This window comes from Somniosus microcephalus, chromosome 28 (genome assembly GCF_052327205.1).
Source record: "Somniosus microcephalus isolate GS21.2 chromosome 28, FLI_Smic_1.0, whole genome shotgun sequence".
NCBI lineage: Eukaryota > Metazoa > Chordata > Chondrichthyes > Squaliformes > Somniosidae > Somniosus > Somniosus microcephalus.
In genome coordinates, this window is record NC_141014.1 from 42,206,767 (window position 1) to 42,263,805 (window position 57,039).

At 45.7% G+C, this 57,039-nt stretch overlaps 2 protein-coding genes across 3 annotated transcripts; both read right to left on the reverse strand.

Annotated features, from left to right (window-relative positions):
• Nucleotides 1-419: 419 nt before the first annotated feature.
• wbp11 (WW domain binding protein 11) lies at nucleotides 420-18,516 on the reverse strand. Of its 2 annotated transcripts, XM_085969034.1 has the most exons (11): nucleotides 18,325-18,516; nucleotides 15,140-15,171; nucleotides 13,866-13,959; nucleotides 13,017-13,213; nucleotides 10,166-10,299; nucleotides 9,056-9,255; nucleotides 8,687-8,896; nucleotides 7,334-7,432; nucleotides 5,484-5,765; nucleotides 4,069-4,251; nucleotides 420-2,835 (listed from the first exon to the last, which is right to left on the reverse strand). In XM_085969034.1, exons 1-11 carry the CDS (start codon nucleotides 18,386-18,388, stop codon nucleotides 2,420-2,422), a joined length of 1,911 nt encoding a protein of 636 aa, XP_085825160.1. In that variant the 5' UTR covers nucleotides 18,389-18,516; the 3' UTR covers nucleotides 420-2,419. The 2 variants fall into 2 exon arrangements, with proteins under 2 accessions (XP_085825160.1, XP_085825161.1); XM_085969035.1 differs by lacking the exon at nucleotides 15,140-15,171.
• An 8,531-nt stretch (nucleotides 18,517-27,047) lies between these two features.
• On the reverse strand, nucleotides 27,048-44,040 carry LOC147099672 (alpha-1B-glycoprotein-like). The gene is made up of 5 exons (XM_085969036.1): nucleotides 43,899-44,040; nucleotides 38,557-38,592; nucleotides 35,949-36,236; nucleotides 30,555-30,851; nucleotides 27,048-29,012 (listed from the first exon to the last, which is right to left on the reverse strand). Exons 1-5 carry the CDS (start codon nucleotides 43,924-43,926, stop codon nucleotides 28,807-28,809), a joined length of 855 nt encoding a protein of 284 aa, XP_085825162.1. The 5' UTR covers nucleotides 43,927-44,040; the 3' UTR covers nucleotides 27,048-28,806.
• Between the last annotated feature and the right edge of the window lie 12,999 nt (nucleotides 44,041-57,039).

The following is a 57,039-nucleotide window of genomic DNA, read 5'->3' on the forward strand; positions in this document are numbered from 1 at the left end:
CCAACACCATCCCATTGCTGTTCATGGGACCTTCCTGTGCATAAATTGGCTGCTGCGTTTCTTTCATTACAACAGTGACTACTTCAAAAGTAATTCATTGGTTGTAAAGTTCTTTAGGGGTCCTGTGGTCATGAAAGGCGCTATATAAAGGCAATTCTTTTTTATGGTATTCTAATTTACTGCACATTTTTTGTTGAAATGTTATTATAAATACAAGTATGTAAATATCATGACCTACATTGTTATCAACCAAGAATATTCTAGTTATTCAAAGCAGATTGTTGGGATGGAGTTAAAACATGAGAACAGTTGGATGTATTATGAATTTACTGAGACCACAGGAAAAGATGTAGGATATTTCACTTGAGCAAAGGAACTCGTGATTATCTCAGGTATAAATAAAAGCAAGAGATACCATCTTTGGACCAATTCTGTTTACTTCATCCTGTATAACATTTAAACAAACCCAAAGGGATCAAACACTACAATAATTCACTACAATTAATACTTTTAAAATTGCAGTGCCTCACTGTTCAGGTGCATGGAATATTGGAGTGAACTCATGTTGTCACCAGAGTTTCTGTAATATGTAAATGGAAAATGTATGAAATATTTGTACAATTTCCACTTCAACTAGGTTGTGTCTGGAGAGAGAATTTTGAGATCTACAACACTAGGCTGAAATACTGGTGGTACTAGCAACAGGAGCATTTTGAGGTGATAAATTAGCAGTGGCACACAAGAATGGTGTGGCTCATTAATGACCATTGGCTTCAGTGATTTTCCTACAATGTATTGGTATACTAAATGTGGCATCAGCATAAAGCCATCCCTATACTTTTCCCTTATGATATTTTTCTTTTAAGTTCTATGTTTTCACCTTATACATTGGCGGATGTGCAAACATGTATGAAAAGTAGGTTTGTCTATAGGATTCAATGCAGCTCCCAATTAATTGCAACAATCAAATACATCAGTTCGAATGAAAAGTAGTTTTGGGTCATTGTTTTAAAGTTATCTTCATTTCCAAATTTCCATTAAAATTTCTTGCTTTTCCATAGAAAAGCTCAATAAAATTCAGCCTAAGATTTTTAATTTCACATTGCGCACTGGCAAAAGATGAAGTATCAAATTACTCTCTTACCAATCAATCAATTGCCAAGACAATCTTAAGAGATCTCTAGAACTTTATTGTAATGCAAAGAATAATAGACTGGTAACTTTTACCAGTCCATCCAGTTTTTCTCTCAGTATCCAGCAGTACTGAGACAGTACCATCGAAAGGTTATTGTAAAACATGAAAAATAGGAAGAGAGAGCACAAGAATTTATTTCAAAGAGGACCTCGGCATCTCGCCCACATACTGCTGTAAAGACCTGGTAGAGAGACCACTGAAGGGCTGCTATACAACTCAAACTTTTAGATCATGGTTTCAGAAGTTGAATGAAGTAGGGATCAATAGAAGGAGATGCCCCCTCACCTAATCATGCTGCCAGTACAAGCCCAATGATTATACCGACTCGTAAAGCCAATGAACTGATCTAAACTACTGCACTGAAGAGACACAAGACTCCCAAGTGCATGACCATTGTTACCGGCTTTGTTCCGAACCTTCTTATGAATAATTGTTTAACCAATCTGAACTTTGTACTCATCAAGTTGAGAGATGTTAGTCCTGGGAAATAGAACACTTCCCATTTCAGCCACCCCGTGTTAACGACAAGCATTCCCAGGTCCCAGTGCGGCTAGACACAGAGTAAAGCTCTCTTTATTCGGCCCCACCCCCAGATTAGAACCCGCTATGCCCCAGCATAACATTTCTTCATTACCCATATCAACCATCCTGTTTGTCTGCCTGTTAGGCAATTTAGTGTCAATTTAAGGGCACAAAGACTTTGCTGACCTGTGAAGCTGGAGTTTAAATTATGCACGAGTGCGAGTGATGTTTGCCATTTGCTGTAAAAGTCGTGTAATGTTTACACCTTTTAAAAACATCCCGGGCATGCCTCTCCCTTGGAACAGCCATCTTTTTAACCTGGTTGTGGTAATACATAATCTAACCAACTACCAAAACATATGTTTGGCTCTATATACACGTTGACATGCAACGTTTTACTTGAACCCTATTTATTGCCCCATATATTAGAGGTTTGGAAGTGGGCAGCAGGTCTGATATTCAGCCACAGTGTTTTCAAACTCACGAGTGAGGGTCTGTTCTCAGCTGCACAACTTCAACCACAATAGGTTAGGGGGTTGAGATTTACCACATGTACAATGTTTGTTCAGTCAGTGCACCACACAAGCATTCAGATTTCACAAATGTTTTAAAAAAATACAAAGCAAACTTGGGAATGAATATACACACAAATCTCAAACAAACGCTGAGCAGTTGGTAGTCTAGGGCACAAGTCTGGGTTAGTTATAAAAGCCCTTCCATTTCTTTCATGAAAGACTCGTAGATATCGTCCTTTGTTTGGATAGAGACGGCAGGTGTGGCTTTTGGTATTGGCTTCACTGGGGCAACAATCTCTTCCTCTCCCTTCTTCACTGGTGCTTGATTCTTGTTTTCTCGCTTGACACGCAGGGCGGTGGGTACAAAGCGGGTGATCTCTGCCTTGGGGTTGGTGATTTGGGGCTTTGCACTGATGGTGGCAATGGCTTTCTTCTCGATGGTGGTCATGTTCTCGTCCATCTTTGGGCGCTGGATGAGACTTGGCGGAGCACTGAGGACACCAGGGTTGGGCACTGGGGCTGGAGGGAACAATCCTGGTGGTGCAGGCCCCAGTGGAGGGGCCATTGGTGGGCGGATCATACCTGGCCGAGGAGGTGGGATACCTAGGAGGAGGGGGAAACGGTTAGGTTTGGAGTATATAGTTTCTGAAAATCATCGCATAATCACTTTCCTTCAGAGAACTTCTGGCATACTGTACAAATCAAATGTATCGGACTCTTTCTCCTTTTAATTAATATAACTTAGATAAGCAAACTATGTGCAAGATACATTCATGGAATTTAAAGCCAGATACAATTATGAACTAAAAATAAATTACATTAAAAATGTACAAATTGTATCACCTTTTATGTGTAAAACCCTTCCTTTTATTTGAGTGACTGCCCACAGATCATTTAGCACTTCAAATGCCAAGTTCTGTTTATTATAACACTTGTTCATCAGAGTCAGGGCGTTGTTTCCAATGTACTCCTGATAAATTGCAGGACTTGGCGAATCAGAGATTTCAATCAGATTCCATGGCGGACCATGAGGCAGGCGGCTATTAATATCATTATGGTTTCAAAAAAATTTAATTAAATAAGGCTTTGGAAGACAGCAGTAGTTCCCAATGTATTATCTGAATAAATACTGTGTGTTTCCATGCATTTTGCAAATTCTTAACATTCAGTACAAATTTTGAAAAAAAAAATTGTTGCAGAGGTTCTACCAAAGAAAAATACAGATTCTGAACAAAAGTCTGATATCTTTAAAAAAAAAACAAAGAAGTTGTGTACTAACTGCTTTATTAGGGGGCAACGCTGAACACAAACTCTGTTGAGGGGGGGCGGGGGAAAGAGGTCCTTATGTTAAATGCAACTTCACTTCCAGTTAGTGCCGTTTTACAGTTTAGGGGAGAGCTTTTATAAACACCTAATTCACAATGTCAGGGATGTATTTACACTTCCAGCTCCTCGGAAATGTCTCGATTTGAATGCGTGCTAACAGCTGAACGGGCCGCACATCGGTCCTTTTTGGTCTACATGCAAAAATTGTCTTTGGAGACAGCAGTAATTTTCCTTTCTCATCAGTTTAACAATGCTTAAGCTAATTGGAGAATTTCCAAGGTCATTTGATAAATTGAGGGGGGGGGGGGCGGGGGAAACTGTCCCTACTGGGCTTCTGAAGGGGGTTGAAGAATACAGCGTTCTGTCACGTAACGTTAGGGGGCGTCCCACTATGTTAAATGGATCACGCGTGTTATGCTCACAGCCCCACCTGCAGGTGCAATACCATCGAGTGTCATGACCACGGTTTATAAACATGTAATAGATATCACTGTAACCATTCTATCTTACCTGGGGGTGCAGGTGGTGGCAATCTGGGAGGGGGTCCCCGAGGTGGTGGGCCAGGAGGAAGGCCTGGCGGGGGTCCTGGTGGTGGGCCTGGAGGTCGCCCAGGAGGTGGTCCAGGAGGAAGCAGTCGTGGAATCGGCCCTCTAATGCCAGGTAACCCTGGTGGTCGTATGAATGGGGGCGCACCTGTAATGAACAGCTCACAATTATAAATCAGACTGCACATCACCAATCAGAGTGCTGAATCCTCTCGGTGCTACCACATAGTTTAAAAAAGAGAAAACAGGATTAAACTATCAAACTATTCACAAATATTATAAAGTCCCAGAAAGACCCTGCACTGCTATTCTAAATATTCCAAAACAATTCTCAAATTTCTAGGACGTTTCATAGGAGACCAAATTAGAACACCAATTACAAATTGCATTTCCAAGTTTGTGGCACAGCCTGTGAATCAAGTGATTGATCAGTCCTAGAACAAGATCAAAGATTTATTAAGGACGGGAGATTGTTCTAAACCTATGTGAAGATTGAGCTGATCAAGGCGAGGGGTGTTGGTACTGAAGAAGAAGAAACCTTGTTTCAGGCACCCAATGGCAGGATTGAGCACTCCTACATCACGTACAGTAGTTAGATGCAGAGTACAGGTCCCTCTACACTGCCCCAATAATATGCCTCAGCCCCAGAGGAACATCCCACAAATGCAACTTAAAAACAATTCTAAATACTCTGCTAGCCTTATTTTGCCATCAACTCTCCCTTCAATTATTTGGGATTTATTTTTCCTTGGTCTCTATCGAATACTGTGTTCCATTGATTCAAACCCCCTTTTCTGAAAGACACAAGTCGAACCTTTCTCCCCTTCCTTTCTCAGTCCTGAGGTGGAAGCAGCTTCAAGAACAGTTTTCCTTTGGCCAATCAAGCCCTAGCACTCCGCAGACTGGCCTGGGCACACACAGTGTCTTGCATCAAAGGTCCAGTCCTCCTCGACAACTTATTGCACTTCCATCGGTGGCGAGACTGTGCGCTGACAAGATGCTATCCACGGCATAACCACGGGTTAAAAAACTATTAATTTACTGCACTGACTGCACCGCTAATTGCCACAAAAGACTCAATTCTACGATGCTTAAAGAAGGAACTTTGAACCGATATCGATGCCCCACCCCCTCCCCACTTCAACCATGCGTGTTTTAACTGTGCATAATTCAGTTCCACCAGAATCAGGCTCAGCAACCCCAAGCAAGATCTCCCAACAAGGCAGAGGGTACAAGCTGATCGCAATGACTGGTTAGTGTTATTTTAAATAGGCTGGTGACGACGGGACTCCCTTCTTCAAGTTTGTTCCATAAATGGTTTTATTCCCATAGTCACACCAATTAGAGTTGGAGGATTGCCACTTTAACTCAGTTTCTTACCTGGAGGCGGTCCTGGTGGCAGACCAGAAGGTGGTCCCGGGGGTCTCAGTGGAGGAACAGGAGGAGGTCCAAGTGGTGGAGGCCCGGGCATTGGTGGGGCTTGCATTGGTGGCCTGGGCGGCATCTGAGTTGGTGGTGGTACCTGCGGTCCCTCTGGCCGCGATTCCTCCCGGTGTCGCTTTTCTCGACTTTGCTCCTCTGTGTCCATCTTTTCCTCGTCTGCGCCTCCCTCGGTATTGGCTTCCTCCTCCTCCTCCTCTTCGTCCTCGGGGAAATCTTGACCTATTAGGAGGCAGATACGGTGTTAATTTCACCATTCTGCACACGTAGAGCTCGACATAAACACTGAAGAAAAGAAATCACTACGGATTGGCTGCCAGAGAGTCAAGAGGATCCACACTGGCCCTAAACTGGATCAAACCACGGATTCCCCTTAAAGTCAATAGAGCCACAATGTGGCTGTCCCCATGTCATCCATCACCAGAGGGGCAAACAAACTCAACATGCCAGTCTGCACAAGGGTAAATTATATTCTAAAAAGGTATGATGGGAAATTATCATCCCAGGTCCAATACTGCTAACGAGGTGTGTCCTGGTTACTAGCCTGGTATTCATTGCTAGCTGCTTTAGCACTAGTGTAAAATGCCATTGCCCTGAAATTCCAGTCTCCTATCATAACTACAGCAAGAGGCCGGCGGAACTCGAGGGAAACATTGTAAATGGCTTTTTATTAAGCAATTTATTGGAGGTTCTGCTGGTCTCCTGCCAACGTTGCAGGGAGAACCTCTGTGGAATTTCATGATGTCAGCACCTTATCTAGATCCCTAGCTATCCAAGGACTATTTGAAATCTTGGATTCTCTTCCTTCTCCCACCACCCCAATTTTCTCCTGAAGATAATAATTATCGCTGCGATACAGTTACACAGCTGCCGGGGCACCAGGTGGCTATTCTCCATGTGAACCCCGGCATTTTCACCGTGGCGAGGAGGGCATCACAGGCAAGCCTGAATGTTGCCTTAACTAACGTCCACACGTATGCAACTTCCAACCGGAGTTACTGGATACTGAGCAGCAGCTGATTTTTCCCTTCCGTAATCTGGGGAGCTGAGGCCATTTGTAGTGTAATTTATTAGCTCCCGTTTAAATCATTATAGACTTTTTTTCCCCCATAGAATCATAAAAACTTACAGCATAGAGGGCGACCATTCGGCCTGTCGGGCCTGTGCCGGCTCTTTGAAAGAGCAGTCATGCTTAGTCCACCTCCTCTGCTTTTTGTCCATAACCCTGAAAGCTCCTCGTCCTCGAGCACCTGTCCAGCTCCCCTTTAAAATTATTGATGGTATCAGCTTCCACCACCTTTTCAGGTGAGGCGTTCCAAATCCTGACAACTCAGTGAGAAGATTTCTCCTCATCGCCCCTCTAGATCTTTTGCCAATGATTTTGAAACTATGACCTCTAGTTATTGGCCCACTCACCAGATGAAACAGCCTTTCTCTAGGTACTCTAATGCCTACTTTTAATATAATATTTTACTTGCCATTTGCTAATGCTTCATTACGGCTTTCCAGATCAGTATTGTCTAACGGCCGTCTCTTATGAAATGCCTTACCATCATACACTGTGGATCAAACGTGGGTCCTTTCAGGGCTGTATGGCTTAGCAGGTAAGAGAACCAGCAGTACAGTTACTTGCTAAGCTATTGGAGGACTAGGCCCCCTGTCCATGGCTATCTGCACACTACCATCTACTGTCTCCCAATGTGAAATGCCATGAGCCCTGTATCAGTACCACTTACAGATCATTCACTCCCTCTCTCCAATGGAGGCGGTTAGAACCCACCGTTACTCACCCGCCATTCGAAGCATCATGGCCTGCAGAGGGGTCAGCTCCTTCAGGTTTTTCTTTTTCTTCTTTTTGTCCTGCACGTCTGCAAACCGCACACTGCGCCCTGTGGAAAGAGAATACACACACACACAGTCAAAATGTTTCAGTGTTCTGGTAAACAGCAAACCGCACACTGCGCCCTGTGGAAAGAGAATACACACACACACAGTCAAAATGTTTCAGTGTTCTGGTAAACAGCAAACCGCACACTGCGCCCTGTGGAAAGAGAATACACACACACACAGTCAAAATGTTTCAGTGTTCTGGTAAACAGCAAACTGCGCCCTGTGGAAAGAGAACACACACACACAGTCAAAATGTTTCAGTGTTCTGGTAAACAGCAACCTACAAGGAAAGGCACCGCAGTCTTGCCATAAGCCGTCAATCTCTGTCATCGTTCACATGGATTTTAAATGAATTTACATTTGGGCTTTAGCAACCTAGTTAGAACGACTGTCAACACATTTGTGCCATTTGCAAAGCAACACATCTGGGCTCTGCATCAACTAGAAATTGCTGTGACTCAGGTTCACAGAAGCACTAACTAGAAAGTACAATATTGGACACAGATCCATCTACAGATTGAAAACATGATTGCCAGTGAAGTGGGGAAAGAGTTAAAATAACATCGCTGACAGCTCACAGAATGGTGTGAGAGACAGTTGTTGACATGAAAGACCACATCCATAAGGTGTGGTCAAGATAACTGACCTTTGAGACTAAAAACTCAGTTGAGACATGATGTCCAGCACTTCAGCTGCCCTGAGGGTTTTATTATCTGGGTCACAATGCTTCCAAGTTATCTTTTAATCAGCGATCAGCAGTTTGGGCTAATAATTGAGTATGCAGCTTACACATGTTTACCTTAGGACATGTAACCCAATCCGTGAAGGTGCATGCGGGCCAAGATCCATTCAGGTTGCGGGAATGAATTGTGCATGAGGCCGCCATGCTTATTTGAATGTATAAAAATGTAGTGCTTGCTCTAACAATTTGGAGAAGTCTGGCTAAGACAGAACAGATTGTCTCCCCACCGGTGTAATAAAGACAACTTGACTATCGATCTAAAACCTTGTGTCGCGTGTTGGTTTAAAATACTCCACATCACCAGACAGTGTGGTGCTGCAGTACACTGGAGATCAATGAGTGTTACCATGGAAAGCTGGGTCATGGTCCAACTCGATCACTCCCACAAATTGACCCTGTAATGGGAGGGGAGGTGAACTGTCAGGCACCACCTTAACAAATAAGATTAAAAAAACAGATGGAAGGGTGACTGAATTACATCAGGCAACAACCCAATGAAACTACAACATACCTGGTTTATCATCATCTAGCCTTGAATTTTCATCATCTTCATCTCGATGCCGAAAATCATCATCGTCATCATCACTGTCTTTATCTTTTGAGTCATCGCTGTCTTCATCCTGGTCCTCTCGATCTCCATCTTGATCCTGCTCCATGTCCTCAGGGTAATCATCATCCCCACTGTCGTCCTCCTCCTCATCCTCTTGCATATCCTGAATTGCTAAAAGGCAAAGTAAATGTCAGGATAGTATAGACAGTACTCCACATACACTGTGGAATTATATTCACAGCATTACACTAACACACAGAGCACCAGAATAAAAACAGAAAATACTGGAAATACAAGCAGGTCCACCAGCACCTGTAAAGGATGTCTTACCGGTTTCAGGATCATAAACGTTATCTTCATCTTTTCCCTTCAGAGGTAAGCCTGGAGGGGGACCCATCCTTCGTGCATAAGCTGCTAACACCTGAGGTGGGGGTGGCCCTGGGGGTGGGCCAGGGGGCTTCTTACCAGGTGGCAATCGTGGAACCCCATGTGAAGGAGGGGCCATGAGTGTAACAGGTTTGGAGGGTGGCCTGGAGGGAAGAATAACCATGATGATGAATATTTTTCACAAAGGTCCATTAAAAATAAATCACCTCAAATTGCCCCAACACCAGGCGTCTGTAAACCCCAGTACTTCACCCTAACACGATACATATTATCGAGGCACAATCCTAATTTAGGGCGATAAAACCCATAATCTAACTATCCTGTCATGTTTTTCACTACTGAGTGATATTAATATTAAAAATCTTAAGTCTGGCACTTTCCATTACAAATTCCTATCTAGATTTATACTGGAAACTGCCATGTAATCTCGTCACGCTGTAATTACACCCTCCCACCAGTGGACACACTAGAGTGCCATTACGAGCAGGAACATAGAACTAAAGGATGATGTACTTACAGCGGCAGTTCCATCATAAATGCAAATAAAGGAATTTATATTGGAAACACAAAAATAAAGTCGGAATGTATGACTTTAATATAGGGATTGAATTACGTCTGTTTGCTCTGGTCCAAATTATTCTTCGCCCTCTAATGTTGCTTCACTTTGTCTTGATTCTTCTTGTGTAATGTCACTGGAGATTGGAATAGATGTAAATTTTTTATATTTTACTAGCGACTGTACACTTAATAAAATCTAGTGTGGAAAAAACACCTACGGTCTGAAAGTGTAAAAGTTCACATTCACCATTATATTTTCCTAAAATCCAACCGATAACCTTGATAATGTTACATGCCACTTATCTGTGACAATAAACCTCACTCACCCACAAGCCAATTCCTTTCAGCTCTGGTAGACTGCATTACCATTAGAGGGTAAGATCAGCATTATACCCTATGTGGTGCTTACCCCAGAAGCCAATGCCTCCTGTTTTAAATATTCACTGCTCACGTACATGTCCAACGGGCTTTTGGTGCAAATGAATTGCTGCTCACCCATAAGCTGATGTCTTTTTCAATATGGATGGTGGCTGAGCACCAGGGAGGGGGATATCCTGAATCATGATGTTTGATGGCGCGTGAGGCATGTCTGGCAGTGGAATACTCTCCACCTCCACGTGTTGGGCATTCTGTACAAACAAGAAAAACAGCCACATACTTACACTGCACTGATGAAGCAATAGTATTTTTAGAACATGCACTGACAACAACGATCCTTGATGCAACCTTTTGGCTTCCCACTGCAGTAAGCTCCTCACATAAAGGCACTTAATGTCTTTGGGAGTTATTTTACTATAAAGCAGCCGAAGGCAGGCATGTAGAACCCCTGCCAGCATCTGCACTTGGAATTATAAATGCCCAACGGCAGCAGAGATCAGTTTTGGCGAGTCTTGTGAATTGTTGCCAGTTGCACTGTGTTTTTTTCTGGCCAGAGAACAGTGTGAGTGAAACAGCAAAGAGTTCAGATGGGCTCCAGGAGCCTGATATTAGAAAGCTCTCCCGAAACCAGAGGAATGCAACTCTACCTTTAGAAACTGCCAAACACAAGGGAATTCATTTTAAATACATACTTGCAAGCCCACTCATCCACTTCTCACATAAAAACAGAATAACTGAACTGTTCTTTCTATGTTAGCTGAAATCCTTCACTGCACTTTAAAAAACACACATGTTACAGCGTCTTTGTCCCACCATCATTTAAAAAGCTCCCATTTTACGTCACTTCATATTAGGCTCGGAGAAGTGTTTGCTGCTGATACAAGTTTGCTCTCATTCCTCCCTCAGCCCTGAACTGATTTTGTCAGAGCCATTCTACAGAAAGCTGTGAGCTGCACTCATCCCACTGGTTTCAGTACAGCTCCTTCTGTAAAACACCACGTCTGTTAATATCTGCCCCGAACTGAAAGGCAACGCGAAAAATAAGGAAAGCACTTCAATCTCCAGCACGAAGGTGAAACTCATGCAGAATTTATTGTGTGTAACTCCTGCGCTTCATTGAATACCTCCTCCACAGCAACATCTGGTAGCAATTGCAACAGACAGTCTCACTACAGGGTAGTCTCCTTTTGCTAACAAAGTTCCGCATGACTCCTTTTTGGAATCCTCTATTTTGAGGACATTATCCTTTATTACAGAAGATGGCAGCAAAGGTGGTTAACCAGCACCTTCAAAGGGAGGTCAATACTGTCAGAGCAACATGAAAGTGCTGTCTTAGATATAGGTCCAAGAGATCCATTGAGCACTTCCCTTTCCGTCAGTGCAGCTGCTTTGTAAGTGGGATTTTATCCATTAATCTTTTGTTTGAAGCAAAGGAAAAGATAAAGGCAGCGAATTCAGGCCATAGCACCACATTCCCCGGAGAACGCGGGCTTGGAACCAGCGGTGGTGGGGCACCCTGGGAAATCGGAAAGTTAAACAGCCAGTAAGACAATCAGCTGGCCACCAACAATAGGCTATTTATCGGTGTGGCTCAAAAGCTTTTAACCACAAACAAATTCAGATACTTCCCCACTCGGATGATGTGATGACCACTGCTCCACGAGCCACACAAAGAGCATCACCCATTAAAGGTGCACTTACAACTGCAGTAACCGCAAGATCCTGCAAATCCATTGGCAGGATAGGCGCACCAACGTCAGTGTTCTCGCTCAGGCCAACATCCCCAGCGTCGAAGCTCTGACCACGCTCGATCAGCACCGATGGACGGGTCACATCGTCTGCATGCCCGATACGAGACTCCCAAAACAAGCGCTCTACTCGGAACTGCGACACGGCAAGAGAGCCCCAGGTGGGCAGAGGAAACGCTTCAAGGGCACCCTCAAAACCTTCTTGAAAATGTGCAATATTCCCACCGACACCTGGGAAGCTCTGGCCCAAGACCGCACAAAGTGGAGGAGAAGCATCCGGGAAGGCGCCGAACATCTCGAGTCTCTTCGCCGGGAGCAAGCGGAAGCCAAGCGCAAACAGCGGAAGGAGCGCACGTCAACCCAAGCACCCCACTCATCCACCCCTTCAACCACCATCTGCCCCACCTGTGACAGAGACTGCAGGTCCCGCATTGGACTCATCAGTCACCTGAGAACCCATTTTTAATGTGGAAGCAAGTCATCCTCGGTTCCGAGGGACTGCCTAAAAAGATTGAGTTTAAAAAAGTCATTTGGAGAATAACAACAGGGATTGCACGCAGATGAACAGCCCATGCCTTAAAAAAAGAAGCGCTCTCCCTTAAAGTGTAAGAGTTATTTTTCTCTCAGTGTCACATCAATATTGTCAGGTCAGGTGCAATGCAGATTAAAACTCCCTGTTCCCTGCCCCAACAATGTGTCTCAACCCTAAGAGAGAGAAATCCCACTGCACTATTGTGACAATTTTCCACATCAGCTACCCTGGTCTTTGTGAGTGAGATTGTTAATTTAGTGACAAATTGGAGGCAGTTTTGTGGTTTCGGTCCAAACCCACTGGAAACTGGATCGAGACTCACCAAACTTGTCCTTTTCATTTATTGGTGCACTCCACCCCAACACACAGGTGAAGTGACACTGGGAGACCAAGGTCACTGCCGAGTCACATAAAACAAACCAGAGTGACCTTCTATTATAGGACATTAAATACAGGAATGGCAATGTACCAGGTAAAGCAGCGTATCTATCCACTCTAGAACTAGGCAATTAAGAAATATCACCCATTCTATTACAGCTTTCCACAGAACTGAATAAGACGACCATTATGGTTAACAAAAAGGTTATACACAGAAATGGTTTGGTGACACAGAACACAGGCAACAGAACACAGGCAACAGAACACAGGCAACAGAACACAGGCAACAGCCACTCAACTCGTCCCTCACCTTGACAGCATCGAAGAACTGGCAGAGTTGCGATCGTTTCTGTTCATATTCAGTCTCAAGCTTCCGCAGCTCCTTATAAAAATCTGTATTTTCCTTCTCGTACAGACGCAAGATCCGCTCAAATGTCTCTCGTAGCTTTTTCCGCTTGTCTTTCAGCACCTTCTCATTAAGCTGGGGCTGCTGCACGGGATTGAACTCTGTACAAAACCACGAGAAAATAATCTTCAAAACATAGCATGCAGAACATACAATGTCATTCAGCACATGCGGGGGGGGGGGGGGCAGGCAGCCTGCGGGGGGCGGGGGTGGGGGCAGGCAGCCTGCGGGGGGGGGGGGGGGGGCAGACACACCCATAAACCTGCCCCAAAATACTTAAATAATGTGCCCAAACCCCAGTCTCAAGCCCTGGCCCAACAGTGTGACATACCTGTGGCCTCCTTAGTATGAACCAAAGTAGATACATACTAATCAGAATTTTGAAACTCTACAGATTATTTCAATTATAAGCAAACTGGAACAATTGAGAATCGAAAACCAACAAATAAATGAAAAGAACTGTTCACTGGCTGCTCATAATAATGTGGGAATTCGGATTAAGCAACGTGGCAGCTTAGGGGGTGGCGCAGTGATTGGAATATTGGGCTATCCACCAAGACGTCCAACCTAAACCTCCAATCTCCCCGAGCATGAATATGACACCTTCAACCAGGAAGCAACCATGTTTCAGCACATTTTAAATCTAATGGCAACGTTTGTTTTTAAAAGGTGTTCTTCCAATGTCACGAACACTCTTTGAAAATAAATGATCACATAGCTTTATCCTAGATTCTTCTAATTCCTGTTCTTTACCCATTTCATCCAGTTTCTCCATGTCTTTGATTATCTGTTTGGGGTCCTTCATCTTGAGCACGGCAGCCCGCACCATCATTCGCTGCTTCTTGTTCTGTGAGGTACGGAACACAAAGGTTACCCAGGAATCCACCACGGATTTAAATTCACACCAAAAGCACTTGCGTGATTTGCAGCTGATTTAACAACAACAACAAAATCCATGGCAACTTAACTGAACTAAATCAGTGAGCTGAAGAAACCACACGCAGTTATGGTCAATTCTTCTGTGTGTTCGACAAACCTAAACTTACAACTGGTCTGACAGGCGATCTTTCTCATCTTCAATCTCAATCTCTCCATTTCCAATTTGCAACCTTTCTGGTCTCTATTCACTCCGTACTACAACGGTCATTGTTTCTCTGCACTATCCTCTCCTGTTCTTCCTAAACTCTAAGTGGGTCAACCTATTGGCTCTTCCTGTTCCCTCCACTGTGCTGAGATTGAGACTGACTGCAGTCTCCTTCTCTTCACGTGTGAGACTAGGCCGTCAGTATCTGGAGGACATCACAGCCAAGCCTGATTCTATCGTCACCCAAAGTTCGCATGAATACACTTTCCAGCAGCAATCACTGGATAGCAATCAGGAGTGAGAACACTGGCTGATTTTTTTTAATTCTCCATCCAAGTTCAGGGAGATGGAGGTCAATTGATCAACTGCTGCCCCAGCTCAAATCAGCTAACTCAGCACAGACATGGGATTTTCCTGGGATCTTCCTGCTGGGGATGGCTCAGAATCACACCAGGTAGCTCATTTACCCACCAAGCCATCAGTGGAAATTGAATGTTATATGGTTGAAAGGTCAAGGACAAGGGAGCATAGTCACGAGATTTAGAACAGAGGACAGGAGAAACTTTACAAGGGGGAGAGGTTGGGGCAGAAACGATGTCAAGGTTAGATTGGATAAGTGGATGAAGGGAAAGGGGTTGAAGGGATCTGGGCACAGGGTGAGTAAATTAGATTCGAACTATTACTTGTATGGAGGGGAAATGCCGACACGGGCTAGTGGGCCGAATGCGAGCAATAGTTCAAATCTAATTTTCTGTGTGGTAACTTCTATGCCTTTCCATGTGTAATGCAAATTACACCCATGTAACATTTCACTTGCCTGGATATCCAAAAGTATGTTTGGCACACAAACCACCCAAAACTTTGCATTAAAAATATCCACACATACTAACGCAAAACAAGAACTCTTAGGCCCTGTGATCCCAAATGAACGTAACTGCCTCACCTTTTTGAGTTCCCGTTTCCTGGCCTCCTTTCCTGTTTAATTAAAAAATTAATCAGATTAGAACTAGGAAGAGAAGAGAGTCTATTATAAAGGATGTGATAACAGGACACTTAGAAAATATCAACAGGATTAGACAAAGTCAACATGGATTTATGAAAGGGAAATTGTGTTTGACAAACCTACTGGAGTTTTTTGAGGATGTAACTGGTAGAATAGATAAGAGAGAACCAGTGGATGTGGTGTATTTGGATTTTCAGAAGGCCTTTGATAAAGTCCCACATATGAGGTTAGTGTGCAAAATTAAAGCACATGGGATGGGGGTAATATACTGGCATGGATTGAAAATTGGTTAACAGACAGGAAACAGAGAGTAGGAATAAATGGGTCTTTTTCGGGGTGGCAGGCCGTGACTAGTGGAGTACCGCAGGGATCAGTGCTTGGGCCCCAGCTATTCACAATATATATCAATGATTTGGATGAGGGAACCAAATGTAGTATTTCCAAGTTTGCCGATGACATGAAACTAGGTGGGATTGTGAGTTGTGAGGAGGATGCAAAGAGGCTTCAAGGCGATTTAGACAAGTTGAATGAGTGGGCAAATTCATGGCAGATGCAGTATAATGCGGATAAATGTGAAGTTATCCACTTCAGTAGGAAAAACAGAAAGGCAGAGTATTATTTAAATGGTGATAGATTGGGAAATGTTGATGTACAGAGGGACCTGGGTGTCCTGTACACCAGTCACTGAAAGCTAACATGCAGGTGCAGCAAACAGTTAGGAAGGCAAATGGTATGTTGGCCTTCACTGCAAGAGGATTTGAGTACAGGAGCAAGGATGTCTTACGACAGTTATACAGGGCCTTGGTGAGACCACACCTGGAGTAGTGTGTGCAGTTTTGGTCTTCTTAGAAACATAGAAAAGTAAGAGCAGGAGTCGGCCATTCGGCCCTTCGAGCCTGCTCCGCCATTCAATATGATCATGGCTGATCCTCTATCTCAATACCATATTCCCACTCTCTCCCCAGACCCCTTGATGTCTTTTGTATCTAGAAATCTATCTAGCTCCTTAAATATATTCAATGACCTTACCTAAGAAAGGATATACTTGCCATAGAGAGAGTGCAGTGAAGGTTCACCAAACTGATTCCTGGGATGCCAGGACTGTCGTATGAGGAGAGATTGGGTCATCTAGGCCTGTATTCACTAGAGTTTAGAAGAATGAGAAGGGATCGCATTGAAACGTATAAAATTCTGACAGGGCTAGACAGACTGGATGCAGGGAGGATGTTTCCCTGGGCTGGGGGGGGGGGTCTAGAACAAGGGGTCACAGTCTCAGGATACGGGGTAGGACATTTAGGACTGAGATGAGAAGAAATTTCTTCACTCAGAGGGTGGTGAACCTGTGGAATTCTCTACCACAGAAGGCTGTGAAGGCCAAGTCACTGAATATATTTAAGTCATCAAGGGGTTTGGGAAGAGAGCGGGAATATGGTATTGAGATAGAGGATCAGCCATGATCATATTGAATGGTGGCACAGGCTCGAATGGCCGACTCCTGCTCCTATTTTTCTATGTTTCTATGAAGGAAGGAAAGTAGTAAGGAAGAGAAAGAATTTCTATAGTACGTTTCACATCCTTGGGACGGCCCAAAGCGCTTTACAGCCAATGAAGTACTTCTTGAAGTGTCGAGTATATTCAAGACAGAGATCAATAGATTTTTGAATATTAAGGGAATCAAGGGATATGGCGATAGTGCAGAAAAGTGGAGATGAGGTAGAAGATCAGCCATGATCTGATTGAATGGCGGAGCAGGCTCGAAGGGACAAATGGCCGACTCCTGCTCCTATTTTTTATGTTCTTATATCACTGTTGTAATGTAAGGAAATTCTGCAGAAAATCTGCGCACAGCAAGCTCCCACAAACAACAATGTGATAATGAGCAAATAATCTGTTTTAGATGTTGGTTGAGGGATAAATATTGGCCAGGTCACCTCTGCTCTTCTTTGAATAGCGCCATGAGATCTTTTATATCCGCCTAAGATGGCAGGTTCAGTGTTTCATCCGAAAGACAGCACCTCTGACAGTGCGGCAATCCCTCAGTACTGGCACTGGGAGTGTTAGCCTAGATTATGCTCAAGTTGCTGGAGTGGGACTTGAACCTCAGACTCAGAAGGAAAAAAAGACTTGCATTTATATAGCGCCTTTCACGACCACTGGACATCTCAAGGTGCTTTACAGTGAATGAAGTACTTTTGGAGTGTAGTCGCTGTTGTAATGTGGGAAAAGCAGTAGCCAATTTGCACTCAGCAATGTGATAATATGAACAGCAATGTGATAATGACCAGACAAACTGTTTTATTGATGTTGATTGAGGGATAAATATTGGCCAGGACACCTGCTCTTCTTCAAAATAGTGCCATGGGATCTTTTATGTCCACCTGAGAGAGCAGACGGGGCCTCGGTTTAACATCTCATCCGAAAGACGGCACCTCCGACAGTGCGTCGCTCCCTCAGTACTGCCCCTCCGACAGTGCGGCGCTCCCTCAGTACTGCCCCTCCGACAGTGCGGCGCTCCCTCAGTACTGCCCCTCCGACAGTGCGGCGCTCCCTCAATACTGCCCCTCCGACAGTGCGGCGCTCCCTCAATACTGCCCCTCCGACAGTGCGGCGCTCCCTCAGTACTGCCCCTCCGACAGTGCGGCGCTCCCTCAGTACTGCCCCTCCGACAGTGCGGCGCTCCCTCAGTACTGCCCCTCCGACAGTGCGGCGCTCCCTCAGTACTGCAGTGGAGTGTCAGCCTAGCTTTATGTGCTCAAAATCCTTGGAGTGGGACTTGAACCCACAGCCTTCTGACTCAGAGGCGAGAGAGTGTTGCCCACTGAGCCACCTCTTACCAACATAAAGCTGTACCTGGGCTTGAGATACGCACTCACTGGTCAGTGACCACAGGGGAGTGAGTGGGTGCAAACCGCAGGGACCCCAGTCTGAGGCTGGAGAGAAGCAACTAGTCCGACCAACGTGGGCCCCAGGTGCACAAACATCAAACCTGGCCCCATTCTCAGTCACACTGAGTGTCACAAGTCCCCACCCTGGCAATGGTGCCTGGAAATCAAACCCTTCCCCCGCCGCTACCGGCGGTTCTCAGACCCCAGCCCCGGGCTCCAGCCTCTCCCGTCCACACTCACGGGCCTGGTCGGTCGGGTTCATGAATTTGCCGCTCTTAGTGGAGCTGGTCGATCGCCGCCCCATCTTGGCGCCGCTTCCCCCTCACTCGCTCGCTGAAATGAAGCAAACTCCAGCCCGGGGCCGCCGCGCTCACAGGCCGGCCGCCATTTTCCGCCTAGCAACCACCTTTCACCCGGCCCGCCGCCGCTTCCGCTTCCGGGGCCTCTGCTCACTGCCCAACAGACTTTCTCCCAAATCATTTCTCCATCACAATATCCCCCCTTTGCACACACTAATCAATGCCCAATAAATAAAATAACATAAAGCTCTTATCAATTAAGTGCATATTTCAAGCCCAGGCACAGTTTTCTGGGGAAAAGAATGGTGTAATATCATTTATTTCTTTGTATGTCTACTGCTTAAAGACATTGTGTGTGTCTGGACTTGGTCGAATACAATAAATGGAGAAACATTGCAAACCATATTTGGTATCGGGATTGAACTTCTTACAGTGTGGACTTAAATATACTTTCAAGTTATGCAACCAGTTACAAAATATTGTAGGATACAGTTCAGATCTGTTCACATGTTTTGGTTTAAAAGGATTTTTCTGACTAAGATAAACACAGCAGTGGCTCTCTGCAATGCAGACGACTCGAAGTTAGCAGAATAAAACAAGGCTTTTATTAGCAAAGAAAAGATGCCGGTGGCTTCACCTGGCGTGCTGCTGTTCTACTGCAGGACAAGCCTGGACTTGTCTTAAGTAGGGCCAGGTATGGGCGGGGCCGACACACAAAGGGGGCGGTGCCCTATACACAATACAAGGTACAAACACCGGAGCAGGCAATACAATATATACAGTTAACTACAGAGTCTGATGAATGACATATTTCATCACATTCACCCCTTCTACAGATTTAGTCTGTCCGGGGCTGTGACCGACGTAACGGTTGCGGTGCCACCGGTGCCGGCTGGGTGTCCCGGGTGGTCTCCTGGGTCTCTGCCGGGGGCGCCACCGGGGTTGTTGACGGAGTAGGTGGTGGGTGTACCGTTGGCTGGTGTTCTTCCGGGGGTGATGAAAAATTAGTGGGTGGGTAATAGTTGTTGTGGTTGTTGTTGTTGTTGTTGTTGTTGTAGTCATTGTCGTTGTTGCTGTTGTTACCGGCTGGGGCGAGGTCTTTTATGGAAACAGTGTCCTCCCGTCTGTCGGCGTGCCGGACATACGCATATTGTGGGTTGGCGTGGAGCAGGTGCACTGGCTCCACGAGGGGGCCGGCTTGTGGCCCCTCACATGCTTCCGCAGAAGTACCGGACCTGGGGTGGAGAGCCATGATGGTATGGATACGCCTGAGGTGGATTTCCGGGGAAACACAAACATTAGCTCATGAGGCGTGGCATTAGTGGCAGTACACAATAGTGACCGTATTGAGTGGAGCACACCTGGGAGGACTTCCTGCCAGCGGGAGATAGGGAGGCCCTTGGTCCTTAGAGTTAGGGTGACTGCCCTCCATACTGTCCCGTTCTCTCGCTCCACCTGACCGTTACCCCGGGGGTTGTAGCTGGTGGTACGGCTCGTGGCAATCCCCTTGGACAGCATGTACTGGCGTAGTTCTTCACTCATGAAGGCCGCCCCCCTATCCGTGCGGATATAGCTTGGCATACCGAACAGGCAGAACAGGCTGTTGAGGCATTTAATGACCGTGGCGCTGGTCATGTCTGGGCAGGGGAAGGCGAATGGGAAACGGGAGTATTCGTCCACAATGTTCAGGAAGTAAACATTGCGGTCGACGGACGGGAGGGGGCCCTTGAAATCTAAGCTAAGCCGCTCAAAGGGCCGTGTAGCTTTGATTAGGTGGGCTCTATCAGGGCGGTAGAACCGAGGCTTGCACTCAGCGCAAGTGCGGCAGTTCCTGGTCAGAGACCGAACTTCCTCAATCGAGTAGGGTAAGTTGCGGGACTTTATGAAGTGGAACAGCCGTGTGACCCCTGGGTGGCAGAGATCGTTGTGGAGGGTCTGTAGCCGATCCCCGGTGGCGTTGGCACACATCCCTCGTGAGAGGGCGTCGGGGGATTCGTTAAGGGCCCCCGGCCGGTATATGATGTCGTACTCGAAGGTGGAGAGCTCGATCCGCCACCTAAGAATCTTATCATTTTTAATCTTCCCCCTCTGTTTATTATTGAACATAAACGCTACCGACCGCTGGTCGGTAAGTAGGGTGAAGCGTTTGCCGGCTAGGTAGTGCCGCCAGTGGCGCACTGCCTCCACGATGGCTTGGGCCTCCTTTTCCACGGAGGAGTGTCTGATCTCGGGCCCCTGGAGGGTCCTCGAGAAGAAAGCTACAGGCCGCCCTGCCTGGTTGAGGGTGGCCGCCAAGGCAAAGTCAGACGCATCACTTTCCACTTGAAAGGGAGTGTTCTTGTCCACTGCCTGTAGCGTGGCCCGCTCAATATCCTGCTTAATGCTTTTGAAGGCAGCATGGGCCTCAGCAGAGAGCGGGAAAGAGGATGCTTTCAAGAGGGGATGGGCTTTATCGGAGTAGTTAGGGACCCATTGGGCATAATACGAGAATAACCCCAGGCACCTTTTCAGGGCTTTGGGAGTGTTGGGCAGGGGCAGCTCCCGTAGGGGGCGCAATCGGTCGGGGTCTGGTCCGATTTCCCCATTCTCCACCACGCTGCCTAGTATGCAAAGGCGCGTGGTGTTGAAAACGCACTTGTCCTCGTTGTAGGTGAGGTTGAGTTTTTGTGCGGTTTTCAGAAACCTCGCGAGGTTTGAGTCGTGGTCCTGTTGGTTGTGGCCGCAGATGGTGACGTTGTCGAGATAGGGGAAGGTTGCCTGCAAGTGGTGGTCATCGACCATGCGGTCCATCTCCCTCTGAAAGACCGAGACCCCATTCGCCACCCCAAAGGGGACTCTGAGGAACTGGTAGAGGCGTCCGTTTGCCTCGAAGGCGGTGTACGAACGGTCCTCTGGTCTGATAGGGAGCTGGTGGTACGCTGACTTGAGGTCGATGGTGGAGAACACCCGGTATTGGGCGATTTGGTTCACCATCTCGGATATGCGGGGTAGCGGGTAGGCGTCTAGTTGGGTATAGATGTTGACTGTTTGACTATAGTCAATCACCATCCGCTTCTTCTCGCTACCCCTCACCACCACCACTTGGGCGCGCCACGGGCTGTTCCTGCATTCAATAATGCGCTCCTTCAGGAGCCTGTCTACCTCGGTCGCGATAAACCACCTGTCCTCCCAGCTGTACCTCCTGCTTTTGGTCGCTATTGGCCGGCAGTTAGGGGTAAGGTTCGCGAATAGCGAAGGCGGCTTTACCTTCAGGGTAGCCAGGCCGCACACTGTGAGGGGCGGCTGGGTCCCACCGAAATTGAGCGTGATGCTTTGGTGGTGGCACTGAAAATCCAGGCCTAAGATCACGCTCACACATAAGTCTTTCATAATTAACAGTTTAAAATTATTATATACAGTGTCTTTAACGGACAATCGTACCGCGCAGTAACCCGCAATAGTCGATATCTGGGTTTTGTCGGCCATAGAGATCCTGTCCTGAGTAGGGACTATAGTTAGAGAGAGTCATTGTACCAGATCAGGGTGAATGAAGCTCTCTGTGCTCCCGCTGTCAATTAAACATTTAACCTTGCACCCGTTTACCTCAATGTCCACCATCGATTTGGATAGTGGGTACGGTCTGGACTGGTCCACTGTGATCGACGCCACTGTAGGGCCCTGATTGGGACAAGATGGTGGGCCACACGAGGCCGGGTAAGATGGCGTCCACGCTGTCTGCTTGCGAGATGGCGGACCCCACGAGGTCGGACAAGATGGCGTCCAAGATGGCCGCTCCCACGGCGCGCACGCGGCGGTGGCGGTTTTGCCTGCGGGGTTCCCTCTGCACACCTTCCCAAAGTGCCCCTTCTTACCGCACTTAAAGCAGGTGGTGCCTTTCACCGGGCACAGGTTCCTGGTGTGCTTCGGCTGCCCGCAGAAGTAGCATTTGGGGCCCCGATGCGTCGCGGCGGTTGTAGGGCTTCTGGGGGGAGAGCAAGGCCCCGACGGTGTTGGGCTACCGGGCTGGGAAACAGAGGCGGCGTGGGCCGCGCAGCCTGCCGAGTAGGAGTCAGAGTTCTTCTGAGCCACATCCAACGATCGTGCTGTGTCCACAGCCTGTGTCAGATCTAGGCCCGTTTTCTCTAGCAGTCTCTGCCGGATATAATTAGAGCTAAGGCCTGCGATAAAGGCATCCCGAATCAGCTCGTCTGTGTATACCGTGGCTTTCACGTCTTTGCATTTGCAGTCTTTGCCAAGCACTTTTAGGGTGACTAGAAAGTCCTCTAGCGACTCTCCGGGTCGCTGTGTGCAGGTAGCAAGCAGGTGCCTGGCGTACACTTCGTTGGTAGGCCGCTGATAGTGGGCCTTTAGGATGTTGCAGGCATCCAGGTAGCTGGCGGCGTCTTGTATGAGTGGAAAAACCCGGTGGCTTACCCGATTTTGTAGGATCCCGAGTTTCACATCTCCGGTGGCTGTAGAGGCTGTGACGGCTTCGGAGTTGGCCATAAAGAATTCCAAGCACTGGAACCAGTGACCAAACCGTGCCGATGCATCCGAAGCATGTGGGTCCAAATCCAAGCGCTCCGGTTTCAAAAGTTGATCCATCGTTAAAAGTTTGCTAATAAAATTGACGTGCCTCAATAACTTCAAGACTCGAAGTTAGCAGAATAAAACAAGGCTTTTATTAGCAAAGAAAAGATGCCGGTGGCTGCACCTAGCTTCACCTGGCGTGCTGCTGTTCTACTGCAGGACAAGCCTGGACTTGTCTTAAGTAGGGCCAGGTATGGGCGGGGCCGACACACAAAGGGGGCGGTGCCCTATACACAATACAAGGTACAAACACCGGAGCAGGCAATACAATATATACAGTTAACTACAGAGTCTGATGAATGACATATTTCATCACATGTCCCATGTCAGAGCCTAAGAACATAAGAAATAGGAGCAGGAGTAGGCCATTCGGCCCCTCGAGCGTGCTCCGCCATTCAATAAAATCATGGCTGATCTGATCTTGGCCTCAATTCCACTTTCCTGCCCGCTCCCCATAACACTTGATTCTCCTGTAGTTCAAAAATCTGTCTATCTCAGCCTTGAATATATTCAATGACTCCGCCTCCACAGCTCTGAGGTAGAGAATTCCAAAGATTCACGACCCTCTGAGAGAAGAAATTCCTCCTCATCTCCGTCTTAAATGGGCGACCCCTTATTCTGAAACTATGCCCCCCCTAGTTCTAGATTCCCCCACAAGGGGAAATATCCTCTCAGCATCTACCCTGTCAAGCCCCCTCAGAATCTTATGTTTCAATAAGATCCCCTCTCATTCTTCTAAACTCCAATAAGTATAGGCCCAACCTGCTCAACCTTTCTTCATAAGACAACCCCTTCATCTCAGGAATCAACCTCGTGAACCTTCTCTGAACTGCCTCCAATGCAAGTATATCCCTCCTTAAATAAGGAGACCAACACTGTACGCAGTACTCCAGGTGCGGTCTCACCAACGTCCTGTACAGTTGTAGCAAGACTTCCCAAATTTTATACTCCATCCCCCTTGCATTAGACTATAAGCGGACAATGGAGAAACTGGAGCTATTTTGCAGCTGAGTTGTTGATACTTAATTCACTGGAATCTCTAAACCAACTTCCATTGTCTGGTTTCAGTTCCATCATCTGAATCCTTACCTACATTTCCTAGATCTGATGTTTTGTGAATATAACCCCCCCCCAACCAAAAGTTGCTTTTAATAGTAGCAGCTGTAACATGAATTACAGCAAGATTCCCCTGTGGTGGCATAAGCAGAATCCTGAAATGTGACAGTGAATAAAGTACATTTATTCTATGAAGATCAGCATTGACTGTAAACCATAGCATTTGATTACATTTAGTTTGCAACTTCACGAGAAGCCATGCAGCCTTTCTCCTGCGTACCTATGGAACAAAGTTTGCAATAAAGCAATGACTAACATCTTTCTTGGGACAGATTATTTCCACTTCCGCAGAGGCGCAGAGAATGTATTCATGGTGACTTGCTTCAGCCTCTGGATTTGTGCTTAAAGAATGTGAATCCAGGATTACATCTGGATTAACATTCTGACAGACAGGATAGAATTTCTGAAGTAGAAACAGGAAAATATGCAATGCATATTGCATGATAACAATGCTATGCAGAAAATAAGTTGTATATTGTATGAATGTTTAAAATGATAATATGATAGTGCACCATTGTCTCATTTCAACGAGCCAAATAATTTCAAGTTGATTAGTCACACTATATGCTATTTACAAATCCTATCTAAACACTGTGACAATTCCATTAATCCCAGTTGTAGGATGGGAAATGAAGCAACATAGTATTGTATACAACTTCCTTGGAGTACTGAACAATAAAGGCCAATGACCTTGCCCATTTAAAAGAAATATATTTCTAAAATAGGAAAAGTACGTGAAGACTAATGTACAGATAATGACTCAAAACTGAAACTAAAGAAAAGGGCATACACTAAGTACATAGACTATGAAGGAGAGGATGACAAACAGGAATACAAAAAGGTTAGGAAAGAAGTAAAAAAAACAATTAGGAAGGCAAAGAGAAACTATGAAATTAAATTATCAAGGAATATTTTAAAAAGTAAAGTATTCTACAGACACATAAATAACAAAAGAAACATCAGGATAGGGATCGGGCCACTAAGAGATACAAACAATAAACTCACAGGTAATGACAGTGAAATGGTAGAAATATTGAACAGTTACTTTGCCTCAGTATTTACCAAGGAGACTAACAAGGTGGACATGACATTGGAAGAAGTGATCAAAAAAGATATAAAGACATTTAAGTTACAGATAATTGATAAACTAATCAAACTCAGAGAGGATAAAACCCCATGTCCGGGTGGATTACGTCCATGCATATTAAAAGAAGTTAAGGAAGAGATAGCAGAGTCACTGTTACATATATAAAAATTCATTAGTAAAGGGAATAGTGCCAGAGGACTGGCGGACAACTAATGTGATTCCTATATTTAAAAAGGGAGATGGAACAAGTTGGGTGGTCAGCAGTTTGGTGGGAATAGAGTTGAGGGAGCAGGAGTAGGGTCTCATGGACAAGATGAGCTCAGAGAGGGCATCAGAGGGGTGATAGGAGATCAACTGAAGAAAGACGTGAATTCAGGGCTAGGGCAAGTTTAGGGAAGATTGGCCTGGTGGGCAAGGGGAAGGGAGAGAAATTTACCCAGAGAGTGGTTTGAATGTGGAACTCACTACCAAAAGGAGTAGTTGAGTTGAATATCATAGATGCATTTAAGGGGAAGCTAGATAAACACCTGAGAGAAACAGAAGTAATAAAAACAGAAAATGCTGGAAATACTCAGCAGGTCAGTCACATCCATGGAGAGAGAAACAGAGTTAACATTTCAGGTCGATGACATTTTGAGTTCTGACGAAGGGTCATCAACCTGAAACATTAACTCTGTTTCTCTCTCCACAGATGCTGCCTGACCTGCTGAGTATTTCCAGCTTTCTCTGTTTTTATTTCAGTTTTCCAGCATCCGCAGTATTTTGCTTTTGTATAAGGAATAGAAGGATATGTTGATGGGGTGAGATGAGGAAGGGTGGGAGGAGGCTCATGTGGAGCATAAACATCAGCATGGACCTGTTGGGCCGAATGGCCTGTTTCTGTGCTGTGAATACTGTGTAACCCTATATAACTCCCCCAGTGTACTGCTGGCTACTGCAATTGTGGTAAGGAAGCTCTTTCTTCCCCAGTTGGTTAAGAAAGTTTCGAATTAAAACATTTTCATTTCTGTAGTGCCTTATTCACACAATAATTTATTTTTATAATGATTTAATGGGTGCTGTAGCTTAGTGGCTATGTTATTAGACTAATAATCCACAGAACGTGACTTCAAATCCTACCATGGCAGTTTGAGAATTTGACTTCAGTTTAAAAAATCTGGAACTAAAAAGCTGGTCTCGGTAAAAGTGAGCATGAAGTAGTTGGACCTGTTGGTGTGGGACCGGATCAGCCACGCGTTATTCACCCCTTTTCACGATTTTCCTTTTATTGAAGTCATGCACACGTAAACTGGACTGCAATCTCCCATTCATGTCCAATGTTCATAAGATACCCAAATTAGCTCAATTTTGGACCCTTTCACCGAACGCAGTCCAAATTATACTAATCCTAGACAACCCAACACTCTGAATTACGGTGGTACTTACTGAGTGAACTGTAACCCTCTTATTACATAAGAACCTAAGAAATAGGAGCAGGAATAGGCCACTTGGCCCTTCGAGCCTGCTCCGCCATTCAATAAGATCATGGCTGATCTCGGGCTCAAAGCCACTTCCCTGCCCGTTCCCCATAACCCTTCACTCCCTTACCTTGCAAAAATCTGTCTATCTCCACCTTAAATGTATTTAATGACCCAGCCTCCACGGCTCTCTGGGGCAGAGAATTCCATAGATTTACGATCCTCTGAGAGAAGAAATTCCTCCTCATCTCAGTTGTAAAAGGGCGACCCTTTATTCTGAAACTATGCCCCCAAGTTCTAGATCTCCCCACGAGGGGAAACATCCTCTCTGCATCTACCCTGTTGAGCCCCCTCAGTATCTTATATGTTTCAATAAGATCACCTCTCATTCTTCTTATTACCCATTTGTCACAGATGAAGTAAAATACAAAGATGCAGTTACTAACGTAGTTTTATTTAATACCATCTATAACACAACTAATAACATGGCACGGTTAAACATTGAGAATTACGATAAATACTTGGTCTTATATTATCAGTCAACAGTGTTGATCATCAGAGGCACACCCAAAACTTATATCTCAGTATCTCAATTCCAGCTGTTACTCCATTCTTATGTTCCTAGTTAGGGCCAAGTTAGCAGTTGTATTCAAGGTGTTATTGACAAGGTTCTAACATTGGGTATTGCTCTGAAATATAAGAACATAAGAAATAGGAGCAGGAGTAAGCCGTACCGCCCTTCGAGCCTGCTCCGCCATTCAATAAGATCATGGCTGATCATCCACCTCAACTCCACTTTCCCGCCCGATTTCCATATCCCTCGATTCCCCTAGAGTCCAAAAATCTATCGATCTCAGCCTTGAATATTCTCAAAGGCTAGGTATTCACAGCCCTCTGGAGATTGTCAGCTGTGGTTGGACGGTTAAGCCTGTCTCTTGCCTCCATAACTGAAGGACAGAATGTCAACACTAAAAATAGGAGCCGTCTTGCTTAGTAAAATGATTAGCCTTATTACTGTGAACAAACATTGCAATGAATTAACTTGTTTTATAACAATGTTTTTATTGCTTATTTTACTTCCACATGGTGTTAAATTGTCAAGTGCTAGCAGAGTGAAGAATCACATAAAGAGATTTAATGATTAGTTTTGTTTTTCATGTTACACTCAGTTTCTCATGGACTCCCAGGCCGCCTGCCTTTTCTGCAGTCTGGCGGAGTCCGTGTTCCATGTTTATACCAAGTGTGAGAGGTTGCAGCCCCTCTTCCATTATTTGAGGGGGCCACTCCTCGATTTTTGGCTGCACTTCAGTCCCACGCTCTTGATCTATGGTCACCCGGTGCGGAGGGGAGCGGGCAGATCGGAGGACCTCCTCGTAGGACTGCTCCTGGGCCTGGCTAAGAAAGCCATTAATTGGTCCAGGCAGCGGGCGGTCGAGGGGGTCGTTCAGCCAGATTGCCTGCCTCTCTTCCGCGACCATGTTCGCGCTCGGGTGACCCTGGAGATGGAGCACGCGGTGTCCGCCGGCACACTCGAGGCCTTCCGCGACCGGTGGGCGCCGCGGGGACTGGAGTGCATAATAAATTCAGACAACATGATTTTAATTTGATTTGTTTAAGTTCCATTTGAAGTTTGTTTAATTTACAGATAATTTGTTTTTGGTCCAATCAAAAGAGTACACTCAGTTTCTCACGGACTCCCAGGCCGCCTGCCTTTTCTGCGGCCTGGCGGAGTCCGTGTTCCATGTTTATGCGGAGTGTGAGAGGTTGCAGCCCCTCTTCCATTATTTGAAAGGGCCGCTCCTCGATTTTTGGCTGCACTTCAGTCCCACACTCCTGATCTTTGGTCACCCGGTGCGGAGGGGAGTGGGCAGATCGGAGGACCTCCTCGTAGGACTGCTCCTGGGCCTGGCCAAAAAGGCCATCAACTGGTCCACTCGAGGGGGTCATTCGGCCCGACTGCCTGCCTCTCTTCCGCAGCAATGTTCGCGCCCGGGTGGCCCTGGAGATGGAGCACGCAGTGTCCGCTGGCACGCTCGAGGCCTTCCGCGACCGGTGGGTGCTGCGGGGACTGGAGTGCATCATCACCCCGGCCAATCAAATTTTAATTTAATTTGTTAAGTTGCATTAATGTTTTATTAGTTACAGTTTAATTGATTTAGAGTGCGCCAATCAAAAGAGTACACTCAGTTTCAAGTTAATTTGGTTCAGTTGATGTCGGTCCATCCATCTTCATTTCTATCTCGTCCATCTTCACTTCTATCCCGTCCATCTTCACTTCTATCCCGTCCATCTTCAGGTGTTCCCGATCGCCGGGTCTCCAGCACCACACAGACAGCACCACCAGGTGTAGGAGGAGCACAATCCCCAGGCGACAACCCACCGCCATGGGCCAAAGCAATCCTAATGTGGGAAATGAGGATGTGATTAACTTTCAGGACAAGGCAGCAAGATCCAGATAAAATGCTCGCTCTCTGAAATTATTTCATCTGGAATGCGATCTGCGTGGGTTGTTTTGAGATTCCTGCGATTTCAAACATCTGACAGCAAAAGGAATGGACTTTTTTCCATTTCTCTGGCGCCTTACCGCGACCTCAGAACATCCTAAACCCATTTACAAGCAACAGGTCGCTTTTGTGGTGTAGTCATTGTTATTGTGCAGGAAAGGTACAGAGTGAGATCCCACAGACAGCGAGGAAGATGAGTGACCAGTTCATCTGTATTTGGTGACGTTGATTTATGGAGAAACGGTGCTCAGCATATCTCAGAGCTCAGAGCTCCCTGCTCCTCCTCTGTGGACTCTAACAGGGGCGCTGGCGAATTAGCAGTGAACTGTGGGCAGTTCTGGTATTTGGTGGGCAGTTCTGAATCTGGTATGTCAGAGATTGTAGCAAACTCATCAGGTTATTGACCAGTCAGTTGGCAGACGGAAGGGAGCCATTGAGTGTCTCCGCTTCCACCACTTCTGACGGCAATGAATTCCAGGTCATCACCATTCGCTGCATAAAAAAGTTTCCCCTCACATCCCCCCTGTATCTCTTGCCGAAAACCTTAAATCTGTGTCCCCTAGTACTTGTACCATCAACTAGTGGGAACAGCCTTTCCCCGTCTAGCCTATCCAAACCCGTCATAATCTTGTACACCTCTATCAAATCACCCCTCAACCTCCTTTGCTCTAATGAAAACAAATCCAGCTTCTCCAACCTGTCCTTGTAGCTAAGATCCCCCATCCCCAGAACCATTCTGGTAAATCTCCTCTGCACCCTCTCAAGGGCCTTCACATCCTTCCTAAAGTGTGGTGACCAGAACTGGACGCAATACTCCAGTTGTGGCTGAACCAGCGCTTTATAAAGGTTCAGCATAACTCCCATCTCATCATTCCACCAATCCGAGGTGAAAATATATATAGGATAAACTCAGTGAGCCACCTTGGAAAGACAAAAGCAAAATACTGTGGAAATCTGAAATAAAAGCACGAAAAGCTGGTCAGGCAGCTCAGTGGAGAGAGAAACAGGGTTAACGTTTCAGGTCGAAGATTTCATCAGAACTGGAAGAAGTTAGAGATGTAACAGGTTTTAAGCAAGTACAGAGGCTGAGAAAGGGAGAGGGGAGGAAAGAATAAAAGGGAAGGTCTGTGATAGGATGGAAGGCAGGAGAGATTAAATGACAAAAGGGATGATGGTGCAAGGCAAATGGAGATGGTATTGGAATAAGTAAAAAAACAAAAGATGGGTCTACAGGAGGTGTAAGTGGCAACAGCAGAATCATTAGCAACAATTGCTGTCCGCAAAAAGGAAACAGTTGTTATGGTCTGAAATTGTTGAACTCAATGTTGAGTCCGGAAGGCTGTAAAGTGCCTGATCAAAAGATGAGGTGCTGTTCCTCGAGCTTACGCTGGGCTTCATTGGAACAGTGTAGGAGGCCAAAGATAGCAAGGCCACTCACCTGTCACAGTTACCTGCACACGGCCGCTGTACAGTGACTGCACAGTCTGATTGGTCCGATACCCACAGAAGTAACTTCCCGAATCTGAGACGGTTACACCTTTGATCTCGAAGGCTGTAACAGAACTATTTCCTGCTGCCTGTGTGAGTCGCGGATTCTCGGTGTCTTTGTACAACACAAAATGTGTGGGTGGGTCCGGTCCGGGTGCTGTACATGTAAATCTAACAGTATCTCCTACTGCTGCACTGCCTGATGAAGGAGTCACGCACAGTTTGGGCTTGGGAACTGCAGCAGAACCTGGAACCAAGAGATTGTGGGAAATAAAAGTTGCGACAAGTTTGAATCATTTCATATGGATTGTGAAATATCCAACAACAGTCGGTTAGAACGGGTTTGGAGGGATATACAAGGATATACCATGGGATATACAATAATATACCTTGGAATATAGAATCATAGAAGGGACCGAGTGTACTGTAGCCAGATTTGCTGATGATACAAAGATAGGTGGGTTAGCAAGTTGTGAGGAGGACACAAAGGCCTAGAAATTCATTAAGGCGCTGCCAGCTTTGCGGACAGTTACCGCCTAAAGAGGGCTTCTGCGCCAATACAGGAGTTTGCGCTGATATTCAGCACAGCGGTAATGGCGGCAGTAGCCGTTAGCGCTGCGCCGGCACCGATGACGTCATCGGTGTGCGCAGTGCCCGGTTCCGCCCCGATACCGGCCCGATCCCCATATTTAGTTGCGGCCGCCTCTTCCGCAGCGGCCGCAAACAGCGACCAGAAAACGGGGCCGTACTGTAGCCTTAGTGGGGCGCTTTAAGGTGGCGGTGCGGCCGGCCGCTTTTTCGGCGGCCGCCTGCCCGCACCTCCTTCCCCGGCCTCCTCCACCGCCCCCCCCCCCCCGTGGCATTGCCGGCTGCTTTCCGCAAACCCGGCACTTCTCCGTGGTGCCGGGCGCATTTGCCGGCACTATCCAGCGGCGATCTCCCCGTTGCAGGCACCTCCCCCTTAAGAGAAGGAGGAGGCCTGCAGTACCGCAGCCTGCCGCTCCGCAGCGGGTGGCGCAGCGGCGCCTATAGCGCTGAAATTCAGTTTCAGCGCCCCAAGCGAGGGCGGCCACACCCTGGAATAGCGCCCGGTTCCGACTTGGGGCGCAAAAACTGAATATCTGACGGTCGCAACTGGCTCCGCGCCCAGCGCTAACTTTTGGGCGCTAGCCAGCTGGCGGGGCCATAGTGAATTTCTAGGCCAAAGAGTCTGCAAAGGGATATAGATAGAAACATGGAAACATGGAAAAATAGGAGCAGGAGTCGGCCATTCGGCCCTTCAAGCCTGCTCCACCATTCAGTATGATCATGGCTGATCCTCTATCTCAATACCATATTCCCGCTCTCTCCCCATACAACTTGATGCCTTTTGTGTCTAGAAATCTATCTCCTTCTTAAATATATTCAGTGACTTGGCCTCCACAGCCTTCTGTGGTAGAGAATTCCACAGGTTCACCACCCTCTGATAGAGAGGTTCAGTGAGTGGGCAAAAATTTGGCAGATGGAGTATAATGTGGGAAAATGTGAAGTTATCCACTTTGGAAGGAAGAATGAAAAAGCAAATTATTATTTAAATGGAGAGAGACTACAAAATGCTGCGGTACAAAGCGATCTGGGGGTCCTCGTACATGAAACACAAAAAGTTAGCATGCAGGTACAGCAAGTAATTAGGAAGGCTAATGGAATGTTGACCTTTATTGCAAGGGGTATGGAGTATAAAAGTAGGGAAGTTTTGATGCAACTTTACAGGGCGCTGGTGAGACCACACCTGGAGTAGTGCATACAGTTTTGGTCTCCATATTTAAGGAAGGATATACTTGCATTGAAGGCAGTATATTGACGTATGACGAAAGGTTGAGCAGGTTGAGCCTATACTCATTGGAGTTTAGAAGAATGAGAGGTGATCTTATTGAAAGATATAAGATTCTGAGGGGGATTGACAAGGTAGATGCCGAGAGGATGTTTTCCCTAGTGGGTGTATCTAGAACTAGGGGGCATAGTTTCAGAATAAGGGGTCGCCCATTTAAGACGGAGATGAGGAGAAATCTCTTCTCTCAGGGGGTCGTGAATCTTTGGAATTCTCTACCCCGGAGAGCTGTGGAGGCGGAGTCAGTGAATATATTCAAGGTGGAGATTGACAGACATTTGAACTACAAGGGAGTCAAGGGGTGTGGGGAGAGAGCGGGAAAGTGGAGTTGAGGCCAAGATTGGATCAGCCAGGATCTTATTGAATGGTGGAGCAGGCTCAAAGGACTGATTGCCCTACTCCTGCTCCTGTTTCTTATGTTCTTATGTTCTTACAGTACAGAAGGAGACCATTCGGCCCATCATGCCTGTGTCAGCTCTTTGAAAGAGCTCTCCAATTTAGTGCCACACCCCAGCCCTTTTCCCATAACCCTGCATATTAGTCCTTTTCAAGTACATGTCCAATTGCCTTCTGAAAGTTCCTATGGAATCTGCTTCCACCACTCTCTCATGTAGAGTGTTCCAGATCACAACAATCCTCTGTGTGAAAAAAATTATTCTCAATTCCCCTCTAGTTCTTTTGCCAATTATTTTAAATCTATGACCTCTGGTTACCGACCCACTTGCCAGCAGAAACAGTTCCCCCTACTTGCTCTTTCAAAACCCTCTGAATTTTGAATACTCCTGTTAGGTCTCCCATTAAACTTCTCTGCTCTAAGGAGAACAATCCCACCTTCTGCAATCTCTCCACATAACTGAAGTTCCTCATCCCTGGTATCATCCTGGTAAACCTCTTCTGCACCCTCTGCAAGGCCATGACATTCTTTCTAAAGTGTGGTGTCCAAAATTGTACACTATACTCCAGCTGAGGCCTAACCAGTGATTTGAAAAGGTTTACCATAACTTCCTTCTTTTTCTATTCAATTCCCCTATTTACAAAGCCAAGTATTCCACTCCTAACCACCTTATCGACTTGCCCTGCCACCTTCAAAGATTTGTGAATATGCACCCCCAGGTCCCTCTGCTCTTGCATTCCCCTCAAAATAGGACCATTTTGATTATCCTGCCTCTCCATGTTCTTTTTCCCAAAGTTATCTGGATTAAATTGTATCTGCCATGTGTCTGCCCATTTCACCAGTCTATGTCCTCCTGAAGTCTGCTACTATCCTGCTCACTATTTACTACGTTGCCAAGGTTTATCATCCACAAACTTTGAATTTGTACTACCTATACCCAATTCCAGGTCATTTATATGTAACAAGAAAAGCAATGGTCCTAATACTGACCCCTGGGGATCTCACTGCATACTTCTCTCTAGTCAGAAAAACATCTGTTCACCACTACTCTCTGCCTCCTATCCCTGAGTCAATTATGTACCCAAGTTACCCCCGTCCCTTTAATATCATGTGCTTTTATTTCCGAATAAACCTGTTATGTGGCACTTCATGAAATACCTTTTGAAAGTCCATAGACACATCTACCCCACTACCCTCATCAACCCTCTCTGTTACTTCATCAAATAACTCAATCAGTTCAGCCAGACATGATTTGCCTTTAACTGTTGCTTATGCTTCTCCAAGTGATAATTAATTTTGTCTTTGACAATGGTCTCTAGTAGTTGTCCCACCACTGATGTTAGACTGACTAGTCAGTAGATGTCAGGTTTATCCCTCTTTCCTATTTTGAACAGGAGTGTAACATTTGCAATCCTCCAGTCTCTGGCACCATTCCCTATCCAAGGAGGATTGAAAGATTGTGGCAGAGTTTCTGCTGTCTCCACCCGAGCTTCCCTCAGCAACCTGGGATGCATCCCACCTGGACCAGGTGACTTGTTAACTTTGAGTCATACCAACATATTTAGCCCTCCTTTCTATCTATTTTTATCCTATCCAATATCTCTACTCCCTCCTCTACTCCAATTTAACTTCATCCTCTTTTGTGACTGCAGATGCAAAGTACTCATTCAGTACCTTAGTCATGTCCTCTGCCTCCATAAGAAGATTCCCTTTCTTGTCCCTAATCAGTCCCACCATTCCTTTAATTATCATTTTGCTTTTTATATGTTTATGAAAGATTTTGTGTTACCCGCTAATCTTTCCTCATTCTCTCTCTTTGCCCTTCTTATATCCCTTGTACTCTCTGTATTCTGTCTGGTTTTCTATTATATTCTGTACCTGACATTTGTCATAAACCTCCCTTTTCTGTTTTATTTTAATCTCTGTTTCCTTTGTCATCCAGGGAGCTCTGGCTTTGGATGCCCCATCTTTCCTCATTATGGGACTATGCTTGGTTTGTACCCAAACTATCTCCGCCCTGAAGGCCTGCCATTGCTCATTTACTGTTTTCCTGGCCAATCTTTGTTTCCAGTCCACCTGTGCTAGATCCCTTCTCAAATCACTGAAAATGGCTCTCTACTAGTTGGGTATTTTCAATTTTGATTTATCTTCTTTTTGTTTACAATAGTATACAGTAATATACCATGGAATGTACAAAAATGTACAGGAATATACCATGGAATGCACAGGATTTTTTTTTAAATTCATTCATGGGATGTGGGCATCGCTGGCAAGGCCAGCATTCATTGCCCATCCTCTAATTGCCCTTGAGAAGGTGGTGGTGAGCTGCCTTCTTTAACCGCTGCAGTCCGTGTGGTGAAGGTGCTCCCACAGTGCTGCTAGGGAGGAAGTTCCAGGATTTTGACCCAGTGACAATGAAGGAACGGTGATATATTTCCAAGTCAGGATGGTGTGTGACTTGGAGGGGAACTTGGAGGTGGTGATGTTCCCATGGGCCTGCTGCCCTTGTCCTTCTAAGTGGAAGAGGTCATGGGTTTGGGAGGTGCTGTTGAAGAAGCCTTGGCGAGTTGCTGCAGTGCATCTTGTAGATGGTACACACTGCAGCCATGGTGCGCCGGTGGTGGAGGGCGTGAATGTTTAAGGTGGTGGATGGGGTGCCAATCAAGCGGGTTGCTTTGTCTTGGATGGTGTCGAGCTTCTTGAGTGTTGTTGGAGCTGCACTCATCCAGGCAAGTGGAGGGTATTCCATCACACTCCTTACTTGTGCCTTGTAGATGGTGGAAAGGCTTTGGGGAGTCAAGAGGTGAGACACTCCCTAGTCTCTGACCTGCTCTTGTTGCCACAGTATTTATGTGGCTGGTCCAGTTAAATTTCTGGTCAATGGTACCATAGAATATACAGGAATATGCCATGGGATGTACAGGAATGTACCATGGATATACAGGAGTTACGGGAGGGGGCAGAGGGAGTAGGAAATCTCCAGCAGACCTCACCCCGCAGTCACTGATCGGGGAGACTCGGTCCAGTCCCTGTCGCAGGGTTCAAGACACAAACAAAGGGACAGAAATATGAATCTCACTCACCTCTCACAGTTACACTCACATCATTACTGTAACCTACTGATGCAAAGTGCTCAGTGTCATACACACAAAAGTACGTCCCTCCGTCCAAGCTGCTCATCACTTTGAACTGGAACACGCACTTGAGGCTATTTCCCGAACTGTTCATCATTTGCTGCTTTCCAACTTGATACAAATGGAATTTGACTGCAGGTTCGGGCCCGGGGGCTGTACATGTAAATGTGACAGTGTCTCCGGCCTTCACACGGCCTGACGGGGGCTCCAGACTCAGTGTCGGTGCTGACGGGCCACCTGAAACAAACAGGTTAGACAATGACACTTCCCCTGCGGCAGATTGGACCCCCTTCACCTGTGGTGTGAACAGAACCGGTTTTAGTGACTCCATTCTCAATCCTGGTTGATACGCTCTGATCGGACAGCGGCGGGGTATCCCATCCCCTTCACTGCCCAGGCGCTGTCCATTGGGTGCTGATTCTGCCCATCAGGTGCTGATTCTGCCCATCAGGCACTGATTCTGCCCATTGGGTGCTGATTCTGCCCATCAGGCACTGATTCTACCCATCGGGCGCTGATTCTGCCCATCAGGCACTGATTCTGCCCATCAAGCGCTGATTCTGCCCATCAGGCACTGATTCTGCTCATTGGGCGCTAATTCTGCCCATCGGGCACTGATTCTGCCCATTGGGCGCTAATTATGCCCATCGGGCGCTGAATCTGCCCATTGGGCACTGATTCTGCTCATTGGGTGCTAATTATGCCCATCGGGCGCTGAATCTGCCCATTGGGCGCTGATTCTGCTCATTGGGCGCTAATTCTGCCCATCGGGCACTGATTCTGCTCATTGGGCACTAATTCTGCCCATCGGGCACTGATTCTGCCCATTGGGCGCTAATTCTGCCCATCGGGTGCTGATTCTGCCCATTGGGTGCTAATTCTGCCCATCAGGCACTGATTCTGCCCATTGGGTGCTAATTCTGCCCATCGGGCGCTGATTCTGCCCATTGGGCGCTGATTCTGCCCATTGGGTGCTGATTCTGCTCATCGGGCGCTGATACTGCTCATTGGGCACTAATTCTGCCCATTGGGCGCTGATTCTGCTCATTGGGTGCTAATTCTGCCCATCGGGCGCTGATACTGCTCATTGGGCGCTAATTCTGCCCATTGGGCGCTGATTCTGCTCATTGGGTGCTAATTCTGCCCATCGGGCGCTGATACTGCTCATTGGGCGCTAATTCTGCCCATCGGGCGCTGATTCTGCTCATTGGGTGCTGATTCTGTCTATCGGGCGCTGATTCTGCCCATCAGGCACTGATTCTGCCCATCGGGCATTGATTCTGCCCATCGGGCGCTCCCCAGACTGTCGGGAATCCCGGGCATCGCGGCTGAACCGAGCCCCGGGTCCAGAGCTGCGAGTTTCACCCTGGAGCCAATCAGGAGAAGCAACTGTGTGCACCGGTCCGGTGTTATTGTACAAACTGGCAATCGGTTCAGGAAAGTCCTTTACAAATACCGAACACACGGGAGGTCAGTGATGAGACATAGGAACAGGAGGAGGCCATTCAGCCCCTCCAGCCTGCTCCGTCATTCAATGAGATCAGGAGCAATGGAGCAAGACTCGATCCACATTGGCCAAGTGTGGTACAAGAGACTGTATAATGCCACAGTCTGACCCACTGTAAAAGGAGAGACCCCGAGACTGAGTGCAGTAACCTAGTGCCCCAGGCGCTGGACTGGTGACCCACAGATCAAATCCCACCATTCTGGTAATCGAGAAGCAGAAAACGATCACGAAAGGTGTGGGATTATGGTAAATACCCAACTAGTTCACTAAAATCCTGCAGGGAAGTGTATCTGCCACCATACCTAGTCTGGCCTCCATGTGACTCCAACCAACTATCCTCAGGGCAAGTAAGGACGGTTATTAAACACTGGCTTGTCAGTGTTGCCCACCTCTCAAGAACTAATTAATGCAAATAAATACAGTATTATATATGGTACCTAGCACCGTTGAGACATAATATTCCAATAGTCTCATTCTGTCCCGAAATGTCTATGCTTCCAACCATATGTACTGTTAGAATCCGGTGATCTCCATTAACTCATAGTTTCAGAATAAAGGGTTGCCCTTTTAGAACTGAGATGAGGAGGAATTTCTTCTCTCAGGGGTCGTAAGTTTGTGGAATTCTCTGCCCCAGAGAGCCGTGGAGGCTGGGTCATTAAATACATTTAAGGTGGAGATAGACAGATTTTTGCAAGATAAGGGAGTGAAGGGTAATGGGGAGCGGGTGGGGAAGTGGCTTTGAGCCCAAGATCAGCCATGATCTTATTGAATGGCGGAGCAGGCTCGAGGGGCCGAATGGCCGACTCCTGCTCCTATTTCTTTTCACAGATATTTGCGACGAAATAAAATATGCAACCGCTTGGTGAAACCGAACTAATGAGCGCATTGAATTACTGGCAGTAAAAATAACCGCAAAACAAAACAAAACAAAATGTGAACGGGAATGGTTATTATTATAACTGCGGACTTAGCAAAAAATATCTCCGCAATCAAGGAGCTGCTGTCAATGAGTCAGTCTGTTGCTTCTGCTTTTTAGTTTCGATAACTGACCTGTCACTGCGATCTGCTGGAACCCAACCAGATGAACTGTAATAGAAAATAATTTGAACAATTTAAATCAGAAAGAGTTATGCCGAGTCAAAAATATCCAGTATTTAGATACTTTGTAAAATTCAGATTTTGTCAATGAGTTGAGCCCAGATTATGATGATGCAAAATGCGACGTTTCTACTTGTGCCTAATTTTACACAACAACCACCTTCATCTCTCACAATTCAACAACCTACATCTCTCACAATTCAACCACCTTCATCTCTCACAATTCAACAACCACCTTCATCTCTCATAATTCAACAACCATCTACATCTCTCACAATTCAACAACCTACATCTCTCACAATTCAACCACCTACATCTCTCACAATTCAACAACCACCTTCATCTCTCATAATTCAACAACCATCTACATCTCTCACAATTCAACCACCTACATCTCTCACAATTCAACAACCACCTCCATCTCTCATAATTCAACAACCATCTTCATCTCTCATAATTCAACAACCATCTACATCTCTCACAATTCAACAACCATCTACATCTCTCACAATTCAACAACCATCTTCATCTCTCACAATTCAACAACCACCTTCATCTCTCACAATTCAACAACCACCTTCATCTCTCACAATTCAACAACCACCTTCATCTCTCACAATTCAACAACCACCTTCATCTCTCACAATTCAACAACCATCTTCATCTCACAATTCAACAACCACCTTCATCTCTCACAATTCAACAACTATCTTCATCTCTCACAATTCAGCAACCACCTTCATCTCTCACAATTCAACAACCATCTTCATCTCTCACAATTCAACAACCATCTACATCTCTCACAATTCAACAACCACCTTCATCTCTCACAATTCAACAACCACCTTCATCTCTCACAATTCAACAACCACCTTCATCTCTCACAATTCAACAACCACCTTCATCTCTCACAATTCAACAACCACCTTCATCTCTCACAATTCAACAACCACCTTCATCTCTCACAATTCAACAACCACCTTCATCTCTCACAATTCAACAACCACCTTCATCTCTCACAATTCAACAACCACCTTCATCTCTCACAATTCAACAACCACCTTCATCTCTCACAATTCAACAACCATCTACATCTCTCACAATTCAACAACCACCTTCATCTCTCACAATTCAACAACCACCTTCATCTCTCACAATTCAACAACCACCTTCATCTCTCACAATTCAACAACCATCTTCATCTCTCACAATTCAACAACCATCTACATCTCTCACAATTCAACAACCACCTTCATCTCTCACAATTCAACAACCATCTTCATCTCTCACAATTCAACAACCATCTTCATCTCACAATTCAACAACCACCTTCATCTCTCACAATTCAACAACCACCTTCATCTCTCACAATTCAACAACCACCTTCATCTCTCACAATTCAACAACCATCTTCATCTCTCACAATTCAACAACCATCTTCATCTCTCACAATTCAACAACCATCTTCATCTCACAATTCAACAACCACCTTCATCTCTCACAATTCAACAACCACCTTCATCTCTCACAATTCAACAACCACCTTCATCTCTCACAATTCAACAACCACCTTCATCTCTCACAATTCAACAACCATCTTCATCTCACAATTCAACAACCACCTTCATCTCTCACAATTCAACAACCACCTTCATCTCTCACAATTCAACAACCATCTTCATCTCTCACAATTCAACAACCACCTTCATCTCTCACAATTCAACAACCACCTACATCTCTCTCAATTCAACAACCACCTTCATCTCTCACAATTCAACAACCACCTTCATCTCTCACAATTCAACAACCACCTTCATCTCTCACAATTCAACAACCACCTTCATCTCTCACAATTCAACAATCACCTTCATCTCTCACAATTCAACAACCACCTTCATCTCTCACAATTCAACAACCACCTTCATCTCTCACAATTCAACAACCACCTTCATCTCTCACAATTCAGCAATCACCTTCATCTCTCACAATTCAACAACCACCTTCATCTCTCACAATTCAACAACCACCTTCATCTCTCACAATTCAACAACCACCTTCATCTCTCACAATTCAACAACCACCTTCATCTCTCACAATTCAACAACCATCTACATCTCTCACAATTCAACAACCATCTTCATCTCACAATTCAACAACCACCTTCATCTCTCACAATTCAACAACCACCTTCATCTCTCACAATTCAACAACCACCTTCATCTCACAATTCAACAACTACCTTCATCTCTCACAATTCAACAACCACCTTCATCTCTCACAATTCAACAACCATCTTCATCTCACAATTCAACAACCACCTACATCTCTCACAATTCAACAACCACCTTCATCTCTCACAATTCAACAACCACCTTCATCTCTCACAATTCAACAACCACCTTCATCTCTCACAATTCAACAACCACCTTCATCTCTCACAATTCAACAACCACCTTCATCTCTCACAATTCAACAACCACCTTCATCTCTCACAATTCAACAACCACCTTCATCTCTCACAATTCAACAACCACCTTCATCTCTCACAATTCAACAACCACCTTCATCTCTCACAATTCAACAACCACCTTCATCTCTCACAATTCAACAACCACCTTCATCTCTCACAATTCAACAACCATCTTCATCTCTCACAATTCAACAACCATCTTCATCTCTCACAATTCAACAACCATCTACATCTCTCACAATTCAACAACCATCTTCATCTCTCACAATTCAACAACCACCTTCATCTCTCACAATTCAACAACCATCTACATCTCTCACAATTCAACAACCATCTTCATCTCTCACAATTCAACAACCACCTTCATCTCTCACAATTCAACAACCATCTTCATCTCTCACAATTCAGCAACCACCTTCATCTCTCACAATTCAACAACCACCTTCATCTCTCACAATTCAACAACCACCTTCATCTCTCACAATTCAACAACCATCTACATCTCTCACAATTCAACAACCATCTACATCTCTCACAATTCAACAACCACCTTCATCTCTCACAATTCAACAACCACCTTCATCTCTCACAATTCAACAACCATCTACATCTCTCACAATTCAACAACCACCTTCATCTCTCACAATTCAACAACCACCTTCATCTCTCACAATTCAACAACCATCTACATCTCTCACAATTCAACAACCATCTTCATCTCTCACAATTCAACAACCACCTTCATCTCTCAAAATTCAACAACCATCTTCATCTCTCACAATTCAACAACCATCTACATCTCTCACAATTCAACAACCATCTACATCTCTCACAATTCAACAACCATCTTCATCTCTCACAATTCAACAACCACCTTCATCTCTCACAATTCAACAACCATCTTCATCTCTCACAATTCAGCAACCACCTTCATCTCTCACAATTCAACAACCACCTTCATCTCTCACAATTCAACAACCATCTTCATCTCACAATTCAACAACCATCTACATCTCTCACAATTCAACAACCATCTACATCTCTCACAATTCAACAACCACCTTCATCTCTCACAATTCAACAACCACCTTCATCTCTCACAATTCAACAACCATCTACATCTCTCACAATTCAACAACCACCTTCATCTCTCACAATTCAACAACCACCTTCATCTCTCACAATTCAACAACCACCTTCATCTCTCACAATTCAACAACCACCTTCATCTCTCACAATTCAACAACCACCTTCATCTCTCACAATTCAACAACCGCCTTCATCTCTCACAATTCAACAACCATCTTCATCTCTCACAATTCAACAACCATCTTCATCTCTCACAATTCAACAACCACCTTCATCTCTCACAATTCAACAACCATCTACATCTCTCACAATTCAACAACCATCTTCATCTCTCACAATTCAACAACCATCTTCATCTCTCACAATTCAACAACCATCTTCATCTCTCACAATTCAACAACCACCTTCATCTCTCACAATTCAACAACCGCCTACATCTCTCACAATTCAACAACCACCTTCATCTCTCACAATTCAACAACCATCTTCATCTCTCACAATTCAACAACCATCTACATCTCTCACAATTCAACAACCACCTACATCTCTCACAATTCAACAACCACCTTCATCTCTCACAATTCAACAACCACCTTCATCTCTCACAATTCAACAACCACCTTCATCTCTCACAATTCAACAACCACCTTCATCTCTCACAATTCAACAACCATCTTCATCTCTCACAATTCAACAACCACCTTCATCTCTCACAATTCAACAACCATCTTCATCTTTCACAATTCAACAACCATCTTCATCTCTCACAATTCAACAACCATCTTCATCTCTCACAATTCAACAACCATCTTCATCTCTCACAATTCAACAACCACCTTCATCTCTCACAATTCAACAACCATCTTCATCTCTCACAATTCAACAACCACCTTCATCTCTCACAATTCAACAACCATCTACATCTCTCACAATTCAACAACCACCTTCATCTCTCACAATTCAACAACCATCTTCATCTCTCACAATTCAACAACCACCTTCATCTCTCACAATTCAACAACCACCTTCATCTCTCACAATTCAACAACCATCTTCATCTCTCACAATTCAACAACCACCTTCATCTCTCACAATTCAACAACCATCTACATCTCTCACAATTCAACAACCACCTTCATCTCTCACAATTCAACAACCATCTTCATCTCTCACAATTCAACAACCATCTTCATCTCTCACAATTCAACAACCACCCGCTGGATTATTATCACAAAAACCCTCAAATACATTTAACATTCAACATTAACTTCCCGCTTCTCTTATCCTCAACCAGTGTGCTGCTATTCTGGTGGACCCTACCGATAGTGCGAGATTATTCCCTCTCGTTGGAAATCAAACCACGATTTCACACTGGGCTCGATACCTGTAGCTGCTTCACCGTTCTCCTCTACATCTCATTGACTGCAACACTTGTTGGGAGGAGTGCCTCTTGCCAAACATTACTGCTTGTTTCTAGGATGAGACGTCCCTCAGAAGTCAATGCCCAATGCCGAGAGCCAGTGATCTGTTCCATTTACTGACAGATATATCTACCAACCAGTCTGCTGGTGTCAAAAGAAGCTCTACATTATGTCCGGTGGCTTAACAAGTGCCCCATGGCACTTCGAGTGTTTCTTCTCCATAGTCTCAGCTTCTGACTGCCGCTTACCTTTCAGTAACACCAGAGGTTCACCGATAACCCACTGATAGTTATTGATGGAGAGCCAATACTCACCAACCAGGAACACAGCGAAAAACAACATTTTTACGGGTAATTTTCTTCCAAGAAGTGCTGAACGGTTTGGATTTCACAGTGATCTGACTTCTGGTCAGAACATGGACTGACTGTAAACTGACAAGAACGGAACTGAGCCCTTCAACTAGCAGCACGACTCGGGATTGGTCAGGGGAACGTGTAACTGTTGCAATGACGAATGTCGGAAGTTCATCTAACTGTTCATCTAACTAATCGGCCTTTACTTCTAAAGTGTCTTAAGAAATCATACCTTAACTATCAAGATGGAGCAGAGCAGTTCTGTCGGAGTCATTCTGTGACGTGTCTAACGCCAGATCTCAGTCACTGTGTCAGGACCAACAATTCAGCCCTAATACAAAATCAAAATAATGCGGATGCTAGAAATCTGAAATAAAAACAGAAAATGCTGGAAATACTCAGCAGGTCAGGCAGCATCTGTGGAGAGAGAAACAGAGTTAACGTTTCAGGTCGATGACCCTTCGTCAGAACTGGAAAAAGTTGGAGATGTAACAGGTTTTTAAGATACAAATGGTATGATCTGATCACTTGGCAGGGGGATGGGATACAGAGGGGAGCTGAAATAGGGGGGGATGTGCTGCCAATTATAGAGAAAAAAACAAGTCAGCTTGGTAGACAGGGCAAATATATAAGGGCAAGGCTGGATGGCATCTATTTTAATGCAAGGAGTCTTGCGAATAAGGTGGATGAACTGAAGGTGTTGATAAACACATGGGAGTATGATATTGTTGCTATCACGGAGACATGGTTGAGGGAAGGGCAAGACTGGCAGCTCAATATTCCGGGGTACAGAATCTTCAGGCGAGACAGAGGGGGAGGTATAAGAGGAGGGGGTGTCGCAATATTAATTAAGGAGTCAATTACTGCAGTAAGGAGGGATGATATATTAGCAGGGTCCTCCAATGAGGCCATATGGGTGGAGCTTAAAAACAAAAAGGGGGCAAGCACTTTGCTGGGAGTGTACTATAGGCCTCCAAACAGTCAGGGGGAGATAGAGGAACAGATATGTAGGCAAATCTCAGAGAAATGTGCAAATAATAGGGTAATAATAATGGGGGATTTCAACTTCCCCAATATTAACTGGGATAGTCAGAGTGTGAAAGGCTCAGAGGGTGTAGAATTCTTAAAGTGCATCCAGGAGAGCTTTTTGAGCCAGCATGTAGAAAGTCCTACAAGAGAGGGGGCGGTACTGGACCTAATTCTAGGGAATGTGGCCGGCCAAGTGGAAAAAGTGCTAGTAGGTGAGCACTTTGGTGATAGTGACCATAATATGGTAAGATTTAAGGTGGCCATGGAAAAGGACAGGGATGGGCCGGAAATAAAGGTTCTAAATTGGGGGAAGGCCGATTTTAATAGGATAAGGCAGGATCTGGCCAAAATGGACTGGGATCAGCTACTTGTAGGAAAATCCGCATCGGAGCAATGGGAGGCTTTCAGAAGGGAGATTGAGATCATACAATGGCAACATGTTCCCGTAAAGGTCAAGGGTGGTTCCAAAAACCACAGGGAACCTTGGATGTCAGGGGATATACGGGAATGGATTAGGAAAAAAAGGAGGGCTTTTGGTAGATACAAAAGGCTAAAGACGGAGGAAGCCCTAGAGGAGTACAAAAAGTGCAGGGGGATACTTAAAAAAGAAATTAGGAGATCAAGGAGGGGCCATGAAATAACACTGGCAAGCAAAATAAAGGAAAATCCGAAGATGTTTTATAAGTATATTAAGGGTAAGAGGATAACTAGGGAAAAAATAGGGCCCATTAGGGACAAAAGTGGCAATCTGTGTGTGGAGCCGGAAGATGTAGGAGGGGTTCTGAATGAATTTTTTGCGTCTGTTTTCACTATGGAGAAGGACGATGTAGACATAGAAATAGGGCGGGGGGACTGTGATATGCTCGAACATATTAACATCGAGCGGGGGGAGGTATTGGCGGTTTTAGCTGGCCTAAAAATGGATAAATCCCCAGGCCCGGATGAAATGTATCCCAGGCTGCTGTGTGAGGCAAAGGAGGAGATTGCGGGGGCTCTAACACATATATTCAGGACCTCTCTGGCCACAGGGGATGTGCCAGAGGACTGAAGAACCGCTAATGTAGTACCATTATTCAAGAAGGGTAGTAGGGAAAAACCGGGGAACTACAGGCCAGTGAGCCTAACATCAGTGGTAGGAAAATTATTGGAAAAAATCCTGAGGGACAAAATTTGTCTCCACTTGGAGAGGCAAGGATTAATCAGGGATAGTCAACATGGCTTTGTCAAGGGAAGATCATGTCTGACTAATTTGATTGAATTTTTTGAGGGGGTGACTAGGTGTGTGGATGAGGGTAACGCAGTGGATGTGGTATACATGGATTTCAGTAAGGCCTTCGATAAAGTCCCGCACAGGAGACTGGTCAAGAAGGTAAGAGCCCATGGAATCCAGGGTGCCTTGGCACATTGGATACAAAACTGGCTTAGTGGCAGAAGGCAGAGGGTGATGGTCGAAGGTTGTTTTTGTGACTGGAAGCCTGTGGCCAGTGGGGTACCACAGGGATCGGTGCTGGGTCCCTTGCTGTTTGTGGTCTACATTAATGACTTGGATATGAATGTAAAGGGTATGATCAGTAAGTTCGCGGATGATACAAAAATTGGTAGGGTGGTAAATAGCGAGGAGGGTAGCCTCAGTCTGCAGGACGATATAGATGGGTTGGTCAGATGGGCGGAACAGTGGCAAATGGAATTTAACCCGGAAAAGTGCGAGGTGATGCACTTTGGGGGGACTAACAAGGCAAAGGAATACACAATGAATGGAAAGACCCTAGGCAAGACGGAGGGTCAGAGGGATCTGGGTGTGCAAGTACACAGATCCCTGAAGGCGGCGGAACAGGTGGATAAGGTGGTAAAAAAGGCATATGGGATACTTGCCTTCATTAGCCGAGGCATTGAATATAAGAGCAAGGAGGTTATGATGGAGCTGTATAAAACACTGGTTAGGCCACAGCTGGAATATTGTGTGCAGTTCTGGTCGCCACACTACAGGAAGGATGTGATCGCGTTAGAGAGGGTGCAGAGGAGGTTCACCAGGATGTTACCAGGGCTGGAGCGCTTCAGCTATGAAGAGAGACTGGGCAGGTTGGGTTTGTTTTCCTTGGAGCTGAGGAGGCTGAGGGGGGACATGATTGAGGTGTACAAAATTATGAGGGGCATAGATAGGATGGATGCTGAGGAGCTTTTTCCCTTAGTAGAGGGGTCGATAACTAGGGGGCATAGATTCAAGGTAAAGGGCGGGAGGTTTAGAGGGGATTTGAGAAAGAACTTTTTCACCCAGAGGGTGGTTGGAGTCTGGAACTCACTGCCTGAAAGGGTTGTGGAGGCAGAAACCCTCACAACATTTAAGAAGCATTTGGATGTGCACTTGAAATGCCATAGCATACAAGGCTACGGGCCAAATGCTGGAATATGGGATTAGATTAGACAGGGCTTGATGGCCGGCGCGGACACGATGGGCCGAAGGGCCTCTATCCGTGCTGTATTACTCTATGACTCTATGACCATTACAGAGACATGGTTACAAGGTGACCAGGGCTGGGAACTGAATATTCCAGGGTATTTGACAATTCCGACGGATAGACAGAAAGGAAAGGGAGGTGGGGTGACTTTGTTGGTAAAGGATGGGATCAGTGCAGTGGTGAGAAGTGATATTGGTTCAGAAGATCAAGATGTAGAATCGGTTTGGGTGAAGATAAAAAATAATATGGGGAAAAAGTCTCTGGTGGGTGTAGTCTACAGGCCCCTAAACAGTAGCAATATTGTTGGACAGAGAATAAATCAACAAATAATGGAGGCATGTAAAAAAGGTACGGTAATAATCATGGTTGATTTTAATCTCCATATTGATTGGACAAATCAAATTGGCCATGGTAACCTTGAGGAGGAGTTCATAGAGTGTATCCGGGATGGTTTTCTAGAACAGTATGTAATGGAGCCAACCAGGGAGCAGGCTATCTTGTACTGTGTAATGAGACAGAATTAATAAATGATCTCACAGTAAAAGATCCTCTAGGAAAGAGTGATCATAACATGGTTGAATTTCAAATTCAGTTGGAGGGTGAGAAAGTTGTATCTCAAACCAGTGTCCTGATCTTAAACAAAGGCAATTACAATGGCAGGAGGGCAGAACTGGTTAAAGTGGATTGGAAAAATAAATTAAAAGGTAAGACAGTTGAAATGCAGTGGCGGACATTTAAGGAGAAATTTTATAACTCTCAACAAAAATATATTCCAATGAGAAAGAAAGATTTTAAGAGAAGGGAGCACCATCCGTGGCTAACTATGGTAGAAGACACTAACAACGTCCCAATAATGGATAAACATGGAGCCACAGGGAGGGGGGAACTAAAGACAATCACTATGGAAAAAGTACTTGGTAAAATAATGGGACTAAAAGACGACAAGTCCCCTGGATCAGATGGCCTGCATCCCAGGGTCTTAAAAGAAGTGGCTGCAGAGATAGTGGATGCATTAGTTGCAATATACCAAAATTCCCTGGACTCTGGAGAGGTCCCAGCAGATTGGAAAACCGCAAATGTAACACCCCTATTTAAGAAAGGAGGGAGACAGAAAGCAGTAAACTATAGACATGTTAGCCTAACATCTGTCATTGGGAAAATGCTGGAGTCCTTCATTAAGGAAGCAGTAGCAGGGCATTTGGAAAATCATAATGCAGTCAAACAGAGTCAGCATGGTTTTATGAAAGGGAAATCATGTTTAACAAATTTGCTGGCGTTCTTTGAGGATGTAACAAGCAGGGTGGATAAGGGTGAGCAAGTGGATCTGGTGTATTTGGATTTCCAGAAGGCATTCGATAAGGTGCCACATAAAAGGTTACTGCATAAGATAAGAGCTCACGGAATTGGGAGTAATATATTAGCATGGATAGAGAATTAGCTAACTAACAGAAAGCAGAGAGTTGGGATAAATGGGTCATTTTCCAGTTGGCAAACGGTAACTAGTGGGGTGCCACAGGGATCGGTGCTGGGGCCTCAACTATTTACAATCTACATTAATGACTTGGATGAAGGGACCGAGTGTAATGTAGCCAAGTTTGCGGACAAAGATGGGTGGGAAAGCAAATTGTGCAGAGAACTCAAAGAATCTGCAAAGGGATAGAGACAGGCTAAGTGAGTGGGCAAACATTTGGCAGATGGAGTATAATGTGGGAAAGTGCGAGGTTATCCACTTTGGTAGGAAAAATAAAAAAGCTAATTATTTTTTAAATGGTGAGAGATTACAAAATGCTACAGTTCAGAGGGACCTGGGGGTCCTTGTGCATGAAACACAAAAAGTTAGCATGCAGGTACAGCAAGTAATCAAAAAGGCAAATGGAATGGTGGCCTTTATTTCAAGGGGGTTGGAGTATAAAAACAGGGAAGTCCTGCTACAACTGTACAGGGTATTGGTGAGACCACACCTTGAGTACTGCGTACAGTTTTGGTCTCCTTATTTAAGGAAGGATATACTTGGATTGGAGGCAGTTCAGAGACGGTTGATTCAGATTCACATGGTTGATTCCTGAGATGAGTTGACTTATGAAGAAAGGTTGAGCAGGTTGGGCCTATTCTCATTGGAGTTTAGAAGAATGAGAGGTGATCTTATCGAAACATATAAGATACTGGGGGGGCTCGACAAGGTAGATGCAGAGAGGATGTTTCCCCTCATGGGGAAATCTAGAACTCGGGAGCACAGTTTCAGAATAAAGGGTTGCCCTTTTAGAACTGAGATGAGGGGGAATTTCTTCTCTCAGAGGGTCGTAAATCTATGGAATTCACTGCCCCAAAGAGCCGTGCAGGCTGGGTCATTAAATACATTTAAGGTAGAGGTAGACAGATTTTTGCAAGATAAGGGAGTGAAGGGTTATGGGGAGCGGTATGAGGGACAAGTTGGCCATGGTAGATTGGGAGACTACACTAAAAGGTATGAAGGTGGACATACAATGGCTAGCATTCAAGGAAATAATGCATAATTTGCAACAAACATATATTCCTCTAGGGCATAAAAACTCAAAAGGAAAAGTGATCCAATCATGGCTAACAAAAGAAATTAAAGCTAGTATTAAGTCAAAGGAGGAAGCTTATAAAATTGCTAGAAAAAGCGGTGAGCCTGAGGATTGGGATTTTTTTAGAAATCAGCAAAGGGGGACCAAGAAATTGATAAAGAAAGGGAAAATGGAATATGAGCACAAACTAGCGAAAAATATAAAAACATATTGTAAAAGCTTCTATAGGTATGTGAAAAGGAAAAGACTGGCGAAGGTAAATGTAGGTCCTTTACTGTTAGAGACGGGAGAATTTATAATGGGGAATGAGGAAATGGCAGAGAAATTAAATAAATACTTTGTTTCTGTCTTCATGGAGGAAGAATCATAGAATCATAGAAAGTTACAGCATGGAAGGAGGCCATTTTGGCCCATCATGTCCACGCCGGCCAAGGAAGAGCTATCCAGCCTAATCCCACTTCCCAGCTCTTGGTCCGTAGCCCTGCAGGTTAGAGCATCTCAAGTGCACATCCAAGTACTTTTTAAATGTGGTTAGGGTTCCTGCCTCTACCACCCTGTCAGGCAGTGAGTTCCAGACCCCCACCACCCTCTGGGTGAAGAAATTTCCCCTCAAATCCCCTCTAAACCTTCCACCAATTACTTTAAATCTGTGCCCCTTGGTTTTTGACCCCTCTGCTAAGGGAAATAGGTCCTTTCTATCCACTTTAAGTATGCCCCTCATAATTTTATACACCTCAATAAGGTCTCCCCTCAGCCTCCTCTGTTCCAAGGAAATCCAGTCTTTCCTCACAGCTAAGATTCTCTACTCCCGGCAACATCCTCGTAAATCTCCTCTGTACTCTCTCTAGTGCAATCACATCTTTCCTGTAATGGGGTGACCAGAACTGCATGCAGTACTCTAGCTGAGGCCTAACTAGTGTTTTCTACAGTTGAAGCATAACCCCGCTGCTCTTGTATTCTATGTCTCGGCTAATAAAGGCAAACATTCCGTATGCCTTCTTAACCACCTTATCTACCTGGCCTGCTACCTTCAGGGATCTGTGGACATGCACTCCAAGGTCCCTTCATTCCTCTACACTACTCAGACACAAAAAACCTCCCAGAAATATGAGAAAACCAAGGGTGCGGCGAGAATGAGGAACTTAAAGAAATTATTATTAGTAAAAAAACAGTACTAGCAAAATTAATGCGACTAAATGTCGATAAATCCCAAGGACCGGATGACCTACATCCTAGTGTTTTGAAGGAGGTGGCCATTGAGATAGTGGACGCATTGGTTGTCATCTTCCAAAATTCTATAGATTCTGGAACGGATCCTGCAGATTGGAGGATAGCAAATGTAACCCCGTTATTTAAGAAAGGAGGGAGAGAGAAAACGGGGATCTACATACCTGTTAGCCTCACATCAGTAGTTGGAAAAATGCTGGAATCTATTATAAAGGATGCAATAACTGGGCACTTGGAAACTAATAGTAAAATTGGGCAGAGTCAACATAGATTTATGAAAGGGAAATCCTGTTTGACAAACCTATTGGAGTTCTTTGAGGATGTAACTAGTGGAGTAGACAAAGGGGAACCGGTAGATGTGGTGTATTTGGATTTTCAGAAATAAGGTCCCACACAAGAGGTTGGTGAACAAAATTAGGGCACATGGAATTGGGGGTAATATACTAGCATGGACTGAGAATTGGTTAACAGACAGAAACCAAAGAATAGGGATAAACGGGTCTTTTTCAGGATGACAGGCTGTGACAAGTAATTAGGAACGCAAATAGGAGAAACTTCTTCACTCAGAGGGTGGTGAATCTTTGGAATTCTCTACCCCAGAGGGCTGTGGAGGCTCAGTCGTTGAGTATATTCAAGATTGAGATCGATAGATTTTTGGGCACTAAGGGACTCGAGGGATATGGGGATCGAGCAGGAAAGTGGAGATGAGGTGGAAGTTCAGCCATGATCTTATTGAATGGGGGAGCAGGCTCGAGGGGCCGAATGGCCGACTCCTGCTCCTATTTCTTATGTTCTTACCACCAGAAACAGGCATTTCCTTGCTGTTTGTGAGACGTTTTTGTACAAAATGGCTGCTGCTTTGCCTAAATAAGCAGAGGCCGCATCTGTCTGTTCAGGTGGATGTAGAAGATGTCTTGACACCACTGGAAGAAGAGCAGGGAAGTTCTCCCAGTGCCCTGGCCCGACATGTATTCCTTAATCAACATCCCTATACCTGATAACTGCTCAATCATTTCATGGGGCCCTGATGTACACGGGCTCATGGTGCATGAGTGAGGACAGATTAAGTCTCAACGGTCACCCCCTCCCCACCCTGGCCACGTGAAGAATGTTGAGTTGGTAAGATCCTGGAACCACTGCCGTCAGGGGGAGATGATGAAAGAGGGAGTGTTGGAAATTATTGCATTAGCGTATCCGTTGGGGTGATGATGAAATCCAACTGTTAACTGTGCACAACTCCGCTATCCGAGTCATTTCAGTGTTAGTTCTGAAACTGAAACTTGGAGACTTTTTCTTCTTGTTTAACTTTCTTCTAACAATGATTCTGATTCTTCTTCTGGTTGGTGAGTACCTCTTACTGTGCGACATGAGATCACTTACATGGAAGCAATGATCAAAAACATTGATGGTTTGCGCAGTCTGGGATGGACCAGGCGGTAGACTGATGTTCTTGGTGCTGTTTCTTGAACCAGATGTAGACAGATGTCGAGTTTTGGTTAAGAGGGGAGTTCAGCATTGTAACCAAGTGTAATCCGGTCATGGGTGAAGTGGGGAACTCCTGTTGCTGAACACTACCCCATCTGGACTGACACATGGGATATATTTAGTGCAGTCATTGTGGTTTCGATCACTGGGCAATACACAATTAACAACCAAAGGACAGCAGAAATGGATCAAAAAGTAAAACACAAAATATATGTTTCAAATAAATGGAGAGGCTTCTTGTGTTCACTCCCGCCCGGGGTTGATGCGAGACTTCTGGTGAGAATTTCTCCCCCAGCTGTGCTCGCTGGTTCACCGCCTAGTTTAACGGAACATTCACAATATTATAGACTGGAAATGAGGGGCCGTCAGCTAGGACTAGGACTTCCCTGTCCAACATTTTAACACAGCCCCTTTCTGCTCAGAACTCCTAAAGTAGCAGACAGAGGGATCTCATAGGAAGAGGGGCAGCCCTGGGCTGCTAATCCCAGCAGGATTCCCCACCCTCCTGCCGGACCCGGGTACACAGCAGACCTCAATGTCAAGCCAGATTTTTTTTTTATATTCGTTCATGGGATGTGGGCGTCCCCGGCAAAGGCAGCATTTATTGTCCATTCCTAGTTGCCCTTGAGAAGGTGGTGGTGAGCCACCTTCTTGAACCTCTGCAGTCCGTGTAGTGAAGGTACTCCCACAGTGCTGTTAGGGAGGGAGTTCCAGGATTTTGACCCAGCGACGATGAAGGAATGGCGATATACTTCCAAGTCAGGATGGTATGTAACTTGGAGGGGAACTTGGAGATGGCGCTGTTCCCATGCGCCTGCTGCCCTTGTCCTTCTAAGTGGTAGAGGTCGTGGGTTTGGGAGGTGCTGCCGAAGAAGCCTTGGCGAGTTGCTGCAGTGCATCTTGTAGATGGTACACACTGCAGCCATGGTGCGCCGGTGGTGGAGGGAGTGAATGTTTAAGGTGGCGGATGGGATGCCAATCAAGCGGGCTGCTTTGTCCTGGATGGTGTCGAGCTTCTTGAGTGTTGTTGGAGCTGCACTCATCCAGGCAAGTGGAGAGTATTCCATCACACTCCTTACTTGTGCCTTGTAGATGGTGGAAAGGCTTTCGGGAGTCAGGAGGTGAGACACTCGCCACAGAATACCCAGCCTCTGACCTGCTCTTGTTGCCACAGTATTTATGTGGCTGGTCCAGTTAAGTTTCTGGTCAATGATGACCCCCAGGATGTTGATGGTGGGGGATTCGGCGATGGTAATGCCGTTGAATGTCAAGGGGCGGTGGTTAGACTCTCTCTTGTTGGAGATAGTCATTGCCTGGCACTTGTGTGATGCAAATGTTACCTGCCACTTATCAGCCCAAGCCTGAATGTCATCCAGGTCTTGTTGCATGGGGACATGGACTGCTTCATTATCTGAGGAGTTGCGAGTGGCACTGAACACTGAAAACTTTTTCTTAGAAGTTTATTGAATAATCACACAGACAATCCTTTGCTGAGAAATTCCTGTGGTAAAGATAATCTGATCTACGTTGGTCTGATTTTTACAGTGATATTATATTAATCACATACTTTCTTTTACAGTTCAAGTTACTGAACATCGGTCTGCAGCAGGTTAGTATGTGAGGAGGTTGTTAGTCTTATTGAAACTAGTTAAACTGAGGGAGAGTTGGAAAGAACGAAGCCCAACCAACTAACAGGAATATCCACCCAATCCCTGTCCCTACTCGGCTCTAAGAAGGCTTAGGGGTTAGTAGGGAATGGTTGGGCTGCTCTTGAGAAGGCTGAGGTTATACGGTGCTACGGCATAGAATTTACAGCACAGGAAGAGGCCATTCAGCTCAACAGGTCTCGGTGACCAGTTGCTGCAGGGGGCTGTTCATAGAATGCAGCTATACCACGGGCTGTGACTCACATTCCTGTCACAACGAAGGAGCTCTTGGCCATGCCTCTGTGTTGGCGCAAAGCCAACGTGCATGGTCGGTAATGGGGCAGCAGGAATTCGTCACACTCTGACCGACATGGACAAACTCAGCTCCCGTTTGCAGAGTGTGGGGTCGCCAGGAACTGTCTCAAACCAGCTTGAAATATGTGCCACGTGGTGTCTGTAATTTTAGAACTAGGTGCAAACGTAGATCATTTATAGGATAGATTTTCTAGAGGGGTCCGGGAGCCCCTACCCCGCCGGAAATGCTTGGAGTTAACATTTCATTAGTGTGTTTACAGGAAAACATTTTTTAGTGTATCCTTCATATAAATATACCTGTCTAAGAACTACCCCCGTGAATCGTGCACACTGCGGCAGTCTAACATCAGAGAGTAATACACTTGTTTCTCAACTCTTGATCCACACTCCAAGCTCCACCTTTCCCACCACGGTCTGTCTGACTGTCTAATATCACTCTGCGAATGGGGCAGAACTTTCTCCAACATCAGCCTCACCCTAGCTATCTGATTTGGCTGCTGATAACAATCCTAGGGGGAGAAATTCGCTATCGTTCCGGTTGGGGCACTAACTTTTGAGACGTTGGAAGTTTAGCGCCAGACGCTAATCAATCTCACTGCCCGCTAAATTCAGTCTCAGCGCTCAAAGAATGCAGGGAAGTGCTAAATCAGGCACTAATGGCATAGGTGAGTGGCGTTAGGCTCCAAGCAATACCAAATATGAGGTGTTGTGTAATCGGGAGTGAGCATTGGTGCAGGCGCCTTTTGGCCATTAAAGGGGAGGGTCAGTGGAGTCTGCACACCAGCCCTCAATGATTCGGGGAGTGCAGAACGGCGATATGCTGAGAGATAAAATGCAAAGTGCTTTGACGACCTGCAACACTGCGGGGACTAAGCAGCCTTTATTTGGCTGCAGATACATCCTGCGTTCTTTGCCACTCATCACTGACTTTTGGAACGGAAGTTCCTTGACAGCTGGGGCGCATCCCTTTAAGTAGCGCCCCGACAGCTGCCAGCCAGCTGGTTCATGCCTCCGCTCCCTGGTGCTGTCGGCATGAGGTGGTAAGACGAGGGGCACTACTGAAGTTTGCAGATCAAGCGCCCACTGAGCGTTGCACACTCACTGACATCACGATCTGCATGGCGAAAGGGACCGAGGCGCTAACTGTTATCGCCGGCGCTACGGGGCCGGTGAATTTATCATGCGGTGCAGGATTCGCCCCACCACGGTGCTACTGCCTGTGTACCCCGTTAGTGCCCCTGCCAGGCGCTAACCTACAGAAGTTTGCCCCCTAGTCTCCAATTCCAACCCCTCTTGGGTAGGGGACTCGGGCTGAAATGGAAAGTAGACACATTCAGTGTCCTCTTTGACCCTGGGCTGGGCTTCAAGCACCAAACCAATCACCACGACCACCTGCTCACCTCCTCCTCACTTGACTGTCACCACTGCTGGAACCCCTTCCTGTACATTTTCTCTCAAGCTCCATCCGACATCAACGGCTCATCTAAAATCCACCACCCACATTCTCTCCCACCCCAAGCCCCGCTCACCTATCCCACTCTCCGCACTGACTTACACCCCCATCCGCACTGCACTCAATCCCACAACGCTAATCTGATTTACCAATCCCTCAGTGGCCTCGCCCATTCCTACCCTTCGCAGCCCTACAGGCGAGCATGTGTGCTCAGCACACCGCCTCCTTTGCACCCCTTCTCCCTTCCTCTGCTGAACCCCAGCTTTGCCTGCAGTCTTCATCTTACACTCGGGAATACTTTCTTTAAAGGCTGGAGCACTGCTCCCATTAACCAGCTCTACAAGGTCGATGGACGGTTTCCACAGTAAGGTGGCAGAGTGCATACATCTGGCGTTAACATGTGGAGAAATGTACCCACCCCAATATCCACACACCACACATCTGGCGTTAACATGTGGAGAAATGTACCCACCCCAATATCCACACACCACACATCTGGCATTACCATGTGGGGAAATGTACCCGCCCCAATAACCACACCCCACACATCTGGCATTACCATGTGGAGAAATGTACCCGCCCCAATATCCACACCCCGCACATCTGGCATTACCATGTGGGGAAATGTACCCTCCCCAATATCCACACCCCGCACAGCTGGCATTAACATGTGGGGAAATGTACCCGCCCCAATATCCACACCCCGCACATCTGGCATTACCATGTGGGGAAATGTACCCTCCCCAATATCCACACCCGCACATTCGGTTATCGCAACAGCATCTTTAAATCCGGATCTGGACAACAGGCAAAACCAAGAAGGTTCCAGCTGTCTTTGTACAGACTGTCGATGGTGCAAATAGGAAGTCCCCTCATTACAACACGTTCCTTCCCTTTTTCTGAACTGGTGCGTGAGACGAGTTTGACCAGAAGCCGCTCAGGAAG

What these genes read in the sequence shown, in the direction of transcription:
- wbp11 (XM_085969034.1), bottom strand. Translation starts at nt 18,388, where the DNA reads ATGGGGCGGCGATCGACCAGCTCCACTAAGAGCGGCAAATTCATGAAC. An exon ending in GGAAACGGGAACTCAAAAAG is followed by an intron (nt 13,960 to 15,139) that starts GTGAGGCAGTTA and finishes CGTACCTCACAG; the next exon opens with AACAAGAAGCAGCGAATGAT. An exon ending in AAAAAGACATCAGCTTATGG is followed by an intron (nt 9,256 to 10,165) that starts GTGAGCAGCAAT and finishes TCTTCCCTCCAG; the next exon opens with GCCACCCTCCAAACCTGTTA.
- LOC147099672 (XM_085969036.1), bottom strand. Translation starts at nt 43,926, where the DNA reads ATGTTGTTTTTCGCTGTGTTCCTGGTTG. An exon ending in TTTCGCTGTGTTCCTGGTTG is followed by an intron (nt 38,593 to 43,898) that starts GTGAGTATTGGC and finishes TTTCTATTACAG; the next exon opens with TTCATCTGGTTGGGTTCCAG. An exon ending in CCAGCAGATCGCAGTGACAG is followed by an intron (nt 36,237 to 38,556) that starts GTCAGTTATCGA and finishes TGTTTGTTTCAG; the next exon opens with GTGGCCCGTCAGCACCGACA.